We start from the raw sequence: 68,673 nt of genomic DNA on the forward strand, positions 1-68,673 counted from the left end.
GTGCTGACAGCTGAGAGCCTGGAGCCTGCTTTGAATTCTGTGTCTCCCTGTCTCTCTGCCCCTAACCCACTCGCATTCTGTCTCTGTCTCTCTCAAAAATAAATAAACATTAAAAAAGATTTTTAAAAAATTGGTGTTGCAAACTGTGTCAGTAAGAATTGTGCTTGAAGCCAGTGACTGAGGTCTTTCTCACCTTCTCATGAGCACTTGATCATATCTGATCAGGCCTTCTCAATGGCACCATCATCCATCGAGCAGGAGACTTGAAGTCTTAACAACTGTCTCTCACACCACAACATCCATTTAATCCATGCCTAACGCCTATTGATTTTCTTCTCTGAGCACATATTGAATCTATTCTCTTATTTCCATCTTCACCTCCTAAATGGCCTTATCCAAGTCACCATCATCTCTCATCTGGATTATAGCAATAGTCTCCTTATGTGTCTACATCCCCTTAAAATCCATCCTCCATATAGCAGGTAGAGTGACATTTTGCAAACACAAATCTTGTTATGTCACTCTGTGACTGAATTCCAAGTGGTTCACCATTGTCTACAGAATAAAGTCAAACTCACCATGACATACAATGTTCTTTACCATCTGGTTCCAGCCAACTCCCCGTCTCTGAGTTCCATCCATGACTCCTTTCCATCTCAGAGCCTTTGCACATACAGTTTCATCTAAATGATATACTCTCCAATCCCTTCCCATTTTATTCTAGTTAAAATTTACCGTTCTTTCAACTCTTAGCTCATTGCCACTTCCTGGGTCAAGGTCTCCAGGAAGTGCTTTCCTTCAGAGCACACATTGGACTTGTAATTTTACATTTATTTATGAATTATGCATCTTTATTTTACACTAGACTGTCAGCTCCTTGAGAGAAGGAACTCTGTCCAGGTTTGTGCACCATAGTATCCTCAGCATCTAGCCCAGCCTGTGTATATAGATGGTGCTCAATACGTATGAAGGATTGGATCTGAAAGGCAATGTGGAAGGAGGGCTGGAAAGAGAACTAGGATTGGAGGCAGGACTGGGTTTGTTGATTACTGTGGCTTCAAGGTACAGATTCAAGTTAGAATTGGGTTTGGATTCATGGTTTAGGATCAGATTTGAATTTAACATTGAGGTTTTATTAAGGAAGATTTTGGCTGTAGGAACCAAAAACTCCAAACCAGATAGAAAACCTGAAGAAGTCACAAGATGAAGAAGCACCACAGTTGGTTAATTCACTAGCTTAGAGACCTCATCAAAGACCCCATCTATCCCCATCTCTCTCTTTGGCCATCTTCACTGTTTTGGCTTGGTCTGCCAGATGTTTCTCTCCGTGGCTCCAGCAGAACTGCCACAGTTCCATAACTTACATCCAAAAGGGACATCATCTGGCAGAAGAAAAGAGAACTCTTCAGGTGTCACTTTTGAAAATAAGACAGTCTTTCCTAGAAGTGCCCCAATGATCTTCCTCTCATCATTGGCCAGGACGGCCTTTCATGTCCGTGTCTAAACCAGTCACTGGCAAGCAGAGTATGGGTTTCATGTTTGGTGTTTTACTGCACTGAAGTGTAAGGATGAAAGATTATCCAATCAAAATTGGGGTGCTCATAGAAAGGCAGAAGGAGTGAATGCTTGGGTAGGCAACAATAATGCCTATTATGTTATGGGACAAAGGTAGAATAGGGTTGGGGTTGGCATTCAGATAAGATTTGGGCTGATACCTGAGGAACCAGTCACATTTTGGAGGTCTGCTTTGGAAGTTGGGGCAATTCCACTTTTAGGAATTTGCCTTCAAGTAATAATCAAATAATGGTTCCCATTTCATTTAAAGTAAAAGCCTAAGTTCTACATTGGTCTTCAAGACTCTATGTCCTTTGAGTCCTGTTATGTCTCTGATCTCATGGTCTGACCTTGTCTCCCTTGGTCATTCAGCTCCAGTCAAAATGTCTTCCCCGTTAGAATATTCTAGTCTCACACCTGCATGTTTGCTCTGCCTGGAACTCACTACCCAGAAGTCGCTACATGGATCCATTCATCATCTCCTTCAGGATTTTGCTAAGATGTCACCTTCACATGGGAGTCTTTCCAATCATTGTTCCCAACTATATATCCTTAGGGATTTCTGAGCGTGGAGAGAACCAAGAACTCCCTATCCCTCTTCCTGTTTTTATTTTTCTCCGTAGCACTTACCACCACCTAACAAACAATATATTTTATGTACTTATTTTTGTATTCATGGTCTCCACCTGCTAGGAGAGCCTCTGTGAAGGAATTTTTGTCTGCTTTGTTGACTGCTGTGTCCCCAGGAGCAAAACAGTGTCTGGCAGAGTAGATGTCCAAAGGATACTTGAATGAACACAAGGAACAAAGATGAATGTACAAAGAAGTTAGTTCATCCCAGCATTATTATAATTAAAACTATCCAAATATACTCCAGTTTGAAACACATTACATAAATCATGGTACAATCATAGAATGGAATACTATCTGTGGGAGGAAGGAAGAGGAAATTATCTAAATAAACTACCAGGAAAAATTGTTCAAGGCATTTTACAGAGGAAAAAAAAAGTTATATTATGGAATGCCCAGTACAGGGTTTTTGTTGTTGTTGTTGTTGTTATAAATACATAGTATGATAGAAATCTATGTATACGATGATAACAGTGAGCATTTAGTAGGGTGGGATTAGGCAAAACACTCTCTTTTTAATTCATATCCCTATATCAGGGCTGGGAGTGGGTTCAGGCTCAAAGACACCACTAGGATCCAGACTGGATAGGTTCCCACAAGCTGGTCAGAATTAGGGCACCGGGGGTAGGTTGCCCCTGAGGGGGAACAAAGACAAGAAAATGGCCCCAGAGGAGGCCAATCCCAGAGCTCAGCCCTCCTTTGACTCCAGCTCCCGTGGCCCCCCTCAGAGCTAGCACCTGGTCTCTCCAGCGGCAGGCCACGAGAGACGTCGGACCAGAAGGGGCGGGGGCGAACTGGCTGGGTACCGCCCGACCCAGGCCTCCAGAGGGAGGGTGGAGAAAGAATTGAGTGCGGCCAATTGCTTTAGCCGCCTCAGGGCTTCGAGATAACTGCGAACACAGGAAGGGGGGTGTCTCAGAGCCGGCTCCACCTGCACCCCAGGGCGCTGGGGGCGGGCGTGGGGGTGGAGGTGGTATAAGAGGGCCGCCCTGCACAGGGCTGGACACGCTTGGCTCCCGACTGAGTCCGGAGCCGAGATCACATCAGACCCTCCAGAGGTGAGAAGGGGCCTCTTTTGGGGTGCGGGATGAGGCTGGCTGGACAGCTGGCTCCTGCTCCTAAGGGGAGGAGGAGCCTGGAGTCCCAGTTCTGAGGGATGAGGGGCTGGAAGTCTGCCATTTGGCGTCTGTCGGGGAAAAAGGAACTGAGGACCTAGACTTGTAGATGGGGAGGGATGGGAACCCAGATTCCTGGGTCCCAAGGAGAAGGGAGGTCTGGAGGCCTGGCCTCCTGGGTCTGAGGGAGGAGGGGCTGGGGCCGAGACCCCTGGGTCTGCTGGGGGAGAGTTGGGGGCTTGGACTACTGCTTCTTGAACTCTTTGTCCTCCCCAGTCCCAGCAGAAGAGGCCCTTCCTCTGCCTGGCAGCCCCTGGCGAGGCTCAGAGAGGCCACCATGGTAGGATCCCTTCTCTTGCCACTGCAGATCCTACTGTGGTCTCTAGCCCTGAGATCTGCTGCACAAGAAGGTGAGTGCTGAACTGGGAGGCCTGGCTTCACCCCTGGAGTCTCCCTCCATGCCCACTGACCCTTCCCAGGGCCCTCTCTCTCCAAGGACTCCCTGAGTCAGGACCCTCCCCCTGCAGCGGCTTCCGCCCAAGGAAAACAAGACTCTTCTGCCTCCTGCCCTATTTTTTCCTGCTTTCTTCTGACTCCTGGGGTCCCTGTGCCCTCCAGGCCATCTCCTGCACTCAGTGTTGCTCCCATAAGCTTCAGTGGTTGCCTCCAGACAAGATGCTTCTCCTGGGTTTCTGAGCAGACTCCCTCTGTCTCTCTCCACCGCCACGTCCTGCGTTCTCTGCACTGTTCTCCATTTCCACCTCTGCATTCTCCTGTCTCTCTGTCTCTTTCCATCTTTCTCTCCAAAACCATCAGCTGCCTCTTCAGCCCCCTTGATGCTCGCTACCCACATTTCCCTCCATGTCTCTATCCAGCCCAGGGTGACAAGAGTGGGGAGAAGATTATTGATGGAGTCCCATGTACAAGAGGCTCCCAACCCTGGCAGGTGGCCCTGCTCCGGGGCAATCAGCTTCACTGTGGAGGTGTGTTGCTCAATGAGCAGTGGGTGCTCACCGCTGCCCACTGCAAGATGAGGTATGTGGCAAGGACTGTGGAACCCACTCTCTGGGTCTCTGTCCCCCTTTCTCAGGGTCTCGGCCCCCCTCCTTCTGGGTCTCTCTCCTCCTCTCTTGGGGTCTCTGTCTGCTTCCCTTGAGGTCCCTGTCCCTTCTCCCAATGACAGAGCTTCTCTCTGAATGCCACTGTCTCGTCCCAGTGAGTACCAGGTGCACATGGGCAGTGATCAGCTGGGTGATAAGAGAGCCCAGAAGATCCGGGCCACACAGTCATTCCGCCACCCTGGCTACTCCACTCAGACCCATGTTAATGACCTCATGCTTGTGAAGCTGGATCACCAAGCCAGGCTGTCGTCGAGTGTGAGGAAAGTCAAGCTGTCCTCCCGCTGTGAACCCCCTGGGACCACATGCACCGTTTCTGGCTGGGGCACCACCACCAGCCCGGATGGTAAGGCTGTCTCAGGGACCCAAGAGCCCTGGCTCCTGACTCCTCCTCCCTCAGACCCCAGAGACAAGGAGTCAGGCCCATTTCATGACTTGAGGGTTGAGCCTCTAGCCCCATCTTCCTTCAGGGTCCAAGCACTCTGGGGGGCCCCAGGTCCAGGCCTCTGACTGACCACCCCCTCTCTCCACCAGTGACCTTTCCATCGACGCTAATGTGCACAGATGTCAGACTCATCTCCTCCCAGGACTGCAAGAAGGTTTACAAGGACCTGCTGGGAAAGTCCATGCTGTGTGCTGGCATCCCCAACTCCAAGACCAATGCCTGCAATGTGAGACTCCACCTGTCCCCATCCCTGGCTCCCCTGTCGTCCCCACAATACAGAATCTGTGCACCTGACCCTGGTGCCGAACCTTCCCTTGTACCCCATCCCACCCGAGGGCCAGTTTTCCTAGCTCTCTCTATCCTGTTCTCTGCTGGGGCAGTAGTGGGAGCCCAGGAGGCTGGCATGACCCTGGGGATGGGGCAGAATGGCAGTGGGAAAGATGATGTTGAGACAGGCAAGTGAGGCACTGGCTTCAAGCCCAAACTTCAAGTGGATGCCAAAATAAATCATATTCTACTAATGCAATATTCTACAAAATTAGAATCTGTGCAGGGACACCTGGGTGGCTCAGTCAATTGAGTGTCCAACTTCGACTCAAGTCATGATCTCGCAGTCCGTGAGTTCGAGCCCTGCGTTGGGCTCTGTGCTGACAGCTCAGAGCCTGGAGTCTGCTTCGGATTCTGTGTCTCCCTCTCTCTGCCCCTCCTCCATTCATGCTCTCTCTCTCTCTGTCTCAAAAATAAATAAACATTAAAAAAATTAAAAAATAAATAAAATCCATACAAAAAGTCCATGATGAGCAAAATATCAGAATTTTCAGTAAAGAGCAATCAGTCTTACTGAACCACTCATTTGCCTCGGTCTCCAGTAATGATGCAGCATAGCACTGTACTGACCCTGTTTTTACCTAAAGTTGGGATACCGTGCTCAGCATGGACTTTTTCATACCAAATTTGATTTTTTTTTTAACTATTGCATTACAATACTATTTAGTGCAATTATTGAGATTTTGTGCCCAGAGCTAATGTCTCCTCCACCTTATCCCGGTCCTACTTTTTAGGAAAGGAACTATCTCCCCTTCCTCTTTGTTCCCCCTTCTTCATCTTTTTATTTTTAATATTTATTTTATTTATTTTGAGGGAGAGAGAGAGAGAAAGCAGGGGAGGGGGAGAGAATCCCAAGCAGGCTCTGAGCCTGTGCCGACAAGCACAGGACATGGGGCCTGACCTCAGGAACCATGAGATCATAACCTGCGCCGAAATCAAGAGTTGGATGCTTAACTGACTGAGCCACCCAGGAACCCTGTTCATCATCTTTATAACCTCCTCTCTGTCTCTAAATGTCATCGCTTTCCATCTTCCTCTCTCTCTCTCTCCCTCCTTCTCTCTCTCTCTCTCTCTCTCTCGTCTGCCGCTGTCACTCTTTTTATTTACCTGTCTCTACCTGTGTTCATCTCTGCTTCACCCCCTACATTTCTTCCTCTCTGTCCCCCTCTTCCTTCTGCCCTCTTTCCACCCTTCTTTCTGTACCCCCACTCTCTTTGCCCACGTCGGTACAGTTTTCAGGGGAAGTGGGGTGGTGTGTGTTAGAGATGGGGGGGATGAGACAAGGATGTATGTCCTAGAGAGTGGCAGGGGGGTGGGGCTTTTTTCCTAGTGAGGGCCAGCGTCATGAATATGCAAGTTGTGCAGTGGCACAGGGCTTCACTCCACACTCGGGAGAGTCCCGCACATGGTTTAACGCACTTCTGTTGTTGTCTTGAATCTCTTAATAATTTTTGAACAAGGGGGCTGCATATTCATTTTGCACTGCGGTCTGTGAATTATGTCATTGGCCCTGCCCCTGTTCCCCTTTCATGCTCAAGGGGCATGTATCCATTCTCTGGAGACGATGCTCCTTCTCCCTCTGGCTTGGCGAAGAGTCCTTAACGAGGGGAAAGTAAGTGGGACTCTAACCTCTGGAAGCTCCTTCACCTCCCAGTGATTGGTCCCATTGGCTGGGGCACAAGTCGATGTCTTCAGATAGCTGTTTGGTTCTCTCCAGGACAGCACTAATTTGTGCTCTCCCACTGGTCCCCAGAGACCATGAGTCTTTTCCCATTGGCCAGAGTGGAAGTTCATGGTCTGGCAGGACAGAGATGTGATAACTACACACTGTGGACACGTCTGTGGTGGTTGCTCTGAAACCAAAGCTAATCTTCTCTTTCTTCTCCAGGGTGACTCAGGGGGACCACTGATGTGCAAAGGTACCCTGCAAGGCCTGGTGTCCTGGGGAACTTTCCCTTGTGGCCAACCCAATGACCCAGGTGTCTATACCCAAGTCTGCAAGTACTTCAAGTGGATAAATGAGACCATGAGAAAGCATGGCTAATCTCTGCATACCTCCCATCTCTTCATCTATACTCCTGGAACAAGAAATTTACAGAAATAAGGACGTGATGAACTGTGGTCATTATTTGACCTTACCTTTCCTCAAAGACATATTACAACCTCAACAATATGCCATGTGTGTAAACCAATCAAATTAACAAAGGCCTAACACACAAAAACCTCAGTATTGGTAAAGACCAGCACTCTTAACCAGCGGAACTGTAAATCATGCAATTTTTTATGGAAGGCAGTTTGGCAAGGTGAATTGAGACCCCTTAGTTACCACCGTTGACCCTGTGATTCTGGTTTAGAAAGATATTACTGAAAAAATAAACTAAAAATCCAACTGCGGAACAAGGTTTGAATTCATCACAACAGTATCCTGGCAAAACAGTGGAAACACTGAACATGTCCCAAATCAGTGGATTGTTTAGATCAATAATAGGCCCGTTTGGGACAAGGATGTTAGGAAGCTGTTAAGGATAATAACTTGGCAGCATTGCTAGTGTTATTCAAGAATGTTTGTGTTGTATGATGGAACATGAAAAAAGAGATACAAATATGTGTATGTGACTCTAGCCATGTGAAATGAAATAGTCACAGAATAAAATCCGAAAAGACATGTACTAACCTGCATTCAGTGGTAGTTACAGGGTGCCTCCTTCCTTCCATTTATTTTCTGTGGGTGTGCACTTTTGCAACATGCAAACAAAGGTGGAAAAGCTCTGAAAATCTAAGGCTGGGGGAGAGGGACCCTTAAGAGAGGGAGACACATCTGATTTTGAGCCCTCGCCCTGCTCCCTGCCTAGTGACCTGTTTCTGTCCATTTCCCAGATTTTAGTTTTCCTCATCTGTAAAATGGGGGAGACAGAGAGATAGAGAGCAAGAAAAGGTCAAGAGGGAAGAAGGAAGGGCAGAGGAAAAAGAGAATAAGCCTACCTCATTGGAGTGGAAAGGACGTGAAATTGTTCCTGAGTATTTCACAGGTGGCAAACCAGGAAAGAAGGAAGTTTTCGGGAAGGATAGGGCTGGCGGGGGGATGGGACACCTGAGTCCCCCAAGAGCCCACCCAAAGTGAGCAGCCAGCATCCCAGGTGCCAGAGGAAGATGGGGGAGGGAATTTGGGTTGGCGATGTCCTATTCTCAAAGAAGGCAGGGGAGGGACCTCTGGAAGAGAGGAGGGAGGAGTCCCCTGTGACTCAGAGACTGGCCATGCCCCTGGCTTCATGCCATCCAAGGCTCTCTGGGCAATCACACCTCAGACGCTGCTGACAGAGGGATCCTTTCCAGCCCAAGGCTCACCCTCCTGCCTCCTTGCCAGTTTCTCCCCCAAAATTCCGAGACACTGTCCTCCAGATCCTTCCTCTCCCCATCTCATCTCCTTGGCAAGTCTCTCCTAGCCTCCAACTCCTCTACTCCTCCCCATATTGCAGAAATCATAGGAGTCCAGACCCCTCCTCAGACCTAAGCATCCCTGCCTCCAGCACCTCTCCCCTCAGACCCAGGTGTCCCCTGGCCCCTCCTGCCTCTGTATCAGTGTCAAGTTTAAGTAAGGAATGTCAAGGGTTTCCAGCCACCATCCTCCATGAAGATCCATCAACTTCTCCTCTCCCAGGCAAGTCGCCCCAAATCAATATTCGATCTAAAGTTTAAAAAGTAATGAAACCTCGAAGTTGCACTAAACCAGCTTGGAGACACCTGGCCCTCCCTTTTGGCAGCTCCCATATACAAGTGTGGGGGTGGGTTCGTTTGCAATGACTTGAGATAGTGCTCTTGTTGGATTGTTTAAAAAATTACTTCCTTTCTTTTTGGACAGACAGCTCAGCATAGTAGACAAAGGCACTGACTCCAGAACCAGGCTTCTTGGATTCCAGCCCCTACAAGCTATTTGCACATGACTTCCCCATTCGTCTTCCTTCATCCTTGAAGTGAGAGAAATAACACCTATTTCCCAGGTCTGTTATGAAGATTAAATAAACTTAATATTCAGAAAGTGCTAGAACAGTGCCTAACATGGAATAAGCCGTCAGTTGAAGCCGTATTGGCTCTTAATGTCTGTAATTTCTGGCACTTTTTTCCTTGCTTACACTCTCAAAGTTTTCTTGTAACACGTTTTCTTTATTGAAGACTTTTGCAGAGCACGTCAGTTTGGAGAAAAGCATCTTGTACATAAGCATGCGTGGCACGCAGAGAGGGCAGAATCCTAAAGGTCACTGGCAGATGCCTGCAGTTGGGGACTTCATTATCTCGCTTCTAGAGGCTCTTAGAGGTGGAGCTCCACACCGCCTATCACCTCCCTCCTTTCCCACGAGGCTCTCTCAACAACTCCCCCTAGCCCTCCCATCCCTTATTCCGGTAAGGTACACCCGGTGGGAGCGCCAAAAGGTGGATCATGTCTACCGCCATGTTGGAAATTGAGTTCCAATCCAAAAGGCCCCACCATTTCCTGGGTGTTGGATGTTGAGTAATTAACTTCCTTCTCTGAGCCTCAGTTTCTTCTTTGTCAAATGGGAGTGGGTGTAATGAAGTCATTTAATCATTTGGTCAACATTTTCCAAGGCTTCTCTGGGCCAGGTCCTGTGAGGGCACTTGGGACACAGGGGTGACTTAGCCTCAGTGCCTGCCCTCAAGGAGCTCATGATCCAGTGGGGGAAGGGGGTGATGTGGATCCAGATGCTTACGGTCCAAGGTGACCTGGGGGAGGCACCTGCTGTGGGAACCTAGGTGAGAGAGTGACTAACCCAAGTGCAGGGAGTGGAAGTTGGAAGGTGTTCAGGGAAGGCTTCCTGAAGGAGGTGATATCTAAGCAAAGACTTGAAAGACAAGTTGTGTCCAGGGGAAGGTGAGAAGAGCATTTGGAGAGGGAGAATAGCATGGGTGAGGGCCCAGAGGTGAGAGAGCAATCTTCATGGCTGGAGCACGAGACCCATGGGCAGAGCTGGGCTGTGCAATGTGGTGGTTTCTCACCACGGTGGCTCCTGACTTGTGAAATGTGGCAAGTTTTAAATGAGATGTGCTGTAAGGGAAAGACACATCAGATTCCAAACACCGCGCAAAAAATAAGAAGGCAAACTATCTTTAAACATGTTCTTATTTAGATTTCACATGGCAATATTGGATGTATTGGGTTAAATAAAATATTAAAATGAACTTGTTTCTTTTTACTATTTATTTTAAAATTTTTTTAATTTTTAATTTTCTAAAAATTTTTAATATTTATTTATTTTTTGAGAGAGAGAGAGAGAGCCCAAACAGGAGAGGGGCAGAGTGAAAGGAGACACAGAATCTGAAGCAGGCTCCAGGCTCTGAGCTGTCAACACAGAGCTTGACGTGGGGCTTGAAATTACGAACCACATGATCATGACCTGAGCTGAAGCTGGACATTTCATTGAGCCACCCAGGCGCCCGTAATTATTTTTTTTTTTATTTTAGAGAGAGAAAGCAAGCAGGAGAGAGGGACAGAAGGGAGGGAAAGAGAGAGAGAGAGAACCTTAGGCAGACTCTATGTTCATCATGGAACCCAATGCAGGGCTCGATCCCATGACTCTGGGATCATGACCTGAGCCAAAATCAAGAGTTGGATGCTCAACCGGCTGAGCCACACCTAGATGTCCCTCTTTTTACTATTTAAAAAAAGAAGTGTGGTTATTAGAAAATTTGAAAGTGCACGTATACTTGGCATTATATTTCTATTGACCAGTGCTGCCCTGGATGCTGAAGGGTCTCCCAACACCTGGCTGAGGGGCTGGGACTTTGTCCCAGGGATGATGGGGCAGCCAGAGCAGGGCTATGAGCAGGAGAGGGGCAGGGTCAGCTCTGGGCGCAGGAAGACCCCTCTGGGGTCAAGGGAAGGATACAGAGAAGGGGGAAGAGCCCAGGGTGGTGCTCCAGGTGGGCGAGAAGCAGGTCTGAGCTGGGATCAGGGACATGGGGATAGAGAGGAGGGAGCCAACAGAGAGAGAAGGTGCTGGGCCGGACTGTGAGAGATCCAGCCGGCTGTCAGGGAGGATGGCAGGTTCTGAGAAGATGCTGAGTTCAGTGGGAACGTGGGGGTGAGGGGCCTGGAGGAGGTTAGGAGCATGGGAGCAGTCTGAGAGCACTTTGAATGCCAAATGTTGACTTTCACCCCCCAGTGCCAGGCCCAAGCTGGTGCCGAGGTGGACATTACTGATACCAGTTGTCCTCATGTCCAGTGATCGGCCCACAAGTCCTCATTTTCCTTCTCATGCTCTGTGCTCATCACATCCGTTTTTATTTCCCTCCCCGAGGCCACGCTCCTGCTCGTCAGCCCACATCCACCACAAGCCAGGCCTCTACGCCCTGCTTCTCCTGACCCCAGGCCCGACTTTCAAGGCCCAGCTTCAAAGGCACCTCCTCAAATCCCCCTGGATCCCTCCATAGCACCCGAGGCCCCCATTTCGCACTCCCACATCCCTCTCGCGTTTTCTTTCATCCTTTCTTATTTCCCAGCCTCTCCCTACATGTTGAATCTCATCGTAAACCCTCCCGTCTCCCTCAACTAACCCACATCTGGGCAAGGGCACAGGCTTCTCATGGAAATGCAGGGGAAGCCAGGCGAGGATAAGCAGACAGAGATGTGGAGAGTGTCAACAGAGACTCAGAGAATAGGGAGAGAGACAGACAGAGATCCAGAGAAAAAGATGGGGAAAGAGGCAGAGGAAACACAGGAAAACAGAGAGAAAGAGAGAGATGGATGTGGAGACACCCTCACCGTGGCCTGAGGGGACAGAGGTGGACAGTGAGACCTCAGAGGTGGGCAGACTTAAAGCAGGGGGACCAGGAGGGTCAGAGGTCCTCATATCCGGGCAGAGGTGGGTGGACAATCAAAGGACAGCAACAGGACTGTCAGACAGGGACAAAGGGAAGCTATTGACACAGCCGCCCGCCTGCCCGGAAGAGAGGTTGAGAAACGGAGCTTCTGGGAGCATGGCACTGGGTGTTGGGGGCGGACAAAGCCCGATTGTTCGAGGCCCCTTTCCCCACAGCGCCAGGGCCTGCGCCCCAGCCCAGGGCAGAGGCGGATGCCAGCTTGGTGACACATGCTTTCTCACTGGCTTGCTGATTACGGTGGGGACACGGAGGTCGTCAGCACCCACAGAGGGACTTACGGGCAGGTGCGTGAATCACCCCAACCCCACTGACCCACACGGCCTGGTTTTCAGCACCTGAGGGCAGCAGGCCCAGAGGTGGTGGGATCCCTGCAGGCTGGGGGGGCACTGTTTGCTCCCCTGGGCATCGGTATTTGGGTCCTCAGACATCTTCTTGCTTAAGGACCTAGAAGTCTAGGGACTGAGGAGGACAAGTTCCCATCTTTCCTCCTTTAGGCTCAAAAGTGTGCATGCCTAGGCCCTTCTCCTGAAGGTCTAGAATTCTAGGGCCCCCTCCCCTCCTCCCTCAGAACCTAGAGTCTGACCCCCAGCCTCTCCTCCTTCAGACCCAGGAGTCCAGACCCCCAGCCCTTCCTCCCTCAGACCCAGAAGTCCAGGCCACCAGCGCACTCAGGGGCTGGTGTTCCCTTCCATGGAAGCCCAGTCAGGGGTCATCGGGAGCAGGGCCATGGGGCCGTGGGGATGGAAGGAATGTGTGTGGGAGGTCTGGGTGAGGAGGAAAGGGTGGGGCGGCCTCCTGCCTCAGGGACCTGGGGAGACAGGGGTTAAAAGGAAGCACCAGGAGTGTCTGGGGACAGGAACAGCCTCTTCCAGGGAGGCCAGGAAGCCCGGGTGTCTGTCTGGCCTGGGCCCCACAGCCCATACATCCTCTGCTGTCTGTCTCACTGGCTCTGGCTCCTAGGCACCCTCTCTGCTTTCAGTGTCCCGTCTCTCCCCATAACACCCTGCATTTCTGACTCTCTCTGCCTCTTTGTCTATCTGCCTGCGCACGTGCTGTCCCTGCCCCAACCCAAGAACCCCTCGGCCAGGAGTCCTCTGGACCCCCAGGTAGCCGGCCCCCAGCAGGTAAGATCACACTGCACCCCAGAGCCTCCAGGTGTGGGGTGAGTGACAGGGTAAGCACAGAGCCAAGGTGCAGAAGAAAAACCCCATGGGGAGGGAAGAAGTTCAGAGCCCCTCCTGGGCCATGCCCTTCTGTGGGCAGGCAGCCACACTGAAGCCCAGAGGAGTAAGAGACTAAATGAGAATCACACTGTGAGCCGCTGACCGCCCCAGCGGTTCCGGCTTCTCGCTCAGCCCGCCCTCGTGGGACCCCAGGATGGAAGTCATGGTTAGAGTGACAAGAAATCAGGAGGCTAGGTGAAGGACAGATGTCAAGGGTCAGAAGAACATGCAGGTTGGAGTGGAGGGGGGGTGGCGGAGGATGGGAGGAAGGGCCTGGGGCGGGGGTTGGTCTGAGGCAGAGACTGAGGAGCATTTGGCTTCCTTCCTCAGGAATGGGCATGAAGACGCTGGTAGTATTGATCCTGATGGCCGCAGGTGGGAAGAAAGGGGACAGGATGGGGCAGTTTGGGGTGCAGTGGGGGCTGCTGATGGGAAGGAGTTTGAGGATGGGGATGGGCTTCGCACAGATATGGAGGTGGGGTGGGCTTGGAGTGAGGAGGAAGTCGGGAGCTAGGTTAAGGATGGGGGGCGCAGACAGGAAGGGGAGTGGGAGGTGGTCTGAAAGATGGGGAAGAGTTTGAGGGTGGGGGTGGGAAGGAGATGACCTGGGGTTCACCCTGGGGGATTCACCCGGTGTCTCCAGGCCTCCTCCCTGACTCAGACCCTTCCTCTCTCAGCCTGGGCGGAGGAGCAGAATAAGGTGCTGCATGGCGGACCGTGTGAGCAGACGTCTCACCCCTACCAAGCTGCCCTCTACACATCAGACCACTTGCTCTGCGGAGGGGTTCTCATTCACCCGCTGTGGGTCCTCACCGCTGCCCACTGCAAAAAGCCGTGAGTCTCCCCTCTGGGAGTGAGGAGTAGTTGCAGTGAGGCCTCGATGGGTGTGTGGGGGGGGGTGGTCTTGCAGATTTCAGGCACAAAGTAACACACACATCCCCATGCCCCAGCACAAGACCACCTGGTAACCAGGTTCATCTGGCCAGTATTTAACTGAGCATTAACTATCTGTCAGGCACTGTCTGGGGCCCTGGGGATATAGCAGTGAAAAAGACAAGCAAAATTGCTACCTTTACAAACAACAGACCTTCTAATTGGGGAATCAGATCGTGTGGGGTCCTGTAGGCAGCAATGGCTCATTGGATTTCATTCTTAGTGCAGCGAGAAGCCACTGGACAGTTTCATTCAGGGGAGCAGCACGATCTGATTCACATTTTTAAAAAAATGTATTTATTTTTGGGAGAGTGCAAGCAAGGGAGGGGCAGAGAGAGGGGGGCAGAGGATCCAAAGCAGGCTCCCCGCTGACAGGCTGACCACAGTGAGCCCAATGTGGGGCTCAAACTCATGAGCCAGGAGATCATGACCTGAGCTGAAGTCGGATGTTCAACCGACTGAGCCATCCAGGTGCCCCTGATTCGCATTTCTTTAGAGCACCCTGGCTACCATATTGAAAGTGGGCTGGGCAAGGAGAAATGAAGGGATGCATGTAGATTAACCTAAGGATGATGGCTTGGACCAGCATGGTGGCAGTGGGGATGGAGGACAGGTGGAAAGTTTGGGAGGTATTTTGAGACTCAGCCAGCAGGACTTGGGGATGTAGCATGGAAGAAGCAGAGCTGACCTCCAGGTATTTGACTCAAACAAGTGGGTGTTTTGTTGTGTCTCTCTGAGTCAGGGGAGGGGGAAAGAGAGCCAGGTTGGATATGGGCAGAGGAGCGTCAGACATTTTGCTTTAGCCATGGTGATTCTGAGATACGAGGGAGATGTCCAAGAAGCATGAAGGTCAGCCACTGGTGCTCCGGTGAGAGGTCAGAGCTGGAAGTAAACCTGAAGGTGTCACCACAGATAAGTGGTAATTTAAACACAGGGTGGGATGAGAGCATCCAAAAAGTGGACACAGGTAGAAAAGCAAAGAAGGCCCAGGACTAATCCTCAGGGCACTAATGACCACTAGTTAGATTAACAGTTGCCATTTTGTTCAACGCTAACTACAGACCGGGTGCTGAGTTAAGCAGTATATATATATATATATATATATATATATATATATATTTCCTGGAATCTCCACAGTAAGGGACTCTTGGCCCCATTTTGCAGATGAGGACACTGAGACTCAGAGATGTAGCAAGTGGCAATTCAAGTGTTTGTAAACCTACAGGTGCCACTCCCCACTGTGGGGGGAGGGGTTTAATCATGCAAGGTTATGGACTTAAGGGTCCCCTGCACAGTCTCCCCCCATGCTCAGGCATTGCGCTCACCATTCTCGTTCATCCATTTGGTCCACATTGATCAAAGCATCTGCTAAGATGCTCAGGTAAATCAGCTCAGATTTGAGCTGAGCAGTGGGGACTCAGCAGTGGATGAGAGAAATACAGAGCCTCTATTCTTGGGAACACAGGAGCAGAAAGGCACAGAATGTTTTTTAACGAACAAGCCCATGGAAAATCATATAATTACAAATTACCCTAAGTCTAGTGGAGGAAAAGAACAGGGATGTTCCCTAAGAGAAAAAAAAACAGAGGTACCCACTTTAGATAGAGGAGGGTGTCAGGAAGGACCTTCTAATGAGATGAAGTTCAAGCTGAGGCATGGAAAATGAACAAGGGTAGACAAATGAAGAGGGAGGAAGAGCATTTAGAGCAGCAGAAGTGTAAAGACAAAGGCCCTGAGGTGGAAACAGTCTGGAGTGCACTAAGAAATTTACCGGTTCACAGCAGGGTAGAAGATGGTGGAAGGAATTTTATTCCAAGGGCAATGGGGAGCCATGAGAAAACTTTGAGCAAAGGAGTGACTCTTTGATCCATTTCACAAATGTTCATTGGTTATCTATCATAAATATGACAGACACAGGTCTAGGCACTGAGGACGCTATATCTGAACAAAACAAAAATCCCATTTGATATTCTAGAGCTGTGCCACCTAATGTGGTAGCCACAAATGGCCAATTAAATTTACATTAAGAAAAATGCAATGGGATGACAAATCCAGGGGCCACATGTCAAGTGCTCAGTAGCCGCTTGTGTCTAGTGGCCACCATATCAAACAGCTGCATGCCTGAGAAAGGTCTATTGAACAGTGCTGCTATGGTAGAAAGAAAGAAAATAAAACAAGTAAATATTTAACAATAAAGATATATCAGATGGTAATGGTAGGTTCTCTGGTGGCAAAGAAAGCAGGAAGGGAAAATAGGACTTGCATACTAGGATGAATATTTGCACTTCAATTGGGTCATCAGGGAAAGCCTCACTGAGAAGGTGGCATTTGAAGGAAGTGTGGGAGGGAGCCTTGCAGCTATGAGGGGAAAAGAGTTGCTGGCAGAAGGAGCAGCCAGTGCAAAGACCCTGGGGTGATAGGATGACTGCTGTGTTCAAGGAAAGGCAGGGAAGCAAGTGTGGCTAGAGCAGAAGGAGAGAGGGAGAGAGTGGGTTGAGGTGATATCTGAGAGGTGATGAAGATAGGATGTGCAGAACCTTGTGGGTTAGGGTGAAAACTTTAGCCTTTACTCTGAGTGAGTTGGGAGTCATGGGAGGGGCCTGATCAGAGGAGGAACAGGAGGAGGCAGGATATTTTATGTCATTAAAATTTCTCCGGTTGTTTTGTGGAAGATAGACTGTGGAAGGGCAAAGGCAGAAACGAGGAGTCCAGTGAGGTGGCTTCTGCCAACATTCTAGTAAGAGGTGATGGCTCCAGACCAAGATGGCAGCAGTGGGGGCGAGATGTGGTCACATCCTGGATATACTTTGGAGAGCCAAAAGGATTTCTGGACAGCTTTTGTGTGAGGCATGAAATAAAGAGAGTCAAGAATAGTCTCCAAGGTTATTCTGGAAGGATGAAGTTGTCATTTTCTGAGCTGGGAGGATGGTTCATCCCTGGATGTTCACCAGGACAGATGGTTCATGGTGCAACAGGCCACCCTTTCTTGCCATCACAGCCCTCTCTGAAGTCTCAGCTGCAGTCCAAGGGCTCCAGGTAAGATCCAGCCCTCCTCTTTCCCAGGAATCTTCAGGTCTACCTGGGAAAACACAACCTTCAGCAGAGGGAGAGTTTCCAGGAGCAGAGTTCTGTTGTCCGGGCTGTGGTCCACCCTGGCTATAATGCTGCCACTCATGACCAGGACATCATGCTGTTACGCCTGTCTCACCCAGCCAAATTCTCTGAACGCATTCAACCACTCCCCCTGGAGCAAGACTGCTCGGCCAACCACACTAGCTGCCACATCCTAGGCTGGGGCAAGACAGCCGATGGTCAGTAGGATGAGGGTGATGGGGAAGCGCCAATGGGTGACAAGCTAGTGGGCTCATAGTGAGGACCAATGGGGCAGTCTGTCAATGTGTGAAAGGTCAGTGTGGAGGGGAGGCAAATATGGGAGTAGGGCGAATGAGTGAACAGTCAGTGGAGAAAGTAGACCCATGAGTGAATGGTATGGAGAGATGGGCCATAAGAGGGAGGATCAATGAAAAAGGAGGGTCAGTGGGAAGATTCCAATCAAGAAGGAGGCCAATGATCAAAAGAAACCAATCAGGACGCACAGATGATCAAAAAGATATAAATGGAGGATGGACTAATGGAAGAAGAGGTATCAATAAAGCATGGCAGCCAGCTGAAAGATGTTAATTGAGAGTGCAAATGGGGTAGAGAGTGATAATAGAGAGGAACCAATGAGGAAGAGTCAATGGTCAAGAGGAATCACTAGACGGAGGACTGGGGGAGGAAGAAGTCTAATAGGTCAGCAGGAACCACTGAAGGTGGGTGGGCCAGTAAGTGAAGGGCCAAAAAGGGAAGGTGGACCATTGGGTGAAGGACCAATAGGAAGGGAGAGCCAATGAGGGAGGTGGGTTCGTTTAGAAAGAGCCAGTGAGGGAGGTGGACCACTGGATGAAGGGCCAATAGGAAGGGAGAGCCAATGGGAGCAGGGGCGGGGAATGAAACCAGTTAGGAAAGCACCAATGGTCAAGTGTTGGCCAGTCAAGATGAACCAATGGAAAGAAGGGTCCAGTGAATGATGAAAGGGTGGAGGAGGGACTAACAGAATAGAGTCTAGAGGTCCCTTGGAACAACTGAAGAAGGTGGGATCAATGAAAGAGAAGAGTAGAGGCAGAACCTTAGAGAAAGGGAAAACCAATAAGAAATGAGGATTCCGGGAGAAAAGGTGATTAATAAGGAAGAAGGGCCAATGAGAGGAAAGAATGATGTAAAGAGGGACCAATCAAGAGTCAGAGCCAATGGGTTTTTATGAAAGAAAGACAAATAGGAAGAAGGAAATCAGTGGGAAGTAAGGACCAATAGGGGAGAGGTGACTCATAGGGGTTGGAAGATCGCTGGTGAGGACGTGAGAAGGACAGGTTGTGAGATGAGCCTGGCCCATCTTTCTCTGCAGGTGGATTTCCTAACACCATCCAGTGTGCATACATCCATCTGGTGTCCCATGAGGAGTGTGAGCGTGCCTACCCCAGCCAGATCACCCGGAACATGGTGTGTGCTGGGGATGAAAAATACGGGAAGGATTCCTGCCAGGTGAGGCCACCAGGACCTGCCAGTGACATAGCCAAGAGCAGAGACAGGAAGAGAGAGATACACAGACCCAAATAGAGCTTTCCATGCTGGGAGACAATCCCAGGGAGAGAGTCTTAATTTGATACTCAGAGACACAGCCAGGAACAGGCAGAGATATAAACACAGCCAGTAGAGACAAGGACGGAGATGGAGAGGTCGAGAACCAGAGAGAGACACAATAAGGAGGCAGATGGTGTGAGGGGACCATCCTTCCTCAGACAGAACCCCTGAAAGTCCTGTTTGGACATGGCTGAGCTCTGGAGGTGGGCAGACCACAGCTGCAGAGAGACAGGGCTCATCCCCACTCCCAAATACCTCCTTTAACTTGGGGGTTTTGTTTTCCCCATCATCCATCAGATCTCTCCTATTTATGGCAAAATTTACCCCAGTGCATTGAGGGACGTGAAGAGACCAGTCAAGAGGGAGAAAGAGACAGAGACAGAGAAAGCGATACACAGCAAGTTGGACGCAAAGAAGGGGCAATCAGACAGACCTCATTTCCAAAACTGTCTTTTCTCACTCCAGTTTTGTTGACATGCATGCATACATCACGGTAGAAGTTTCAGGTATATAGCATAGTGTTTGGCTTCCATATATTGTGGAATGATTGTTTCAGTCAGTTAACTTAGTACCCATTATCCCCTGTGGATTCAATAAAAAGAGAACCAAAAAAGATGGGAACCCAATCCCCACTCCCCAGATTAGAAATAGTGTGAATTTGTTCAGATCTGGCTTTTGTAAAGAGGGGCCTGATTACAACTAATAGTTTCTCTTTTTTTTAATGTTTTGTTTATTTTTGAGACAAAGAGACAGTGAGACAGAGCACGAGTGGGGAGGGGCAGAGAGAGAAGGAGACACAGAATCTGAAGCGGGCTCCAGGCTCTGAGCCATCACCACAGAGCCTGACACGGGGCTCAAACTCACAAACTATGGGATAATGACTTCAGCCAAAGTCGGACGCTTATCCAACTGAGCCACCTAGGCGTCCCCACCCCACCCCAAGAGATTTTATTTTTAAGTAATCTCTAAACCCAACATGAGGCTCAAACTCACAACCCCGAGATCAGGAGTTGCATTCTCCACCGACTGAACCAGCCATGAGTCACTGTCTCTCTTTCTTTTCTCTGTGTGTGTTTCTGTATCTGACTCTCTCCCTCTTTTCCACAGGGCGATTCTGGGGGCCCGCTGGTGTGTGGAGACCGTCTCCGAGGTCTTGTGTCATGGGGAAATGTCCCCTGTGGATCCAAGGAGAAGCCAGGAGTCTACACTGATGTCTGCAGATATGGCCACTGGATCCGAAAAACCATTCAGGCCAACTAACCCTGACGTGTGACATCCAACTCTTTACCTGTGACCCCCACCTGCTGGCTCCAGAATATCTCTGACCAAGACTTTACCTTCCCCCCACCTGCCTAGATCCAACCCTTAATGCTTAATAAAAGCAGCGACGTGACAGCACAAATTCACCTCGATTTTACCCCAGCCCCATCCTCGCATCACTGGGGGCAAGTGGGGATATGAGCTAAGGTCTTACCCCCACCACTAAGAGAATACAGGAAAACTCCTTCCAAGCATCTCTTCTTCCCTGGTTGTCTCATGGGCTCTACTCCTTCCTGCAGAGGGGTGGTCACAAGTCTGGCAAATTTCTGCTCCTTGCTAGTCGTCTGCCCTTAGGAAGTGACTTCCTTCACTGTGTAGATTTTCTCATCTGTAACATAAGGATAATGACAGGACATTCCTCATCAGGTGGCAGCTGTCATTGGGAAGATTCAAGATTCCAAACGTGTGGAACACAGACAAGAGGCCCTGACACCCTAACACACCTGCTTGAACAATAAAGAGTGGATTTTATTATTATTATTGTGATTTTTTTTTTTGCTTTTATTCCATGTCTGCCTCTCTGAAACCCGGATATTCTTAGTTACCTTTTACAGCCCAGTTTGGTTTTTCCTCCCCTCTAAGAAGACATCTGTGAGTACTCCGCCTGGTTCTAGCCTTCATGGTGGCTCTCTCCCCTCCACTCCTTTTGTAGCAGTGAAAGCAGGGAGGTGAGAAGGCTGGGAGGTCACTGTGTGTAGATGGGAGAGCAGAGCAGGAGCCAGATCCCACAAGACCGCGGACCCTAGGTTGAGAGGATAGGACTTTCTCCTGAGGGCAGTGGGGAGCCATGGGAGGCTTGTGAGCAGGAGCAGCACTGTGGCTTTGTACAGGATGGACCAGAGAGGGGAGACTGGAGGCCAGGGAGGAGATTGAAATGACAGTGCAGGGAGAGAGGAGGGCTGAGTGGCGGCTGGGTGGTCTGGGGAAGGAGGCTGAATATGGGGTCACTGTATGGAAAGGGTTGGGTGGATGACATTCTCATAGAGGAGAGAACCTGTAGAAAGTCCTGAGGGTGTGAGAACATCAGGTGTGCCCCAGATGGCACACCACTCAGGTGATGGCAAATCACTCAGGATGAGGGAGCCAGGGTTTGAGGAAGGAGGAGTGGCTGAAAGTGTGGGTCAGTAGAAGGCAGTGTTGGCCTTGAGTGCCAGGAAGAAGCACTTGGCCTTGATCCCGAGGGCCTTGAGAAAAGGACAGGGTCAGATCTGTGTACCAGAAAGATCTTGCTGTGGTCCATTTGAAGGGAGAGCAATGGGCAGAGGGGAGGAGAGACTGTAGGTCCCCCTAAGAAATGAAGGGAACAGACACCAGGCTTCTTCATGCTTTTTGGGCTTCTCCCACCAACATGCACCATACGTGATCCCTAACCAATGTACACACCTCTACCCCCAAGTCCCAGGCCTGTCCCTGTCCTCAGAGAAGGCTTCTTTTCTTGCAACCCTTATGCATCATCTCTGAGGAAGGCAAAACAGCCTCTAAGCCAGGTGTCCTTCCAGGGAGGTGAGTGGGATGGGTAGGGGCTCCCAGAGAGAGAGGGAAAAGAGGGCTCTACACGGGGGCTGGATTTAAGAGCAGAGAAATATTTAGGAACAGAGGGAGAATCAGAGACAGCAATTCATCTGTTTCAATATTTACTGCAACTTTATTTTTGCCCAGCACAGCATAGAACAAAATTGGAAGTTGTTAAACAGAGCAATCGCGTCATAGGAGATGTTCAAAGTCAGTCGTGTGTTATTCTACAAGGGGAGAGTCATGTGGTCCAAAGACAGAGGGAGTCTTAAAAGAACACAGACCCTCAATTGCAATGGTCTTCAGATTTAGAGAAAAAGCATACTTGCATGTCTTAAAAATCTAAGCAAGGTGAAAGTTGATCAAGCCACATGATGGCAGGGAGTGGCTGATTTTTATGTGTACATGGAAATATTGTCACGTGAATGGCCTGGGCCCGCCTTGACCAATCCCTTCTGAAGGTTATGAATGACAAATAGGGCCATGAAAGGCGCCAGAGTCACCAGGAGGAGCCAGTCAGTGGATGTCCAGAAGAACTAAATCAACTTCAGTTAATTGAGAGAGAATTGTCTTCCTTTTTCAAAGATACTGATTTATTCTGAGACAGAGAGCGCAAGCAGGGGAGGGGCAGAGAGGGAGGAAGAAATGTCAAGCAGGCTCCACACTCAGTGCAAAGCCTGACGCGGGGTCAATCTTGCAAACCGTGAGAAATCCGCTGAAATCAAGAGCTGGACGCTTAACTGACTGAGCCACCCAGGCATCCCAAGAATTATCTTCTTTAATGGATACGACTAATAATAAACACTTACTTAGCACATGCCAGGCACTGGTCTACGGACTTTATATATTAACTCACTTAATTTCCATAGCAAGCCTATGTGCTAAGTTGGAGTCATACCAAATTTACATCCAGTGTTGGGAGACTGGAAAGACTATAACGTCGATCCTATGCACAAGTGTGATGTACACAGGTGTGTAAATTCACTTAAATGCATGTCTAAAATTTGAAGGGCCTCCGGAAGAGATTGAATGTGTTGGTTTTAGAAATGTAGTTTAAAATGTTTGAAGATACTTGATTGGCTTAGTTTGTAAATGAGACCAAACATTATTGTAAAGAACCACCTAGAATAAAAAAAAAAGACAGATCTAGAATTGAAAGGGCTGTAAGCCAGCATTGAAAGATTAAGAAAAGAAGTGACTGGGCCGCTGGAATTGTCACTTTAATATATGCAATATAAATTATAATCAAGATAAACCTCAGAATAGTTTCTTTTCTCCCTACACACGGAAAGCAACCTCAAGGTCTCTAAAACCCCTGGTTCAACAGGTGCAGGCTTACAGACGTGAGCAGTGCAGTTCGGTTTTACCCTCAAGGAATGTGAGTTCCAAAGGGATCATCTCCCGGGGTCCTTGTCTGGTTTTGTTCACCTCAGTCTGGTACCCCGTAAGGCGCTGTTGAGTGAGTAAGGGGCTCTTACATCCCAGTGCGTCAGACTTGGAGACACTGTTAGAGACAGATGCAGAGAGCTGGGGCCAGACAGAAATAAGAGACCAAATGGAGAAAAGATCAGGCCCAGATGACCCAGGACTGGTGATAGAGAAGCCACTTTTTGGGCTCCCCACCCAGTGCCCCATTTCTGACAGGGCCAGGAGCCACCCACCCTTTATTCTGGCCTCTTTCCCCATCAACAGGTGGCCCTGCCCAACCCTCTCACCCACGCCTGGCTGTGCCAGCCCAGTCAAAGCCTCTGCGGGGGGCGGGGGGCGGGGGGGGCGCCCTCCCCCCCCTACCAGACTGGATTCCTGCCCCTTTCTGCCCTGTGGCTCCCGCCTCAGGGTGAGGGACAGGAGGAGGGGTGAGGGATCCCTTAGCAAAGTGGCTTCCAAAATACAAGGCGAGGGAGGCTGAGGGACAGAAAGACACAGAGATACAGATACTCAGAGCCAGTGAGAGACAGACAGAGACAGAGGGACAGAAGGATGTAGACGCAGAGACAGAAACAGGGCGATCAAGAAGGATAGAATCACAGAGGAAAGAGAGGTATTAGAGAAGGAAGGATACAAAGAGAGACCCTGAGGTATAGAGAGACGGAGACTGAGAATCACAGGGACGTAAAGGGATAGGAGGAAACTCAGGGGGGTGATGGGTTTGCTCACTGTCTGGGGTGATGGTTGGGTGTATGTATGTCAAAACTCATCTAATCGTACTCATCAAATCGTACACGTTAAATATACGCAGTTTATTGTACTCCGATTATACCTCAAAGCTGTAAAAAAAAAAAAAAAAAAAAAAAAAAAGCAAAAGAGAAGTAAAGGAAAATAAGATGAGAAGTCTAGGGGCGCCCAGACGGCTCAGTCCGTGAAGCATCTGACTCTTGATTTCGGCTCAGGTCACCATCTCACAGTCCTGAGACTGAGCCCTGAGTCTGGCTCCAAGCTGAGTGTGGAGCCTGTTTGGGATTTTCTCTCTCTCTGCCCCTCCCCCTCTTTCTCTCTCTCTCCGCTCCCCCCCCCAAAATAAATAAATATCAGAACCATTCAAAAGAGAGAGAACCTCAGAGGCGGATAAAGTGCAAGGGTTAGAGACACAGAAAAAGGCGGGGGGGGGGGCGCTGAGAGACAGACGCGGAGGCACAGAGAGAGACGGGAATCCTAAGGTGGGGGGGGATGTGACGTGGCCGCGGGGGGCGGGATGTGTGATGGGGAGAGACACCCAAAAACAGATAGTTGGTGGACGCTTTATATTGAGAGATTCTCAGAAAGATTTAGAGGGACGCAAAAACAGAGAAAGAAGGCTGTAAGAGTTTGGAAAAAAAACAAAAACAAAAAAACAGAGACGCGGGTGGGAAGGCTATAAGGCGGGGACAGAGAGAAGCGGAAGGAGTATAAGGCATGGAAAATAAAGAAAAATCCTGGCGCCAAGAAGAGCGCCCAGAGCAGGTCAGAAGCACGAATGCGAGGCTGGGGCGCAGGGGCTGCAGGTCGAGGTGGCCCAGCCCCGCGGAGACCCCTCCCCATCCCCCGGGCCAGGGAATTAGGGAGTGGCCTTTGGGACTGGGTGGGGGGGGTGCTCTGGAGGTGGAGGTGGGGGGCAGGCAGGAGGAGTGATTGCTGAGGCTTGACGGGGCGCCTCACTACCTGGGAATGCGCCCCGGGGATCAGTGGGTGGTTATAACCCAGGCCGGGTGCCCGGAGCCCAGGAGGAGGCGCGGAAGGACAGCGCAGGCCTGAGAAGTCTGTGGCTGAGCTGGGAGCCGGTTCCCCACCCCCTACCAGGGGGGACGCTCGCTTGGCAGGTGAGGCCTGGGGAAGACCACTGGGAGGGAGAGGTGTCTGCCTCTGGCTCTGGGCTTGGATGCACCCCCACTCTCTCTATCCTCCCTCCTTGCCCAACTGGAGAGGGCTGGATGTCTGCCCTCTGAAGTCTGTAGCTCTTGGGGGATTGGAAGGCAATGTCCAATGTCTCTGCCCTGGGAAATGGGACAGGGAAGGAAGGGAGGTGAGGTAAGGGCTCCCAGAATCACCTGGGCCACCCTGCCCTCTGTCCTTCCCACCAGGTCCAAGTGGCCATGGCTACAGCAGGACCCCCCAGGACGTGGATGGTCGGTGCCCTGATCACAGCTCTGATTCTGGGGGTGAGAGGTAACCAGAACCCCTGTGTGTGCCTGTTGGCAAACTGTGGGTGGGGCTGTGGGTGACTCTCTGAGTGACATTGGAGTGTTTGTCCCAGGGAGACTCGGTGGGTATGGCTCCAGGACTGGGTGACTAGGAGTCGGTGTCCGTATTTGTGATCAAGTGATTGTGTGTGGCTGTGTGCCTGTCACCGTGTGTATGGGGGGGGGGGGGGGGAGGGGACCTTTTCCTATATCAAGTGACTGCCTGTGACAGGTACATTACCCTGGAGGCTGTGTGTGTGCGACTGTGTGACTGGGTGTGTGTGCATATAGGATCACGTGTGGCTCAGTGTCTGTGCGGGTGCTTGTATGCACGTTATGTGTGTGACTGCAGGGATCTGGGGCTCTTGACCCTGTGTCACCAGATTGCAGGTAACAAATGTGCTTGTGGCCAGGTACTTGCAGATAGCCGTTTGTGATCATGTGATTATAGCTGAGTGCAAGACTACGGGTGGCTATATTTGGGTTGTGTGACGGCTTGGGGTTCTATGTGTGCGTGTTTGTGACTGTGTGTTTATAGGGGGCTGTGTGACGGCACAGCTGTGTGGGTGGAGTTTCCATTCCTGCCTTAATAGAAGTGGCCGTCACTAGGAGGCAGTGGCTGTGTGCGGGTGGCTGATGCCAGGTCACTTGCACTGTCCCACGCTGGGTTTACTGAGTGTGATATTGTCACCAGGCCAACGTGCCTGTGGGCAGAAGTGCATGTGGTGGTCTCTACATAGATGTATACGTGCATTCGTATCGCTGAGACACTGGGTGGGTGCATGAGGTCTCGTGAGGTGTTCACCGAGTGCGTGTACCTGGGAAGTGTGTGTACCATGAGACGGAGCTGTGCCTGTAGCCATCCCGGGGGAGACCACGCGTGTCTGTGTGTGTGTGTGTGTGTGTGCCTATTGGTGACAGCCGTTGTGCGCATGTTTCTTGGACTGTGTGCATAAATGAAGGCGGCCCCAGTGCCTGGCATCTCTGGGTCATCGGCAAGAATGTGAACAACTAAACGGACTATGGGGGACTGGCGATGGAGTGAGGTATCCGTGTCTGTCTGTAGGGGGGACGGTATTGGTAGGAGGATTCAGGAGGTACGTTCATGTTTGAGAAGGCAAAAAATCAGGCCTGCTCTCTGCCACCACCCGGCCCCTCTAGCTGAGCACTTTCCTGGTTCTGCTCCCCCAACTCTCGCTCCGCCCAGGGGCTCTGACTCTGTCCCCTTTCCTCAACCGCGCTGCTAGTCCAGGCTTTATCCACAGTCAGGGTCCCCTTGGGCGGCGCAAGCCAGGCCCCACCTGGATGGCTCTCCCTCCTTTTGGCCAGGTTCCACTTCCGGTCCTGTTTGCAGCTCTTAGAGCCCAGCCCCTACCTCCTCGCCCAAGTCAGGGCTCTTTAAGAGACCCTGGCCTCTCCAACTGCCCCCTCCAGGCCTGACCCCACTTCCTGAACCCAGGTCTTACCCTTAAAGCCCTGGTCACCGGTCCATTCCCCAGGCTCCACCCGCTGAGCCTTGGCTCGGCCTCTGGAGTCGTCCAACTTGACCCTCCCTGGCCCCGCCCACTAAGCTCTAGCCACTCCCAGGAATCTTGAGGTGCAGTCAGAGTCCAGTAAACCACCTGATCCTGGACTCTGTCCTTGAGTTCTAAGCCTTGCCCCTCATCAGAGATTTCACCCTTAGACTCCAGCCTTCGCCCCTAAAGCCCCGGGTCCGCCCCTCAGTGTCAGGGCCCTTCGGAAGTCAGACGACCTCTGGCTGGCCCCGCCTCTTGGCTCAAAGACCCACCCCCTGCGCCCAAGCCCCGCCCCGTCCCCAAACCCCGCCCATTTTCTGCCCCTAGAGCCTGTTCTTGCAAACGATGTTACCTCTTGCGACAACCCCTCTGACGCCGGCACGCGGCCCTCTGGGAGCACGCGGGACCTTGGAGCTGGGGCCCAGGAGGACACCAGGGCAGACGAAGGCAGCAGCAGCCGCATCGTGAACGGGACCGACTGTGAGAAGCTCGGCCAGCCTTGGCAGGGTGCACTGTTGATGCATCCCAACCAGCTCTACTGTGGGGCCGTGCTGGTGCATCCGCAGTGGCTGCTCACAGCCGCCCACTGCCGGAAGCAGTTGAGTGGGGCTCTAAGAGCAGGACTGGACAGGGCAGGGGGCAGGGGTGGGGGCATGGAGATGAGGGTCCGGCGGGGATGACGAAGGGGTACAGTTGAGATGGGACTAAGGATGGAGATGGGGTGCAGAGGGCTGAGGCTGGAGAAAGGATCGTGGCAGGGGTGGGAGTTGGGCGTGCGTTGGATTTGGGGTGGGTGCATATGCTGAGTGGTTTGGAATGGAGATGTGATTCAGAGTGGCTTTAGAGTTTGGGAGGGGGTGGGGCGCAGATAAATGGGGTTGGGATGGGGCTGAGGGTAGGGTTGGGATTAGAGTTATGGGGAGTTTTGGAGGCGGTTGGGTTTGAGGTTGGGGTGTTTAGATCGTGTTGGGGGTGCACACGTGGTGGTTTCTGTGTACAGAGAGGATTCAGGTTGGGGATGGGATGGGTGGAGTCGGGGATGGGACTAGACTTGGGATGTGCTTGAAACTGGATAAAAGCATAGGGTTCGGGGTCGTTGGTAATCTGCAGCATCTTCTTTAGATTTTTCAGAATCCGTCTCGGCCACCATTCCCTGTCACCCGTTTATGAATCTGGGCAGCAGATGTTCCAGGGGATCAAAACCATCCCCCATCCTGGCTACTCCCATCCCGGCCACTCCAATGACCTCATGCTCATCAAACTGAACAGAAGAATCCGTGAAACTCAGTATGTTAAGCCCATCAACATCTCCTCCCGGTGTCCGTCTGCTGGAACCAGATGCTTGGTATCTGGCTGGGGAACAACCAGCAGCCCCAGCAGTGAGTGTCCAGGCCCCTCTCGACCCCACCCCTGCCTGCCTTCTCCCCCTCTCTGCTTCTGAGCACTGCCCCTCCCCGTCTTCCTCACTGCTCACTGTGGCCCTACTCTGTGTGTCTCTGACAGTTAAATTCCCCAAGGTTCTCCAGTGCTTGAACATCACCGTGCTAAGTATCGACAAGTGCAAGGAGGCCTATCCAAGACAGATAGATTCCACAATGTTCTGTGCTGGTGACAAGGCTGGCAGAGACTCCTGCCAGGTAAGGCTTGAGACTTCTGCATTTGCTCAGCAAATACACAGCAAGTGCCAACTCTGTAACCTGAAACCTTGCTAAGTGCTGGGAAGCCAGCCCTGTCCAGTAGAAATATGTGAGTCATACATGTAATTTTAAGTTTTCTAGTAGCTGCATTTTATTTATTATTTTTTAACATTGATTTTTGAGAGAGACAGAGAATGAGCAGGGGAAGGGGCAGAGAGGCAGAGAGAGAGAAAGGGAGACACAGAATCCAGAGCAGGCTCCAGGCTCTGAGCTGTCAGCGCAGAGCCTGACGCGGGGCTCGAACCCACGAACCATGAGATCATGACCTGAGCTGAAGTCGGATGCTTAACCCACTGAGCCACCCAGGTGCCCCTATAGTAGCTACATTTTAAAAAGAAACAGGTAAAGTTAGCTGTTTTAATAATAAATTCTATTTAATCCCATGTATCCCAAGCACCATGATTTAAAAATGTAGAAAATATAAAACATTTATAAATGAGATTTTTTTACATTCTTTTTTAAAAAGTTTATTTTTATTTTGAGAGAGAGAGAAAAAGAGCACATGGGAGGGACAGAAAGAGCTACCATATTAGACAGCACTCACTGGTCTAGAGGGAGAGATCAAGCCTGCTTTGTATGGTTAAGCAGGTTGTGCACTGCAGATATCACATCTATTACCCTTCACGTAATAGATACTAGTTTTGTCTGTTTGTTTTGGCAAATTTCAGGCAGATGACAGTTACATATCTTGTCCCCACAAAATCTTTAGTATGAAAGTTTCCTGACAAATGCTAGTAAACTGCCTTGAGGAAGGAAAACAAAAACTTTCGCTAGGTATTTGAAAAAAGAGAATATTTAATACAGAGGCTTGATTGCAAACTTGTTGGAAGTTTGTTGGAGGGCAGAAAAGGTTAAAAAGAAAAAAAAAAAAACCTCCAATGGTTGGGCACCTGGCTGGCTCAGCTGGTACAGCATGTGACTCTTGATCTCAGGGTCGTGAGTTCAAGCCCCACATTGGGCATAGAAATTGCTTAAAATAAAATAAAAAATAAAATTATTTTTAAGCCCCAATGGTCAAGAAACTGCATAACTAGGATAATTTCAGAGAATTATAAAACATAGTTTTATGATAGCAAGTGATGCGGGACAATATTCAAAAGGGTGTTTGGGGAGCATCTGGCTGGCTCAGTCGGAAGAGCATGAGACTCTTGATCTGGGGTTGTGAGTTCAAGCCCCACATTGGGTGTAGAGATTACCTAAATAAATATATTTTTAAAAAAATTTTAATGTTTATTTATTATTTCTTTATTTTGAGGGAGAGAGAGAGAGAGAGAGAGGCAGAGAGAGAATCCAAACAGGTTCTGCACTGTCAGCACCGAGCCCAGTGCGGGGGCTCGATCTCACAAACCACTGTGAGATGATGGCCTGAACAGAAATCAAGATTTGGACACTTAGCAGGCTGAGCCACCCAGGTGCCCCAATATATATATATATATATATATATATATATATATATATATATATTTACTTATAAAAGAATGGTTAGGAGGGCCTCCTTGAAGAGTTGGGTAGAGGCTGAATGACACAAAAGAGTCAGTCTTGCAAAGGCTAAGGGTAAGAAAAACATGTGCAAAGGTCCTGCAGCAGGGAAGAGTCTGGCTGATTCAAAGGACAGAAAAAGCCAGAACGTTTGGGAGACTGAGGGAGGGTGCAGTAGGAGTTGAGCCTGAAGAGATGGGTGGGGGCAAATATTCAACAAATACTCCTTGATCCCCAATACAGAACTTCTTTATGTCCTCATGGAAGCTCTATCCTTTGAGGATGACAGAAATTAAAATTATACTGTTGGGGCGCCTGGGTGGCGCAGTCGGTTAAGCGTCTGACTTCAGCCAGGTCACGATCTCGCGGTCCGTGAGTTCGAGCCCCGCGTCGGGCTCTGGGCTGATGGCTCAGAGCCTGGAGCCTGTTTCTGATTCTGTGTCTCCCTCTCTCTCTGCCCCTCCCCCGTTCATGCTCTGTCTCTCTCTGTCCCAAAAATAAATAAACGTTGAAAAAAAATTAAAAAATAAAAAATAAAAAATAAAATAAAATAAAATAAAAATTATACTGTTGCAGGGATCAGGACCCTTCCCTGTATTCAGGCCCTCAACGGTTCTAGAGGGATATAAATTCAGGTGTTCCCTGCCAGCAGGAGGTACACTTCAGTAACACTGGCAATTAGTAAGCACATCATCCCATTCTGATGGCTGGGCAACCCCTTCCCCGCCCACCCACCCCCCCCACACACAAAAAGAATTTTACAAACCTGACAATTGCAGCAACTTCCCAATATCATCTCTGTCCCCACGTAACATGGAAACACGTATCTGGAGAGAGAGAGAGGGATTTTTATCAGAAGAAAACACATCTAATCCACAGGTCAGCATTTAAAATCACTGTAGCTTTTCTGGAGCCCCGTTTAGCACTTTGTGTTTCATTCTGCAGACCTCAAGTAGCTTTTCATACCAGCGTGTGGTCAGGGTGTGGCCCCTGGGAGCAAAAAGTAACAACACTAATACTATCATAATAATAGCAGCTAATCTCAGACCCCGCTTTATGTCGTTTAAGTACATCGATGAGCTCATTAACTCACTTAGCCATTATTGATAGCTCTGTTTTACAGAGGAGGAAGCAAGCTCAGAGCAGTGAACTAACTGCCTCTCAAAGGAAACTCTGCAGGGATATTAAGCAACATACAATGAAAACAATTAATCTGCAAGAAAGTTGAAAGTTAGAGGTTCACAGGCAGCCAGGCTCTTTTGCCTTGAAACAGTGTCTGCTAACAAAGAAAGAAGCCAGGCTCTGGATTTCTTTATACTGGATACCAGTATCTTGCATAAGCACTCATAAGAAATGACAGTAAAGAGTGGTATTATTATAGGAGAGGAATTGCTGGAGCTGTGGGGAGTTAAACACAGGCAACCCACGGAAGTGGTTCTCAACCTACCCCCAGACCCACCCCAGGGGACACATGGCTGTGCTTGTTCATATTTTTGGTTGTCACAGCTGTCCCCTGGGGAGGAAGGGGGTTACTGGCATCTAGTGCATAGAGGTCAGGGATGCTGCTGAACACCTTACAATGCACAGGATGGTCGCCACAGCAGAGAATGACCTGGCCCCAACGTCAGTGGTGCCCAGGATGAGAAAGCCTCATCCGAGGGCTGAGAACTACCTCTCTGCAAAGATGAGGTGTGTAAGAACAAGGTGGATTGCTGCAAGGGCAGGGGAAGCGTGTGGAAAGGAAAGGAAGGCATGTCCAGTAGGAGAAATACAATGATCGAAAGCTGGAAAAGAGAAACAGAAATAGGGACAGGGAGACCCAGTGAGGGCGACACAGGTGGGGGTTGGGTAGAGAGGGGCAAACAGAACTTCTAAGGTTTGGATTTACAGTGATACGTTAACATTCTCTCCCCCTCTCTCCTTCCCTCTCTCTCACCTACATCTCCGTCACCTCTCTACTTTTTCCGCCTCTGTGTCTCTATCTCTTGCCACCCTGGCCTTTCTTCACCTGTGTGTCTCCCTCTCTCCACCTCTCCACATCTCTGCCTCTCTGTGAGCACCTTTCTCCTCCACAGGGTGATTCTGGGGGACCTGTGGTTTGCAATGGCTCCCTACAGGGCCTCGTGTCCTGGGGAGACTTTCCCTGTGCCCAGCCCAACAGACCCGGCGTCTACACCAACCTCTGCCAATTCACCAAGTGGATCCAGGACACCATCCAGTCCAACTCATGAGGCATCCCAGGACTGGGCATTCTGGTGTGCCCCATCCTCTGCGGTCCTCACTCTTGCAGGGACCATGACACTCCCTCCAGACCCCTGTTCCCTAACAGGGATTAGCAATCTCAATCTCTCCAGCCCCTCCAAGTCTCCTGGAATCAGGGTCCCCCTTCCCCAACAGTGGGCTGATGCTGTCTCTCCATTCAGGTCCTAGAGACAGTTCCCAGAATGACCAATGTGAGGGCTGCACCTCAGTCTCCCCGGTGCTTCCTTCCTCAGACCCAGAGGCTGTCCCTGCTCTGCAGCTGTGACCCAAATCTGGTCCCAGAAATAAAGCATCTGAGGAGAAGTGGACTCTTGTGTGGTGTCCCGCACTCACTGAATGACCGGGCAGCCAGGAGCAAGTCACTTCTCCCGTCCACGCCGCTGTGTTTGCTCTATTGGGTTATTTCAGTTGCAAGAAGCAGAGATCTGCTCAAGCCGCTCTGCCTTTTCTTCACAAATGCTGTTTGAGTGGGTATTTTGTGCCAGGAAGCTTCCAGATGCTGAGATTCCACAACAGGCAAAACAGAGAGCAACTTCCTGCCTCACGGAGCTCCCATTTTCACAGGGGAAGACAGACAGTAAAGAGATAGACAAATAAATTATGTACTATAATAAGCATGTAAGTGATATGAATAGAATGAGCACAGAGTACAGGGAAAGAGGAGTGTTAGGAGGGTCCTTATAAGAAGGAGTTGTCGGGGGGGGGGGCAGTCAGAGTGAGAGATTAGAAGATGCTACAAGATGGTTCTGAAGATGAGGGAAAGGGAGAGGAGGCTAAGAATGTAGGTGACAGTCCAACTGCTCTCTGTAAGCAAGCACACGATGGGTGCCATGGTGCAAAATACGGACAAATAATACTGACATAATTGCAGGTGACAGAGATAACTCAAAGTTGGAATGTTAGGGGGGAAAATGTAGAACAGAGCAGAATGCTAGCTGAGGGGCAATCTTGAGTATATTTTCCAAAATGATGCTGTTGGTCGATCTGCTCTTGGCAACAGGAAAAAATTCTAAGTGTCTTGAATAGTTAGGTTTTAACTTTGCGTACCAAGAAATCCAGGTAAGGGCTGTCAGGGCTCCAGTTCCACTTCTCTCTGCTTCTCTTGGCTCTCCTTGGTGTGTGGTTCCTCAAGATCAATGACAGCAGCGAGTGTCTTTTATTTTTTTTAACGATTATTTTTGAAAGAGAGACAGAGCATGAGCAGGGGAGGGGCAGAGAGAGAAAGGGAGACACAGAATCTGAAGCAAGCTCCAGGCTCTGAGCTGTCAACACAGAGCCCGACACGGGACTTGAACTCACGGAGTGTGAGATCATGACCTGAGCTGAAGTCAGGCACTTAACCAGATGAGCCACCACGGGCCCCCAGAGAGTATCTTTCAGAGAAGGGTAACACTTCCCCAGAAACTGCCCCAGCAGAATTCCCTTCATTCTTATTGGTCAAAATTGGGTCACATGCCCTTTCCTAAACCAATCGCAGGCTAGAGGAAATGGATTAACATGGTTGATTTGCACCAATCAGGATTCATTTTCCGAGACTGAGCCCAGAATGTCCCCTGAGTAGTGGAGGCTTGAGGAAAGGAGCTGCTCCCTGAATAAAATGAAGATTCTCCTATCAAAGAAGAAGAGAAACATGGATGGTAGGTAAACAGCCAAGCGTGTCTCTTATAGGCGTCCTTTTAGCAATATTTTAAAATTAACTTTTCATTGAAGGATAATGTACAAACAGAAGTGTGCCCTTTTCATGGGTATTATAAACTCGATGAATTTTCACAAAACAGAAGACATCCTTGTAACCAGCACCAAGATGGAGAAGCGAGATACAAACAGCTCCCCCAGAAGATCTAGGGGCCCCCTTGCAGTCACTACCCTTTGCCAAGTGCAGTGACCTCCTGACTTTTATCACCATCCATTGGTTTTGCCCACTTGTAAACTTTGTATGAATAAATATAAATGTATTTTTATAGATTTATGGAAATATAATAGATGCATATAAATAAAATCACACAGTGCATTGTCTTGTGTTTGGCTTGTTTTGCTCAGTCTTATATTTGTGTGTGGTTCACCCAGATTTTTGTCTATAGTTGTGGATGTCTCTTGATTATGGCACTGTTTACTTTTGTGTAAATGTACTCCAATTTATTTACCCTTTTTACTATAAATGGACGTCGGGTAGTTTCTAGTTTTTTCAACGGTTTAACAGATTTTTTAATGTTTATTTTTTTAAGAGAAAGAGAGACAGAGTGTGAGTGGGGGAGGGACAGAGAGAGAGGGAGACACAGAATCTGAAGCAGGCTGCAGGCTCCAGGCTCCGAGCTGTCAGCATAGAGCCCCATGCGGGGCTCGAACTCATGAAGGGTGAAATCATGACCTGAGCCGAAGTCACACACTCAACCGACTGAGCCACCCAGGCACCTCTCTTCAACAGTTTTAAAGGCAATACGCTGATCTAACACCTGCCAAAGCTATGGTGAAAAGTTTAGGAGAAGCACTGTGCTTGGCTCCCCCACCCCCTCCCCTGTCCCCATGCTTCTTTCTCCTGATGGCACAGCCTGGAAGCATTCTGGGTCAGGTTTAGACTCAAGGTTGAGGAGGAGATCAGAAGGGAGGTGTGTGGGCCCGGAGGCAGAGACTGATGTGTTGTGATCTGGTCTGACTCAGCACAGGGCAGCCTGGGCAAAATTGAGATGTAGTTGTTGGATTACCACACAAACCCAACTATTACTCAGGGTGGCACGTAATCCGGATAAAGATGTTCTCCCTGCATGTGGGTGGCCAGGTGATCCAGTTTGAAGCACAAGATGTAAGCTGAAACCCAGTGGGTGGATTTCCCTGGGAAGTTTTTGTTTTGCTGATAAAAGGGTGGGTGTTATGTTTGGAACCTATCCCCTTCCCACCAAGAATGGGGATGCCCAGAGGTGGCTCAGCCACTTGGCACCACAAGGATAAAAGCCACGGGATAAAGACGACTGCAAGAAGCAAAAAGAAGCCTGCACTCTTGGTGACTTGCGTAAGCCTCTGCTCCAGGCGCACACTCCCAACATCCGAACTTGAAACAAGAGAGGACAGAACCTCCAGCAGCTGTGCTACTCTAGTTGGTGTTAGGTATGCTGATACAGAGGAGTTGATGGGAGAAATGAAGTTTCTAGGAACAAAACCTGAGCTTAAGACATGGTGCAGATTTTCCTGGGCAGGATCAACTCTCTCTTCCTGAATGAGGATGTGCCTTTTTCAGTGTGAAGCCTGGCTCCAGAATCAGGAGGGAACAGATGTCTGCAAATGGCTCCTGTCAAGGGTGGAGAGGACCAGTGTATTTCCTGCATGGTGATGTAAGTGGTAAGGAGAATAGGGCTGTGGTGGTGCAAGAAATAAGCTTCTTGCCCTACCAGATATTAAGACAGGCTGCAAAAATAAAATAATGTAGTTTTTCAAGTGTAGTGTTTAAAATAATTAAATTTAAAAAGTGTAGTGTTAGTGAGTGCAGGAGTAGACAAATGGCTCAGTGAGACAGAAGAGAGAGTTCAGAACTCAATATATTATATACTATATGGGGAGTTATAAAATATGGTAAAATAACAATCCAAATTAATGGGAGGAAGATGATAAGCATAGTAAATAGCGTCAGGAAAACTGGCTTAATGTGTGGAGAAAAATATACTTAGATATCTATCTAACACCATACACAAAGGTAGACTCAAGATGTATTAAAGGCCAATATGTGAAAGATACACTTACAAAGTAAACAGAAGAAAACCAAGGAGATTATCTTCAAATCTTTGTGACAAAGAACAACTTCTTAAGACTTGGAAAGTACAGATCATAGAACAGAACATCGATTAGTCTCAATATGTCAAAATTAAAAGTAGACTAAAATGGGCCTTTAAAACATTTATCAAAATGGGAGAGGTTGGGGTGCCTGGGTGGCTCAGTCAGTTAAGCATCCAACTTCGGCTCAGATCATGATCTTGTGGTTCGTGAGCTCGAGCCCCATGTCAGGCTCTGTGCTGATGGCTCAGAGCCTGGAGCCTGCTTCAGATTCTGTGTCTCCCTCTCTGTCTGCCCCTCCCCTGTTCACACTCTGTCTTTCTTTGTCTCTCAAAAATGAATAAATATTTAAAAAAATAAAAAATTAAAAAATAAAAGAATGGGAGAGGTCATTTGCAATATTCATAATGTACAAGGGACTAACACCTATAATATGCAAGAAGCACCTGTGAATTAAGAAAAGGGATGGGCACCCTTATGGGAAAATGGGTAAAACTTATGAACAGGCAATTTGCAGAAGCAGAATCTAAAAGCTGACATGCATAAGAGATGTTCAAACTCATTATCAGAGAAATGTAAATTTCAACAGCAGTGAGCTACAATTTTACACCAATTAGGCTAGAGAAAATTAGAAGGATGGGTAGTGTTCAGTGTTGTCAGAGATGTACAGGCATCCTGGGATGTTCAAGTGCTACCAGGGTAAGTGTGGGGCCTTCAGCTCTGAGGAAGGATCTGGCACTATTTCATTTAATTAAATATATACATACCCCATGACTCAGCAATTTCTTTCCTGGCTATACATCCCAAAGAAATTCTTCCACACCCACAAGGGGTCACGTACAAGGATGTGCCTTGCAGTGTTCTTTGTGGTGGTTGGGAGTTGGCAGCCACTGCGTGTCCATCCCTAGGGGGATTGTTGAGTAAATGTGCGGATGCCCATGATGGAGTTCAATGCAATGGGGCAGATGTGTGAACACGGCAACATGGTTGGGTCTTTAAAACAAAATGCTGTTTGAGGGGCACCTGGGTGGTTCAGTTGGTTAAGCGTCCAACATCAGCTCAGGTCATGATCTCATGGTCCATGAATTCGAGCCCCGCGTTGGGCTCTGTGCTGACGCTCAGAGCGTGGAGCCTGCTTCAGATTCTGTGTCTCCCTCTCTCTCTGCCCCTCTCCTGTTCATGCTCTGTCTCTCTCTGTCTCAAAAATAAATAAACATTAAAAATTTTTTTAAAAATGTTATTTGAAAAGTGAGTTAGAATAGAATGATATATATAATCTAATGCCAATAACATAAGTTAAAATTACAGGCCCATAAGAACCACACTACACATTTTGTAAGACCGAGGGAGGGTGGGAAGAGAGAAGAGAAGGGAGGGATGGAAGGAGGGGGGGGGCAAGAGAAGGATTCTGTACAAACCAGTGATGATAATGATGCATTTGACATTGAACCTCTGCCCCTAAGGTCTAAAGGGAGTAAAAAATTAGCTTGTTAAATTGTCAAGCCACACCTTGCATAGGTAGTGTCCTGAGGCTGAGCCCCTCTGTGGGGCTGGGAAAGTTGTGTGCATTTTGGGTGTCCCCATTCACTGTGGCCATCTTTTGATACTATTCGGTATCCTTGAATTGTTAAATCAGACACTAACCCAACTGTGGCTGATTCTTGCTTGATTCTGCACTCCCCCGAAATGCACAGACTTGGCTCAGGACCTCCTCAGAGAGGCTGTCATTGAGGCCCCAAACTGTCATCGGGTGTGGCTTGGAAAGTTGGTGCGTCCTCCACCCGGTGCCCTCCCTCTTGGGATGGTTGACCCTGGCTAAAAACCGAGGTCAGGGAGTGGCCCCAATTTTGTTGGTGGGAGGATCTTCCCCATGCATTCCACACACCAGATAAGCATCTAATTGTTAGCTACAGAGAGGCTGGCTGTGGGTTACCTTTTATTAGTAATCATAATGATGATGATGACAACAGCAACCATGTATCGAGAGCCTGACACCTCGCTGCATTCATTGCATGCCTCGTCTCTCCCAGTTATGACAGCAGCCTCAGGAGGGAGGCCCTCAAAAAGGCAGTGAGGGGCAGTCAGGTTGGGAGGATTTGGCTCAGTTTCTGCAGCTGGTACGTGGCAGAGCCGGGATATGAATCAAGGGAGTGGGAGGCCTGAGCCTTTGCCCAAAACCACACCGTGCTCCGGCCAACAGAAGCAAATGCAGGGGCACCCTGCCAAAGCCGAAGCTGGGGAGTCTCGACTAAGGCAGTAGGGAGAGAGGGAGGGGGTGAGAGAAGGAAGAAAAAGGGGGGGGGGCGAGGAAGCGGAGACACTGAGCTTTACAGAAACAGAGCAAAGAAGATTTAAAGACAAAATTCAGACGTAAAGAGATTCAAAAAGAGAGGGAGCTTTGGGGAGCTTTAGAAAGAGGGAAAGTGAAATAGAACCATAGAAAAAGGTTCTGAAGAAGGACCTAGGGAGATAGAGAGAGGGACTCAGTAAGATAGATAGGAAGATAGGGACAGACAGAGAGAAAGGAAGGAAGGATACCTGCCTTGGGAATTTTACAGAGGCAGTCGGGGATCCCAGATTCCCTTTGCTGACCCTTAACCTCACTCTCCTTCAATTTCCAGATGCCTAAGTGCCCCGCCCCACCCCTTGGCTTTGCAGCTAGACCCCTAGCACCCAGGGCTCCGTTCTCTCAGATCCTGGCCTGGGTCACCCATGGAAAATATCCCTTCTATGCTAAAGAACAGGCAGGCTGGGGATGCCTGGGTGCCTCAGTCCGTTAGGCATCTGGCTCTTGATTTTGGTTCAGGTCCCGACATCGTGGTTCATAGGATCCAGCCCTGCATCGGACTCTGCGCTGACAGTGTGGAACCTGCTTGGGATTCTCTCTCCTTCTCTCTCTGCCTCTCCTTTACTCGTGCTCTGTCTCTCTCAAAATAAGTAAATAAACATGAAAATAATTTTTTAAAAAAATAAAGAACAAACAGGCTGGATTCAAACCTGTGTCTATTTCCTATGCTGAGCATTAAGGGAGAGAATGCACGTCAAGGCAAGGGTACAGAGCGTGGCGCAGAATAGGCATGTAAAACTAGTTGCTTCTGTGATTATTATGACCATTATTCCTCTTGTCCTGGAGTTCCTTGGCCAGCCAGCACAGGTGCCAAGAGAGTCATTGTGCCGTATCAGCGTCTCCAGGGAGCTTGTTAGAAAGTGTAAATTCTTGGCCCCTCCTCAGACCAACTGAATCAGGAGTTGCATCTTAACGAGATCCGCTGGTGCTTTGTGTGCACTTTGGGGTTTGAGATGCGCCCCTAAGCACCCAGGAAGAAGGAATTTTGAACGCGAGGTATGAGAATCCACAACTTGCTCCCGGGCGCCACCTTGAGGTCTGTGGAAGACCTGACCCTGGAAAGCCATGGGTGTAAAGTCCCACAACCCTGGGTCCTGGTTTCCCAGCTCCCCTGGGTTCTTAACTTTGGAATTTTGGGGCAAGTTAATTGATCTCTCTGAGCCATGGATAGGTCACACTTCTTACCTGTAACACCAAGCTCACAACTGCATCTCATGCACAATGCCTGCTGCAGAGTTGGTGCTGAAAAAATGTTATCCTGTTTTCAGAATGTGCCACTGTTTCGAAGATGGAGCCTGCACATAACTTAGAGGGCAGACTACTCAATCCACTGTATTATGTGTTACACTGTGTCCTCCAAAAAGATATGTTTTAAGGTCCTAATCCCGGAGACCTCAGAGTGCAATCTTATTTGGATATTGGGTCATTGCGGGTTAGTTAACATGAGGTCATACTGGAGTAGGTTGGACCTTTAATCCCATATGACTGGTGCTTTTATAAAAAGAGGGAAGACAACGTGAAAACATACACACAGGGGAGAAGGTCATGTGAAGACAGAGGCAGAGATTGGGGTGATGAAGCTACAAGCCAAGGAACTCCAAGGATTGACAGCCATTGTCAGAAGCTAGAAGAGGCAAGAAAAGATTCTACCCAGAGTCCCAGAGAGAGCACAGCCTTGTCAATAGCTTGATCTTGAACTTATGGCCTCCAGGAGTTCTGGCCTCCTGCTATGGACACTGTTACAGCAGCCCTAGGGAACCACTACACATAGGAAGGTTGATCGTCTCTGTGGGTCAGATAGAGATATTAGAATATCTCCAGAATCCTTCCCTTGAGAGGAAGAAGTCAAACACAGGTCTACTTTACAACAGAAGATGTATGAATGGCCAATAAGCACATGAGAAGATGGAGAAGATGCTCAACATCTTTAGTCACAAGAGAAATAAAAAACTGCAATCGGACACTACTACATGCCCATCAGGTTGGCTAAGACAATTTTTTAAATCCCCCAAACTCATAAATGTAGCAGAGATGTACAGTGACCAGAACTCCCACACATTGTTGCTGGGGATGTACAATGGCATAACCACTTTGGAGAAAGGTTGGGCAGTTTCTTGCAATACTGAACATGATCTACTCTATGCCTAGCAGTCCCACTGGTAGGTATTTCTCCATGAGAAGTGAAAGCACATGTCCACACAAAGACTTTTACACAAATGTTCACAGCAGCTTTCTTTGTAATAGCCCCAAACTGGAAGCAACCCAGGTGTCCATCAACAGGAGAAGGGATAAATGAACTGTGGCGTATTCAAACAATGGGCTATGCCTCAGCAATTACAAGGAACAAAATGCTCAAGGGGACTCAAGATGAAAGGAGTCTTATACAAACAGTACGCACTTACATCTCCATTTACAGGAATTTCTAGAATAGGCAAAGCTACTCTATGGTGGAGAGACATCAGAACCCTGCTTGCCTCTTGGGGTGGAGGCTGGGACAGACAGAACTGATGTGAAGAAACTTGCTGGGTGATAGTGTATGTTCTGTGTCTTGATGGGGGTTGGTGTGCATGTTGGTCAAAACTCACAGAAAAGTACAGCTTTTGTGCATTTCATTGTGTATGAATTTTACCTTAGAAAAGAAACATGAAGTTTGAGTTGTAGTACGTGATAGATGTGTTTGAGAATTTAAGATGAAGTGTACTGGTGCCTGTGACTTACTATGGAATGCATCAAAAATAAGATGGATAGATGCTTGGATGGATGGATGGATGGATGGATGGATGGATGGATGGATAGAAGGATGGATGGGTGGATGGGTAGATGCATGGATGGATGGGTGGATGGGTAGATGCATGGATGGATGGGTGGATGGAAAGTCAACAGACATGTGACAAAGCAAAGATAGCAAATTATAAACAGTGGAATCTAGGTAGTGGGTATATGGATGTTTGCTGTAAATCTCTTTTAATTTTGCTATGTGTTCGAAAATGTTCATGATAAACATACGGGGGAAATCAGACATGTGTCTAGTTAAGTTGCAGTGACTCAGTTCTTCTCCATTTTCATTGCCACTACCTTAGCTGGAGCTACTCTCCTTTCTTTCCTGGACATTCATTCATTCATTCATTCAACAAACAGTTACTGAGCACCTACTGTGTTCCAAGCACTGTTCTAGGTTCCCAGATCATAGCACTGAACAAGTTGGAGAAAGTCTGTTTTTGTGTAGCTTTTTTTTTCCCTAGAGGAGGAGAAAGACAACCATGTATAAGCACATAATACTTCAATGGGGACATTAAATGTTATGAAGATGAGTAAAGCAATCAGGGTAAGAGGACAGGGAGAGCTGGCAGTGGGGGTGTTATTTCCCATTGGCTCGTCAAAAGAGGCCCCTGTGGGAGGTAACTCAGACCACAGACCAGAAGCAGCAAGGGAGGGAATTGTGGGGGTGACAGGGGAAGCTCCAGGATGTGCGGCCAACTCCGACACAGACATACTGGGCTGCTGCAAACACCCTCTTCACTTCTCTACGCTGGTCTCTGCCTTTGCACTTGCTCTGCTCTGTCCCTCAACTGTTCTCCCCCAGAAAACTGAGTGGGGGGGGGGTTGGCATTGTTTATAGGGAAGGAGGCACCTTCTCTTCTGCAGCTGTCAGCAGCATGGATTGTCGGGCTGAGTAGGGCTTTCAGGGGAGTTTGGTGGTGGGGATGGAAGAAGCTGGACCACTCTGCTCACTAGTGAGCAGATCTGAGGGTCCTTGCTTGGGTGGGTCTCCAGGAGGTAGGGGTGGAAGAGAAGAGGTAACAGGGAAGAGGAGACAGGAGCAAGCAGTGTGGTCAAAAGCAGGGCAGGAGACCTGGAGGGTCTTTCAGAAGCCAGCATGCTGAATGGTCAAAGCTGAAGTCTTTACCTGGAAGTTGATCCTTTTTGGCAAATCCTCCATCAAAAAGCCTCCTGCATTTGGGACTGCCTGGGCTAGCATTTTGGGTGGAAATCAAAAAGTGTGTAGGGGGCGCCTGGGTGGCGCAGTCGGTTAAGCGTCCGACTTCAGCCAGGTCACGATCTCGCGGTCCGTGAGTTCGAGCCCCACGTCAGGCTCTGGGCTGATGGCTCAGAGCCTGGAGCCTGTTTCCGATTCTGTGTCTCCCTCTCTCTCTGCCCCTCCCCCGTTCATGCTCTGTCTCTCTCTGTCGCAAAAATAAATAAACGTTGAAAAAAAAAAAGTGTGTCCCTTCAGGTGACAGTAGGATTCTGAGGTGGTCTAGATGGTGGAGCTAGAACTTCTACTAATGGGACCAAGGGAAGACTTGGCTGAAGTCCCTTTTCTGCTTAAACACCATTGATGGCTTCCCACTACTTTTGGAATAAACCCCTAACTTGTCACCGGAGCCTTCAGAGGCTGACATGATCTGGACTCTGTTAGTGTCCTACTTTCCCACCCAATCTGGCAGCACAATTCTGCCCAATACCTCAGATGAAGCCTGAGTTGGAGGAGCCCCTTGGGGAACTTGAAAAAATAGAAAGTTTCCTTTTTTTAAAATAAATGATCTATAATCAATTTTTGTTTCACAAGAAGAAGGAGAAGAAGAAGGAGAAGAAAAAGAAGGAGAAGAAAAAAAAGAGGAAGGAGGAGGAGGAGGGGAAGAAAGAAAAATTTACAAAGATGAAAAAACCTAATAATGCTTCCTAGACACACATATTGGTGAGTAAATCAAGTGGGTTCACAAATCTGTGGGTCAAATTCTCTTAGACTGTTGAGCAAACTCAGTATTCTCTATCAAGCATGATTTATTTTTTGCTTTTAATTTAGACCAAGGGTGGAAAAGGCTGTGTTCATCATATGGCATATTTGCTGGCACATTATTATCAAGGCTTCTGTCTTATTTTTTTATATAATTGTATCCAACCCATTTTTCCCCCATTGTCTGTTCCTATTCCCTTCCTCCTCTGGGCCCAAACTAGAGACAAATGAGGTATTTTGCCTCAGGAACAAAATTTAAGGAGTAGTGCAAAACCTCAGAAATCAAGACAAACAATATTTTAAGAAGTCAAAACGAATGCAGACAAGTCCACACAGGGATCTGACTCTGCACAGCATGATTCATATGCCTCAACCTAATCCCAGTCCTTCTGCATACTGTCTTTATTTTAAATCTTGGTATCTTGTTCATCCTAGATTGTTGCATTAATTTGGAGTTTTTAAAACATCGCATTAAAGTGTTTATTCTTGATTACTGAGGTTTTTGGTCATGCCTATGCTTGTGCCCAAGACCGTCTTCCCCCTCCTCCTGGTCTTCTGAACTTTGCCCTCAGGTAACCATCCTATCATGTCTCATTCACATCTTTGTGTTTTTGCGTGTTTTTATTGCCATAAGTGTGCCAAACTACCAAATCTGAGGACACGGTTCTTCACAAGATTGCCTTTGTTTCAGACACCTGCTGCAATTTTGGGGGTCCGCGGGGTCGCCTCCCCGCCTTGAGACCAGCTAGCTACAAATCTGGAGTCCCCGCAGACTCCCTCAGGCTTAATAAATCACAACCATGGGATTCAGGAAAGTGCCAAACTTACAACTGCGGTTTTATTATAACAAAAGGACAGAAATTAGAAGATAAACATAGGGGCGCCTGGGTGGCTCAGCTGGTTAAGCATCCGACTTCGGCTCAGGTCATGATCTCACGGTTGGTGGGTCTAAGCCCCGCGTTGGGCTCTGTGCTGACAGCTCAGAGCCTGGAGTCTGCTTCGGATTCTGTGTCTCCCTCTCTCTCTGCTTCTCTCCCACTCACACTGTGTCTCTCTCTCTCCCTCAAAAATAAATAAACATTAAAAAAGAAAAAAGAAACTAAAAGATATGCATAGAGTGAAGTGGGAGGTGGTTCCAAACGTGAAGCTTTCATCATCCTCAGGGATGTGTTATTTGTCACACATCAAAGTGTGACAATTCCCAAAGAGTATTGCCAACCAGGGATGCTCACTCAAACTATGACACACAGAGTTTTTAATGGGCTACATTACGTAGGTGTGATTGATGGGTCAGCTGGCTACAGATTTGGGGGTTCTCACTACCCCTTAAGATTCAATATTTTGTTAGACCAACTCTCAGAACTCAGGAACATGCTATACTCATGATTACAGTTTTATTATAAAGAGTATAAATCAGGCCAGATGAAAAGATGAATAGAATGAGGTCCAGGAAGGTCCCAAACATATTCTGTGCATTCTGTCCTCAGGAGCTGTCACACCCTGTGTGTTGCCAAACAGGAAGCTCATCAGAGCTCCAGAGTCCAGAGTTTTTATTGGGGTTCCATTATAGACACATGGTTGATCAAATCACTGGCCATATGATTGAACTCAGTCCAGCCTTCTTTCCTCCATAGGCTGATATCAAGTGGCCCAAAACTCCAACCTTCTGAATCACATGGTTTGTGTTTCAAGTATTTTGAGCGTGGCCCTAGGGGCCTACCATATATAACAAAGGTATTTCTATCACTCCAAAGGTTTAGGGCTTACTTCCCAAGAACAAGGGACAGAGACCAGCCAAATTCTGTTGATTACACATTTATAAAATATGCAGAGATTTTTGGTTCTGTGCATATATTTTTTTATAAATTTTTTTTATAACATTTATTTATTTTTGAGACAGAGAGAGACAGAGCATGAACGGGGGAGGGTCAGAGAGAGGGAGACACAGAATCTGAAACAGGCTCCAGGCTCTGAGCTGTCAGCACAGAGCCCGACGCGGGGCTTGAACTCACAGCCCTCACAGACCGCGAGATCATGACCTGAGCTGAAGTCGGCCGCTTAACCAACTGAGCCACCCAGGCGCCCCTCTGTGCATATATTTTTAATGCATGTAAATCATATTGGTTATATGCCCCAACTTTGACCTTATTTTTTTTTGTCACTCAGAACTATGCTCCTAAGATCCATCCATGTGGATATATATACACCTAATCTGTTGTTTTTAACAACGCACAACTCCATGCCAGTGGGCACTCACCACACCCTACCATCCACTACCCCAGAGATGGACACAGAGGTTGCCTCCAGCTCCTCATCTCCACCAACAGTGCTTTGGGTGTGTCTCCTTAGAATCCAAAATCCAATTTATTTGGAACCTGTGGAGGTTCCAATTACAGCCACAAATTTTCGGCACTCTTCTCTCCAACAGTTGGAGTTGAATTTCCTTCTCTGTGAGTGTAGGTTGAACTTACTGACTCACTTCTCATGAACAGAATGTGGCCGAAGTGACAGTGTATGTTACTAGGTTGTAAAAAGTATCGCCTCCCTCTCTCTTCCCTCCCTCTATCCCTCCCTCTCAGATCACTGGCTCTGGGGGAAGCTCACTGCTGTGTTGTGAGGACACTCAACAGCCCACATGGTGAAGTTCACATGGTAAAGAACTGAGGTCTCCCGTCAACGGCCACTGAAGTCACCCAGCCCAGAAATAGTCCAGCATAAGTGGAACCTTCAGGTGACTGCAGCCCTGATTAACATCTTGCCTATAGTCTAGTGACAGACCCTGAGCTAGAACTACCCAGGTAGCCACTCCTAGATTCCTGATCCTCAGAAACTGTGTGAGGGTTTTTTTTTCAAGTTTGTTGTGTTAAGATGATGAATTAGGGGTGAATAGCCACCTAGCAATAGGCAACTAATATAGCATCTAAACCTAGGAGTGGGACAAGTTCCTGGTTGAGCTGAATACATATGCAGTGTCCTCACAGAATTAACACAGAAATGTCACACGCTGGGTGATAGTGTGGGCATATGGTTAATTTGACCAAGTAAAGGTCCAGGTCACTCTCGTGCGCGGCTTTGTCCTCCACACTCCAAGGGCACAATTTGAGGATCCCTAAAGTTCAGGTTCCTGATGCTGCTTGACATGACTCAGCTTTCTACCGCAATTTAATCGGTATAAAACGATAGCCTGCCACATTAAACTCGCATTTCTTAAATTGTTGATGGTTTTGAGCCTCTCTTCACCTGCTTGCTAGTTAAAAACGTAGCTCTTAACTTTCAGAAAACATGAAATATTCTAAAACGGTCACTCTAACAGCTGTAGCTTGTCTAGAACAAGCCTGTCAACAAAGTTTGCATCACATCATCTATATTAATGGCTCACATTTCATAGATGATCTTAATAAACCTCTGGTCGCCAGGGAGGTTCAGGCAAATGAGCCATCCAGGAGTTAATTCTGTGAGGACATTGTATACGTATCCAGCTCAACCAGGAACGTGTCCCACCTGGCAAAATTGGGGTTGCTGTGTTACGGCGGCTGTTTCTCTAAACCTTCACAGTTGGTTGGAATACATATATACATTTTAAATTGTTTAATTAAGTGAACTTTGCCCCCAACACGGGACTCGAACTCACGACCCAAGATCAAGAGTCTCACGCTCCACTGACTGAGCTGGCCAGGCATCCTGGAATATATTTTTTTAACTGTCTACTTTATCTTTTCCACAAAGGAGGGACAAACGAGGAAGCCCATACTAGTGCTCTGTGTGCTCAAAAGCACTTTTGCGCTTTTTTTCCCCCTACGTGTTCTCATTATGTGCTACCATGCACATAGGCATGTGGATTTAGGTTTTACTTTCCTTGCTGGTTAGGCTTGGAGCTTATGGTGCTCTGTTTCTTTGGGAGCAAAAGGAAACAATATGTGGTGCAGATGTCAACCCAGAGACCTCTGGAAATGGTACAGAAGGAAGAGGTGGGTTCATTCTGACCTTGGTCCTGAAAGCTGTGTGTCGTCATGTGCATGGGTTATGTGAGTGCAAGAGACTGACCAGTGGCTCTGAGGAACACTGAGGTGTATGAAGGAGGGAAATAAAACCGCCCAGTGATCTCACCAGCCAGAGAAAACCAAACAATGTTGCCATCTTTGTGCATGTGCTGTAGGGACACAGGATAGCTCTAGAGTAACACACAGCCTGCAAAAACCGAAGTGCCCAGTCCTAAACCTAGCCTTGCTATGTACTGGATGTGTGTGAAATGGCAAGGAAAAATGGTGCATTTTTCAACCCCATGGGGTTGTTTCAAGGATATTGGAACATAAAATACCCAACAAAGCTTTGTGTTTGGACCTGGGTTTCCAGAAAAATGGTCGAGCAATCGCTCTGGCAAAACACTTCTCTGAAGCAGTAGACAGATGAGTGAAACTGTTCGTCTCCACAATTAGGAGTCTGTGGCGAGCTTTAATAGCTTTTTAAAACAATGTACCTTAAGAAATAAGCCAGCTGAGCTTCAGGACTGTATCATTTACCTCCAGTGATAACAATTAAGAGAGTCATTAGTAATGTTCACACTTAGTCATTGTTTTGTAACTTATGCAACTGACTGAATGGTTTGTCAATAACTTTGTAAGCAACTCAGCATTAAGGGAGTCTTTTCTTTTCATTTTTTTCAACATTTATTTATTTTGGAGAGAGAAACAGAGAGACAGAATGAGCGGGGGAGGCTCAGAGAGAGAGACACACACACATACACACACACACAGAATCTGAAGCAGGTTCCAGGCTCTGAGCTGTCAGCACAGAGCCTGACGTGGGGCTGGAACTCATGAACCAGGAGATCATGACCTGAGCCGAAGTCAGATACTCAACTGGCTGAGCCACCCAGGCACCCCTAAGGGAGTCTTTTTCAACATTTTACTTTTAATTGTAAAAAAAAAAAAAAAAAAAAAAAAAAAAAAAAAGCAACATGAAATTTACCATTGTATCCATTTTTAAATGTACAGCTCAGTAGTGTTGAGTATATTCACCTTGTGTACAACAGGTCCCCAGAACTTTTCATCTTGCAAGACTGAAACTCTGTAACCCATTACACATTTAACTCCCCATTCCCCCTCCCCAGGTGCCTTCCCCAGGAAACCACGGTTCTATTTTGTCTGTTTGAATTCGACTATTTTAGATACTTCCTATAAGAAGTATCATACAAGTACTTGTATTTTCGTGACTGGCTTCTCTCCCTTCCCATAATGTTCTCAAGATTCATCCCTGTTGTAGCATGTGACAGCAGATTCTTCCTTTTTAAGGCTGAATGATAATCCATTTTATGGAGACATCACATTTTGTTTATCCAATTCATTTGTCAGTGGACACTTGGGTTATTTTCATGTTCTGTCTGTTATCCATAAATGCTGCTATGAACACGAGTGTGCAAATATCTCTTCCAGACCCTGCCATCAATTATTTTGATTATATATCTATAAGTGGGATGGGGGGTCTTTGATTATATAAAAAGGAAAAGAAGGTATCAAGCTCATTAATACTAAGTTGGGTGGGTTGTTTTGTTTTGTTTCTATGAATGTCCCTGGAGTCAGGCTGCCTGGGTTCAAATCTCAGCTTTAACACTTACCTGTTGTGTGTCCTGGGACAGATCACTTCACTTCTCTGCTCTCAGTTTTCCCATCTGCAAATAGGAATACTAACAGAACCTACAGACTTCAGGCTTTTGTGCATCTAAGTGACTACATCCTCGAGGACATTATGATGAGTGGGGAAAACCCAACTTCAGAGCATTTCATACTGTATGATCCCGTTTATATCCCATTCTCAAAGTCACAGAATTAGAGTAACAGAGAACAGACCAGTGGTTGTCAGGGCTGAGGATGAGGGGTGGGTGTGGTTCTTAAGGGATAACACGAGACACTTTCTTCCTGATGATGCAACAGTTGTGAATCCTGATGGTGGTGATGGGAAAGACAGAGAAAGAGATATAAAAATTATGAAAGTCAACTAAGATCTGTAGCAGACTACTATTGTAGCAAACCCAGTTTTCTGGTTTTGACAAAGTTTTGTGGTTATGAAAGATGTGACTGAGGGAAACTGGGTGAGAATTCTCTGTACCACTTGGCAACTCTTTGTGAGTCTTGAACTATTTCAGAATAAAACATTAGAATAAAAAAACGTTGAAAGCGCTCAACGAACATTAATCATCGCGGCCATAGATCTCCCTATGTGCATCTTTCATCTGGTCTTGTTTTCTTTTCAATTTTTTTTTTCCTGGCCAGCTCTAAGCCCCACAAAATTAATAACAAGATCCCTTGAGGAGGGAAAAAAAATGCCTCCCACTAAATTCCCCCAGACTGAAAGACTTCCCAGCAGAAGGCTTTATAGGCATAGATATAATTATGATTCATCTGTAATTTTCACACCAGCCATTGTCTTACAACTTAGGTAATTATCTAAACAGTGTTTCACAAACCTTGAAACTCACCAGGCATTGCAAAGTTTCCATGCTTATAACAGGAAAAAATAATTAACCAAGTGTTCTGAACACCAGGAGACGCCTTACTTTGTTAGGAGCCCAGCCCGGTGGCGAAAGGCAAGAGAAAAATAAAAACACATCTTTGCATTTGCCTGTTTATGTGCAACGAAACCTTTGAAGATGACCCAAGTAACATATTCTATTTATTATGTTTTGAATAAGAGGTGAGGACAGGATAGAAGGCGGATATGGTCATGATTTGTCACTGTGTACCTTTTTTTTATAAACATACTTTATTTTTGAACCATGTGGAAATAGTACAATTACCACGTGGAATAGTACAAATACTATTCAAATACTTGGGTAGAAATGATATTACACACACACACACACACACACACACACACACACACAGAGATTCTCATGCAAGTCTCTCTGAGTTCAAACCTAGCTATTTCTTACTGTGTGGACTTGGGAAATGATTTTAATGTCCTCTGGCCTCAGTTTCCCCTGTTTATCATGAAGACAGCAACAGCAGCAAGGTTTACGGGAAGATAAACAAGTTAATCCACGTAGAGCCCTTCAAGCAGTTGTACAGAGGATGCGTTCAGCATACATTGGCCAATAATCTTAACATTGCCCCTTTGAGTAAGTAAAAACAAAAAGGTACTTTCTTTTCACCTCTGTTGCAATCCTAACAAACCTAGTCAGAGAGGATTTTACTGAAAAAAAAAATTATTTCTTCTTGTAATGGGAAAGTCATATTTCTTTATCTGTTGTTGTTTTTTTAATTTTTAAGTTTTATTTCTTATTTTGAGAGAGAGAGAGAGATAGTGAGAGTGTGGGAGGGGCAGAGAGAGACGGGGAGAGAGAATCCCAAGCAGGCTCTGTGCTGTCAGGGCACAGCCCTACATGGGGATCGAACCCATGAAACCATGAGATCATAACCTAAACGGAGATCAAGAGTTGAACACTTAACTGACTGAGCCACCCAGGTGTCCCTGTAGTTTTGTTAAAAACACAGGTTCGTGATTTTATCCCACTAGATTAATTACAACGACACAAGTAAAACAGTGACTATAATTGCTCGAGGCATGTGAGCTATTTATTATATTATTACTATTGTTATTATTATATGATCTTAGGTGGGCATCTGGGTGCACAGAAGAGATAGTTCTGGAAGACAACCAGGGTCACCACGACTCACGAAAAAACAGACATGATGGTAATTTCTCCAACTTATTAAATCATTACATTGGTAGCAATACTTGGAAATAACAGTGGCTGAGCTCTGAGGTAGAAATACTTAGTCTTGGGGCGCCTGGGTGGCTCAGTCGGTTAAGCGTCGACTTCAGCTCAGGTCACGATCTCACGGTCCGTGAGTTCGAGCCCTGCGTCGGGCTCTGGGCTGATGGCTCAGAGCCTGGAGCCTGCTTCTGATTCTGTGTCTCCCTCTCTCTCTCTGCCCCTCCCCTGTTCATGCTCTGTCTCTCTCTGTCTCAAAAATAAATAAACGTTAAAAAAAATTAAAAAAAAAAAAAAGAAATACTTAGTCTCTTGCCCAGGGTCTCACCGGAGCGGGTCTGACCCCACAGGCCACACTCCCTGCCTTTCCCTGTAGAACCTGAGAGACCCAAGATCAATCAAGATCAGGACTTGAGCTCGCCAAGGGCAAGGTTCAGGTGGCTCCCTCCCTCTGTCTGCAAGGAGTTTGCTTGCACCTCTGTCCCCATCTAGCACCAGAACTGGGTGCTGAGACCCACAGTCCCCCACCCAGGAGAACTTGGGAATCCTTCCTTTGTGCCTCACCCCTTCAACCTCTTATTCTTTCCCTGCGTGCCTCCAAATCCACAAGGGGGCAGTGTTGCCTAGTGGTTAGGCTCACACAGGGTGGGTGATGTGGGGATGAGGGTTCAGATCTCAGTTCTACCACGTAGTCAACTTGGTCGACAGGTAAACAGCTCTTAGCTTCTCCGTGCCTCATTTTTCATCTGTACAGTGGGGGGAGGGGGGTGATAATAGATCCGATTTCATAGGATATTGAGGAGATTGAGCCAGTTAACGTTTGTGAAGAAGCTGGAGCAGTGCCCGGAACAAAATAAGTACTGTTTGTATAGCCTATATGTAAGTTTCTATGTAGGTGCTCTATGACAGCGTATGACGATTATTGTTGGTTTTTTTTCTGGTTTACTTTATCTCTTGTCTCTTTGTGCCTGAGTCTTTCTGTATTTGTGTCCACTTTTTTCCTCCACTGGGGTCACGAACTCTGCTGCTTCCTGGGGCCAGGCAGGTAACGAAAATGAAGGAAACCGCCGGGTGTGGGCCAGAAAACGGGCAAGCTGTCCCCAGGACAGTGGCCGCTCCGAACCTGCTGCTGGTGGATCATGACCGTGGGAATGCAGACACGATATTGACTTTCCAAGAGAAGCTTGAAATTTCCTGATCTGTCAATGTTGGTGGCCAACTGAAAAAAAAAAAAAAATGCCCAGAATAGAGAGCCCGGAATAAACCCACACATATGTGGTCAACTGATCTTAGACAAGGGTGCCAAGAATACAGAATGGGAAAAGGACAGCCTCTCCCACAAATGGTGTGGAGAAAACTGCATATCCACATGCAAAAAAATGAGACTGGATCCCTGTCTTACACCCTACACAAAAATCAACTCAAAATGGATTAAAGAGGGCGCCTGGGAGGCTCAGTCACTTAAGTGTCCAACTTCGTTCGGCTCAGGTCATGATCTCACTGCTTGTGAGTTCGAGCCCCACGTTGGGCTCTGTGCTTACTGCTCGGAGCCTGGAGCCTGCTTTGGTTTCTGTGTCTCCCTCTCTCTCTCTGTCCTTCTCCCCCACCTCCCAAAAGTAAATAAACATTTTTTTTAAATTTTTCAAAAATGAATTAGAGATATAAACAAAAGACCCAACACTGTCCAACTCCTGGAAGAAAATAGAGGGGGTTGTCTTGGCAATGATTTCTTGAATACGACACAAAATCACAAGCAACACAAGCCAAAAATAGACAAATGGAATCACATCAACTAAAAAGTGTCTGTTCAGCAAAAGGAACCACCATCAGTGACAGGTGGCCTATGGAATTTGAGAAAATACTTGCAGACCATATAACCAACAAGGGGTTAATATCCAAACTATATAAGGAACTCCTTCAATTCAATAGCAAAACAAACAAACAAAAAACCTATAAAACCAGATAACCGGATTTAAAAATGAGTGAAGGACTCGAACAGACATTTCTCCAAAGACGACACAGAAATGACCACCAGGTATATGAAACAATGATGCCACTCATCACCAGGGAAACGGAGATCGAAACCACAAGGAAGTATCACCTTGCACCTGTTAGGATGCCAATTAAAAAAAAAAAAATCCAAGGGGCCCCTGAATGGGTCAGTCAGTTAAGTGTCCGAGTTTGGCTCAGGTCATGATCTCCCGATTTGTGAGTTCAAGCCCCGTGTCAGGCTCTGTGTTGACAGCTCAGAGCCTGGAGCCTGTTTTGGATTCTATGTCTCCTTCTCTCTCTGCCCCTCCCCTGTTCATGCTCTGTCTTTCTCTGTCTCTCAAAAAATAAATAAATGTTAAAAAAAAATTAATAAAAATTTAAAAAAAATTTAAAACCCACAACAGCAAAAAACCCAACAACAACAACAGAGGTAAGTAAGGAGCATTGGTGAGACTATGGAGATATTGGAATCCTTGTGCACTGTTGGCTGATATACAAAATGGTGCTACCACTGTGGAAAACAGTGTGGGGGTTTCTCAAAAAATCAAAAGTAGAATTACTATATGATCAGGAATCCCACTTCTGGCTATTGAGTCAAAAGAATTGAAATCTGAGTCTCACGTTAGGTTAGCGTCACATCTCGTGAAACACTGTTTCAGGTGTTTGCAAAGTAATATTAATATTAATAACAAAAGTGAATTCTTACGAAGTACTTCCCACGTGCACCAGACTCCGCACCAACTGCTTTACAGGTATTAACTAAGTGAATGTTCTCAATATTCCATGAGACAAGTAATATATTTATTCCCATTTCACAGATGAGAAACAGAGGCACAGAGAGACTTGGTAACTTGCCCACGGTCACTGACCTAGTGAATGGCAGACCTGAGATTTGAACCTTGAGAGGCTGTCTCTTCATCAGTGTGCAGTCAGCTGGGAAATTGTTTCTGTGACTGTAAATCAATTTGTTGGTAAGGACGTTAATTCTTCCCTCCTCGAGGGCATTTGTTCACTCAGCGAATATTTACTAACAACCTACCACGCGCCAGGCATTGTTCTTGGCCCTGGGGATACAATGGTGACCTTGGCAGGGATGTTTTATCCTCATGGAGAAGCTTGTGTTCCAGTGGAGGAGACAGACACCATGAACAGGTGAAACATTAACGCATCATGTGATTTTGCGGCAGATAAAATAATCCCCATCACAAGGGTGTCCTGTGAATATGCGATCTTACCTGGGGACTTTGCAGGTCTGATTAAAGATCTCGAGATGGGGCAGTTACCCCGGGTTATGCTGCTGGGCACAATGAAACCACAAAGGTTCTTACAAGAGAGAGGCAAGAGGCAAGACGGGCTAAGGAATGCAGATGACTCCAGAAGCTAAAAAGACAAGGAAATGGAGTCACCCTTAGAGCCTCCGGAAGGAACCAGTCCAGTGAGACTGCCTTTGGACTTCTGGTCTTCTGAACTGTAAGAGAATAAATCGGTGTTGTTTTAAGCCAGTAAATTTGGGGTGTTTTCTTACAGCAGCAATAAGAAATTGATATAGATTTACATATAGATAATAAGTTTTATACTGATAATCAGGGCATATATACTGTTAATAAGGATAAAGAAATGGGGCCACTCTAGACACGGGGCCGTCAGGGAAGGATCCTCTGGGGAGGGGATATTTAAGAAGAAACCTGAATAAGGGCAGGGACAGGTAGATATGTGGACAAAGAGCATTCTGGGTAGAAGCAGCAGCCAGCAGCGAGTGCAAAGGTCCTGAGGTGGGGACATGATTTACACATCTAAAAAGCAGCAAGGAGGCAGGTGTGGCTGGAATGGGCAGGGGGAGAGGGAGGAAAATGAAGTCAAAGCAAGAACAAAGGGGGACAGAGCATGTGTGGGCCTTTGCGTCATGGTGAAAAGTCTAGCTTCTACTCTGAGTGTGATCACAAGTCTTTTAGACCAAGTTTGCACGTTAGTTTTCTTTTACAGCCGAGGGCCATTGTAGATCAGCCCAGCCAAGGATCTGCTGTTTCTAGAACTTTTTATTAGAGATCAGTGACTCTTCTGGGGACCAAGAAAAACGGGGGGGGGGGGGGCAATGTCACTGTGTCCCCTCCCCTACCTCCACAACCAGTTTACAAAGTGCCTCTGGCAGTTTCTACTTAAGATCATTTAATACCAGGGTGCCTGGGTGGTTGAGTCGGTGGAGCGTCCAATTTCAGCTCTGGTCATGATCTGATCTCACAACTCATGAGTTCGAGCCCCACATTGGGCTCTGTACTGACAGCTCAGAGCCTGGAGCCTGCTTCGGATTCTGTGTCTCCCTCTCTCTCTGCCCCTCCCCTGCTCATGCTCTGTCTCTCTCTGTCTCAAAAATACATTTAAAAAATTTTAGAAATAATTGATGTCTACGCAGAGCCTATAGAACTTAGAGTTGAAACAGTAGATTCTTGTAGCCAGATGGTTCCAGATGTGCTTAAGACCTTTTCAAAAACTGAATCAGGATTCAGTACTTACACTTAAATTAGTTAAAATTTGGGGGCGCCTGGGTGGCTCAGTCGGTTAAGCGTCTGCCTTTGGCTCAGGTCATGATCTCACCGTTTGTGGGTCTGAGCCCCGCGTCGGGCTCTGTGCTGACAGCTCAGAGCCTGGAGCCTGCTTCGGATTCTGGGTCTCCCTCTCACTCTGCCCCTCCCCCACTCACACTCTGTCTCTGTCTCTCTCTCAAAAAGAGATAAACATTAACAAAAATAAATACACTAGTTAAAATTGAATAACAGTTCAAAGCTCGTTGCCCTACTGCACTTGCCACGTTTCAAGTGCTCAAGAGCCACCTGTGGCTGGTGGCTGCTGTGTTGAGTGAAGCGGATCTAAAACCCAGGCAGATCGAAATCCACCTGGCAGGAAATGTCTCAGTCACTTCTGGGGTGTCCTGTCCTCCCCTGCAAGGTAGCGACAGAAAACTCAACTTGGTTGGTGCTAGAAAAATGGGGGGGGGGAGTGTCCAGGCCTTTGGTGCGTGGGGTTCCATCTTAACTTCTGCTCCTCTGGTATGTGCTGAGGTCCCTCTCAAACCCTGTTGCTGCAGAGGGGCTGGGACATGCCCCCGTGGTGGTCCCTACAGCTCACAGCCATCCTGCCGTTGTGCATGTGGTCAGGATACATTTCCTGTGGCTCTCCAGGGTGGGGCAGGCTACAATTCTCTCTATGCCCAGTAAGACTCTGTGCCACCAGGAGACTGAACACAAGCAGATAACTGGAGACAGAGCTAGAGGACCAGACAGGCACCAAGAAAAAGCGAGCGACAGGGTCAGAGAGACAGAGAGAAGCGCAGACATTCATGCTTCATCACCACCATCATCTGTTGCCCAACCCCTCATCAGTGCTGTCCACACCTGCTCCTTAGGTGATCTCACACAACCCCATGGCTCTAAACACCACTTCTCCGCTATGACTCCCCACTGCTTCTCGCCAGCGCTGACCTCTGCCTGCCCATGCATCCAACCGCTTGGCTCCCGACAGGCACCCCCGGCTCAGCCCTTGCCCCCACACCTCCTTGCCCGCTTCCACAAACGGCACCACAAGTGGTCAGACCAAGCCTCGGAGACACCGTTGGCGCCTCCTTTCCCCTCCCTGCCCATTTCCCACCTGTCGGTCAGCATGTTGACTCTACCTCCGGGATGAGCCCTGTGCCCATTCATTCCTCTTCTCCCTGGACCACAGCATCGCCCACCTGGGCTGCTGTCACCTTCCGCCTTCGTGTCGGTGTCTGCTCCCTTCTCACCCTACGGTCATTCTTCTCCACGCAGGATGTGTCTTAAAAGTAAATAAGATCGTGTCACTCCCTTCTACCCCTGTGCTTAAAACCCATTGCCCTTAAAATAACCCCAAATTTCTTCCCCAGCATTTACACCCCTGCATCATCTGCCCCGTTCCTTCTCCTTGCTCTGCCTCGCATACCCCGAGTTCTCTCTTTTTCCTGCAAGGCTCACATGGCATGGCGGCTGTCAACCTAAATGTCCCTTCTTCTGTCTCCCCAGCCATCATCTTGTCCGCAGAAGGTCCCCCGCCCCCGCCCCCGTCACTCTACGGTCACCTGTGTTCTCTGCACACACACGACTGCCAGATATTATCTTGCACTTTTTCTGCTTGTCTGTCTCCCCCACTAGGATGTGAGCCCCGTGAGAACCAGAATTTGCTTGCTCCGTCCTGCATCTCAAGTTGGGACAGCAGGAGCTCAGAGCATGGCAGGTGTGCAATTGCTCTTTACCGAGCGAGGGCTTCGTCTTACTCCCACTTACTGGGCACCTACGATATGCCTGACACGATGCCAAGGCACTTTCCCCGCGCTATGTCTTTGGAGGTATCTGGGGAGCGAGGAATAACAGTGCCCCTGTTTTTACAGATGGGAAAATGGAGGCTTAGAGGGATTCAGTCACCCCAGGGTTTCAAAGGTAAACCATGATGCAGTCTGGATTTGAACCCAGAAAGGTTTGCTGGGGAAGCACAGCAGGGGACAGGGAGAGAGAGAGAGAGAGAGAGAGAGAGAGAGTAAGAGGGAAAATAAGAGAACATGAGACAGAGCAAATGAGAGAGAACAGGAGAGAATACGATACGAGGGAATGAGAGACAGAACCAAGAAAGAAGTGAGGCTCTGAGTCCCCTCTGGGTCGCTGCTCCCAACCCCTCGAGCCCCCTGACCTTAGCCTGACACCAGGGCAGCCCCGAGAGCTCTGAGATGGAAACTTGCAGCACCTGACCCCAGGAATGTGTCCCCAGGGGGCAGGCCAGCCCAGCCGGGGATGCTTATAAGTCCCATGGGGGCCCCTTGAGGAGGCAGCAGCAGGCAGGAGCACAGCCCAGCGCAGGATCCCGGAGCCCAGAGGCAGCGAGGTGAGCGTCCCCGCGGTGCCCGCCCCGCCCAACGCCCCTAAGGGCGCAAGCTCCCTACAGCTCCGCGTCACTGTGAACCTCAGCCCCCAGACCCTGGGTCTCTAGGTCTCTCCAAAAAGGTCTCTCGCGCTCTCTAGTTAGGAATGTCTCTTCATCACTCTCTCTGGCTCTGCTCTTTCTGTGTCTCTGAATATCTCTGTCCGTGACTCTGGCTCTCAGTCTGTCTCTGATTATCTCTCGCAAGTGCTCTGTCTCTGTCCCAAGTCAGACCCGCGGGCCACGTCTCCATGCTCCTACTCTTCCAGTTTAGAGACAGAGGGACACTTCCTCCGTCCCTTCCTCTCCACCTAATTCTCTCCCTTTCCACTTTTCTCTCCCTCTTTCTCTCTCCCTCTCTAAATGTCTCTGGGTTCTGGGGCTCTGGGCTGGGATCTCCAAACCACGATGCGGGTGTTGGAGGGCAGGGGTGGCATACATAGGTCCTTGTCTGACCAATAATATCCTTAAGGGGACAGTAAGAGAGGGAGACAGAGAAAGATGGAGAGATTTGGGCTGTGAGTCCCCCAGACTCACCAGAGACTGACCCTCATGCCCAGGTGCTGACGTGATGACCACAGCAGGAAACCCCTGGGGCTGGTTCCTGGGGTACCTCGTCCTTGGTGTCACAGGTATCTGAGTGTGTGTTGTGGGTGTCGCTATCTGTGCCTGAAGGCACAGTGTTTGTCACTGTGCAGGCATGACTCAGTGTCCTCCTGGGTATGACTAAAGCTGCCTGTGTGACAGAACCGGGACCGTTGCTCTCTGGTTACACACATGGGATTCCTTGTATCATAGGGAGTTTCTGTGTGTGCCACTGGTGTACTCTGTGTGTGTGTGTGTGTGTGTGTGTGTGTGTGTGTGGTTTGCACGCCTCTGTGTGTGACACGGTGTGATGGGCTATGTGGTCAAACCTGTGAGAGTCACTGTGTTACTGGGCGAAGGTCAGACGGTCTGGGCCTCTGAATATGCTGCGGAGTGACAACGGTGGATGACGCTGTGAGGACACGGGAAGCCCAGGGTGCCGCTGACAGGGAGGTCGTGCTTCTGGGGGAGTCGCCCATTGCTGGAAACCTGTGCCTACTTCCTGGGTCTCTGATCCACGGACTCCCAGGGGCCCACGTCACCCCGGGGTTTCTGTGTGAGCCGGCTTGTCGCTGGTGCGACTGTGGAGGAGGCTGAGCCGGGGAGGGAGTGACTCTGAAGGCCACCAAGAACGACACTGCTTCCTTGAGCGTCTGACTGTGTCATCCTTGTCTCTGCACCGTATATGAGGGGCTCTGCTTACGCTAGGGGACTGTGGCCCCGGGTACTGCACGAGGCTGGTGTGGCACTTGTCGGGGAGCGGGGGCGCGGGGGGAGGGAGAGACAGAGGAGATGGCAGGTGGGTCTTGCAGATGGGTGTGACTGGCTCAAAGCTGAAACTCCCCTGGAAGACAGACCCTTCTCCTTTACTCTGATCTCCGCTTCCGGAGTCGTATCCCACCCCAAGAAGCCAGATCTGGCCCAGAAAATCCCTGCACCAGGACCCCGCCCCCTGGAGGTCTAGTCCCACCTCCTGAGCCGGCCTCCGCACTCCTCACACCGCCCCTGGGATCCCTGACTCCACCCATGAAGTCCTGGCTCCGCCCTCATCCCCGCCCCGCGGCACTGGCCACGCCCCCCTGCACTGAGACCCCCGCCCCCAAGAGCTCTAGTCTTGCCTTTTGAGCCTGCCCGCCAGCCGGGCCCACGCCCCCGCATCGATCCCTGCGCTTAGGAGCCCTGTTTCCACCCTGAGACCATCCCCAGTCCTGACGAGACCCTTGAAGCCATGATCACGCCCCTAGCCCGTGGCCACGTGCCCAGGAGCCCGGTTTCCACCCGGAGCCCGCCCCCATCCCTGATCCGCCCTCAGGATCCCAGGCCTCGGGTGGCGGCAACCACATCATAAACGGCGAGGACTGCATCCCGCACTCGCAGCCCTGGCAGGCGGCGCTGTTCACGGAAGACGAATTTTTCTGCGGGGGCGTCCTGGTGCATCCGCAATGGGTGCTGTCAGCCGCACACTGTTTCCAGAAGTGAGTGCCAGCCTGGGTGGGGGCGGAGGCAAGGGCCTGGGGCAGGGTGGATGGAGTGGCGGGGGTGGGGGGGAGGGGTGCCTGGAAGTAACTTTAGCTCAGCCTCGGCGCTGTGAGCGGAAACCTCTGTAAAGCAAGGCTCTGCAAGGGAAGTGGGGGCTGTTGGCTTTGGAAAGACTCAGGCAGCCCAAGAGCGAAATCCCAGCTCAGCTGCTGAGTCACTAGTGAGTTAAGACAAATTCTTGTCGCTGGATAAATTGGGTGTGTGGGCGAGGATTTGAGATCACAGATGGGTAGCTCCAGGCGCCGCGCTTAGCGAGGAGGATGGGGTTGGGATAAAGGGGGGGGGGGCGAGGAGATGGGGTTGTGGAGATAACGGTGTTGCCACAAAACTAATCCGTCCCCCATGGCCCTCAGGTCCTACACCATCGGTCTGGGACTGCACAGTCTTGAGGCCAGCCAAGAACCAGGCAGCCTGATGATGGAGGCCAACTTCTCCATACAGCACCCAGAATACAACAAACCTTTTATCGCCAACGACCTCATGCTCATCAAGTTGAAAGAGTCGGTGCCCGGGTCGGATGCCATCCAGAACATCAGCATCGCCTCCCAGTGCCCGACCGCTGGGGATTCTTGCCTCGTTTCTGGCTGGGGTCAGCTGATGACTGGTGAGCTCACGAGTGTGCGTGTGTCCGCCCTCTCTGAGGGGTTCTGCTCCCGGCCAGAGGGGCTGACCCCGGGCTCTGCGTCGCAGGCAGGCAGCCCCAAGTGCTCCAGTGCGTGAACATCTCGGTGGTGCCCGAGGAGATCTGCAGCGCGTTCTATGCCTCCGTGTTTCACCCCAGCATGTTCTGTGCCGGTGGAGGACAGGACCGGAAGGACTCCTGCAGGGTGAGAGATGGGGGACAGGCGAAGGAGGGGAGGGGACGGGTGGGGGGGATGGAGCAGGGAGGGAGGCAGAGACACACAGGGGTACAGGGGAGAAACAGACACAAACATGAGAGTAAAAATAAACAAAGAGAGAATGAGAAATAGAGACAGAGATAGTGGAGGCAAACACACACACACACACACACACACACACACAGAAATACCTCAGGGAGAAACAGAGAGATAGACTCATAGAGATGAAATGCAAAGAGAAATAGGGGATTAAAGAAAAACAGAATATGCAAAGAGATGCAGAGAGGCATAGAGACTCTGGGAGTCAGAGACAGAAAAACAAGCCATAAGGGGAGATTAAAAAACAAACAAACAGAATAACAACAAACCCAGGAGAATCGAGGGGCTGTTGGGACCTAGGGGAGCAGAATTCCCTACGGTCAGGGCTCTGGAAGGGACCTCTGAGGTGTGTGCGGTTATCTTTTATTTCCCTATCTTAGTCTCTTGGTGTCACTAGTTCCCTTCTGACTTCAATCTGTCTCCACCTCTCCGTGTTTTGGATTCTCCCTCTCTCTCCAACAACAGGGTGACTCTGGGGGCCCCCTGGTCTGCAACGGGTCCCTTCAGGGCCTCGTGTCTTTTGGACAAGTCCAGTGTGGCCAACCCTATGTGCCAAGCGTCTACACCAACCTCTGCAAGTTCACTGACTGGATACAGAAAACCATTCAGGACAATTAACTTCTAGAACTTGGACCCAAGAAACTCAACCCCTAAATATAGGCTGCCGAAGGGATTCAGGAATTTGGATTCCCAGTGCCTTCCTCCCTCAGGCCCAGGAGTCTAGGTTCCCAACCCCCTTCTCCCTTAGCCCCAGGAATCCAATCCCACCAAGAATCTTTTCCTGTACTCAGTGCCCCCTAGTGGCACAATGTTGACCCAGCCTTACCAGCGGCAGAGAAAGTTGGTGTTTCACTTTTGTCCCTTCTCTTAAGCCCAAAAATAAAGTCTAAGAGAAACACAGGCTCTGTTTGGACTGTCCTCCTCGCTTCCATTCCAATTCAAAGGATTCTAGCAAATAGCTTTTCCTCCTTGGGCTGTTGGAGGGCCATTGGATTCCCAAAGAAGGAGATAATGTTTGAGAGGTTCAGAGAATCTGATTCTGTGGATGTTACCCAATTTCAAAAAAGTCAAGTCAGCAAATGGCAAATTAATGAGGTTTTTTCCTTGCTTAGTTTATTTACCTATGGTTGACTTATTTTTGGTTTTATCTTCCTAAGTGCATTTTAAGAAGTTTTCATTTGTATCTGCCTCAGAACTCTGCTGCTGTAACTAGGGGATGGTGAGAAGAATCATGAAGAGATATGGAGACTGAAGGCAGAGATGGGAGGGGGGAGACTGAGGGCCCAAGGAATTGTTATCATACTCTTTCCTGATAAATTATATTAATAAGAACATACTACTAAGAATTTCTATTCAAGAATATATTCATAAGTATATTATTTGGGAATCTATTCATCTGGAGATATTCCTCAAAATATATAGAGTAAGGAGTAAAATAACTAAAAGTGAAAAAAAACCATCCCCACTCATCAAAAAGGACTTAAAGATGTTTTTCAGGGGTGCCTGAGTGGCTCAATCAATTGAGCATCCGACTCTTGGTTTCAGCTTGGGTCAGGATCCCAAGGCTTGCATCAAGCCCCATGCTGGGGTCTACACTAAGTGTGAAGCCTGCTTAAGATTCCCCCTCTCTCTCTCTCTCCCTCCCTCCCTCCCCCTCTGCCCCTCTCCCCTGCTCATATGCTCGCGCTCTCTCTTGCTCTCTCTCTAAAAAAAGTAAAAATAAAAAAATAAAGATGGCTCTTAGAAAATAATAGAATGGGGGCTGGCTGGCTCAGTTGGTAGAGCATGTGACTCTTGATCTCGGGGTTGTGAGTTCAAGCCCTACATTGGACATGGAGCCTTAGAAAGAAAGAAGGAAAGAAAGAAAGAGAGAGGGGGGAGGGAGAGAAGAAGGAAGGAAGGAAGGAAGGAAGGAAGGAAGGAAGGAAGCAAATACAACAAACAAGATAAAAATGAATAAGGACACAGGTGATCTGAACAATAGGATTAACAAACTTTATTTAGGGGCACCTGAGTGGCTTAGTTAGTTAAGCATCAGACTTCAACTCAAGTCATGATCTCATGGTTCGTGAGTTCAAGCCCTGAGTAGGGCTCTGTGCTGACAGCTCAGAGCCTGGAGTCTGCTTCGGATCCCGTGTCTCCCTTTCTCTCTGCCCCTCTCCCCCTTCTCAAAAATAAACATTAAAAAAAAAATTTATTTAATTGTTACATATAGAACATTGCACCCCGTATCTGAAGAATACACAATCCGTCCAAAACACACATATCTACCAGAATGGCTAAAATTAAAAAGAATCGCAGTACCGAGTGTTGGTTAACGTGTAGAGTGGCTGTAACTCTCATACGTTGATGACGGGGTGTAAATGGTAAACTGCTTTGGAAAACAGTTTGACAATTTCTGAGAAAGATGAGCGTATGTCCACCTCATGACCAAGCAGGTCCACCCCTAGGTATTTATGTAAGAGCAATGAAAAAAAAAAAAAAAAAAAACAAAACAAAAAAAACACTTGCCAAGAACGCTCATAAAAGCTTTCCTCATAATAGCCAAAGTGGAAACAGCCCAAATGTCCATGAAAGGGTGAATAGACAAGCTATGACCTCTTCATTCAATAGAATGCTACTCACTAATAAAAGACAAATTAACCATTGATATACCCAACAACGTAGGTGCCTGTCACAATCGTTATGCTGAGTGAAAGAAGCCAGATACAAAATACCACACACTGTATGGTTCCTTTTATACATGAAATTCTCGCACAGATGAAACTAACCATGGGATGAGAAGGAGAAGTAGATGTGGAAACAGTGGGAAATGATGTGAGAGAACTTTCTGAGGTGATGGAAATTTTCTAGAACTTGACAGGAGTGAGGGCTACAGGGTTCATGCATTTGTCAAAACTCATTGAACTGTATACACTTGAAACCTGGATATTACACTCTATGTACGTCAATAAAAAAATTATACCTTCATAAAAAACTTGACACAGCATTTACAAAAAGTGACCAGATACTGAGCTATGAAGCAAGTCTCAACTCTCAAGTTTCAAAGTTATAATATACAAAGTATGTTGTCTGACCCCGCAAGGTAATTACAGCAGAAATCGGGACAAAAATAATTATGCAGAAAATCCCCACATGTTTTGATTTTCGAAATACGCTTCTAAATAACCCAGAGCTTGGGGCACCTGGGGGCTCAGTCGGTTGAGTGTCCAACTTCGACTCAGGTCATGGTCTCACGGTCCATGGGCTTGAGCCCTGCATCAGGCTCTGTGCCAATGGCTGGGAGCCTGGAGCCTGCTTCAGATTCTGTATCTCCCTTTCTCTCTGTTCCTCCCCTGCTTGCGTGCTCTCTCTCTTTCTCAAAAATAAATACAAATTTTTAAAAAAAGAAATTTTAAAAGTTTTTCTGTGCCATTTATTAGAGACGCACCAAAAGCTCATAGAAAAATTGAAAGCAAAAGATCAGGAAAGATTTTCCAAGAAATATTACCCCTAAGAATGACAGTATAGCTTTACTGATATCAGTCATATTAGGCATTAATACTAAAACCATCACTAAACAGAGCAGGTCACTACAGAGTAATAATTCTTCATAGAAATTTGTATAACAAATGCAACAATTCAAAATTTGAATATTTCTAATAAAATAGCTTCATAACACTTAATATAAAAATTAGTAGAAGTATACAGGGAGAAATGGATGTGTGAGATTTCAACGTCACTATCATGCAAAGGATTTGGTATCACACAGAGCACATTCTCCAACCAGGACGAAAGAAAATTTCAATTCAATATACACATCAACATAATACCAATACAAACAGAAGTTAAAACTCAACCACTCATCTGAGTAATTCATGATAAAAATGAAATCATAATGGGCAAAAATGGATGAAAAAGGCATAGTGGAAAATTTTTACACCTTAAAACTGGATGATAAATTAAATATGACATATGAGGGGCATCTGGATGTCTCAGTCCAACTCTTGATCTCAGCTCAGGAAGTCATAATCTCTCCATGGGATCAAGTCCCACATCGGGCTCTGCACTGACAGCAAGGAACCTGCTTGGGATTCTCTCGTTCCCTCTCTCTCTGCCCCTCTCCAGCTCTCTCTCATGCAAACATACACACACTCTCTCTCTCAAAATAAATAAACTTTAAACAATAAAAAATATGACCTGAAAACTTGTGCGGAGCAGAAGATTTATAGCTTTAAATAATTAGATTAAGGGCACCTGGCTGGCTCAGTCAGTAGAGCATGTGTCTTGATCTTGGAGTTGTGAGTTTGAGCCCCATGTTGGGTGTGTAGATTATTTAAAAATAAAATCTTTTAAGTGCCTGGGTGGCTCAGTCAATTGAGCCTCCAATTCTTGATTTTGGCTCAGGTCATGAGCTCCCAGTGGTGAGACTGAGCCCTCAGAGCTCTGTGCAGAGTATGGAGCTTGCTTAAGATTCTCTCTCTCTCTTTCTCTCTCTCTCTCTTCTCCTGCCCTTTCTCCCATTTGAACTCTATCTCTAAAATAAAATTTTTAATTAAAAATAAAATATAAGAAATAAAGAAAAAAAGGAAGGAAGAGAGGGAAAGGAAAGGAAAGGAAAGGAAAGGAAAAAGAAAAAGGGAAAGGAAAGGGAAAAGGAAAGAAAAAGAGGAATGGGTGAATATAAAGGACCCAAGGTGTTGACAAAGAATAGTGAATAACCCTAACTGAAAGGAAACTGAGGTAGAGAAACCTGCAGAAATGAAGAAGGGGGTGCTAGCTGGAGGTGAAAGTAGCTTGGGGCTCTGGATCAGAAGTCACTCTCAAAGGGATCATCCCTGGATCATGCTCTAAACACCCTGATTGGGGTCTGGGGGGTGGGTGGGCTGGGAGGGTGTGGGCTGTGAGACGGCAGTATCTGACCCCAAGGCACGTGTTCCCCAGCCGTAAGGGTAGGAGAGCCCTGCAAAGGGGAGCTTGTAAGCCTCAGTGTAGCTTCTGGAAGCAGTGGCCAACTCGAGGCCAGTCCAGCCCAGATTAGCCGAGTGAGTGAGTGAGTGATGGGTGGTTTCTGCATCCTGCCTCTCTGGCCCCATGTCAACCTTTGGGTCTCTGATGTCTCTGTCTCTCCATCTGTGAGTCTCTGAGTCTGTATTTCTGGCTCAGTAACCTCTTTCCTCCTCTGTCCCTCTATCTCTGTATCCTCCAGAGACAGCATTCATCAGCTCTCCTGTCCAGCTCTGTATCTCCATCACCTGATTCGGTCCAGCTCTGACACTCTTGCCTTCTCTCTCTCTCTCTCTATGCCCCCCACCCCCGCATCTCCATGTTTCTGAATCTCACGCTGTGTTTCTCTTTCTCCGATTTTTTTTGTCACTCTCATGCCATCTTCCCTCTGCTGCCACTGTTCAGAACTGTCGCTGACACTTTCTTTCTGTCTCCCTGCTGTCTCCCACTCCTGTCTCAGTGTCTCTAGGCTCTGCGTCTCAGGGCTGAAGTCTGAGGGTCAGGAGGAAATGCCCTTTCTGCCGCCCTTCCCTGCCCAGACATCTCCTGGGAGACAGTGGAAGAACGGAGTGAGAGGGAGGGTGGACAGACCCGAGCTAATGGCTTCAGACCCCACCCGAGGACTCGATGGACCCAGAGACTTCCCACAACTCTTGCATGGGCAAGAGAGGACCAGTCTTGGCCAGGGGGAGACTGCAAATGTGAGATGATGTGTGCACCCAGGTAGGTGTGCACCTGTTGTGTCTTGGGGAGAGGTGAAGTGTGGAGTCAGAAGGGTCCAGAAGAGGGGTTCCAATCTCTAGCTTTCTTTTTTTTTTTTTAATTTAAATCCAGGTTAGTTAACATACAGTGTAATAATGATTTCAGGCCAACCTCTAATGTTCTTCACGGGAGACCTTGTCCAGGCTTCACCCTCCAGAACCTTCCTTGGTCTTGACCCCGCCCCCTGAGCTCTGGCCCCACCCTGAGTCCTGACTCCTCTCCGCTGTGCTCTGACCCCGCCTCCAGGAGTCCAGGCCAACGGTGGCCAAAGCCCCATCTCTAATGGCACACAGTGCAGACCGCCCTGGCAGGGAGCCATCTTGCAGGGAGAAGGACTCCACTGCATCCCGCGGTGGGTTGGGTCCTCTTGGCTGTGCCCGTCGGGCTGGGGGCGGGGCTTCATCTCTGGGGTGGGCCCTGAGAAGAAGAGGGAACACTTTTCCTCAGCTGGGGAAAGATGTCAGAGGGGGAGAGGGGTTGCGACTGGGGATGGGTTGCTGCGGAATTGCTCGTGGATGGAATTGAGATGGGCCATCTCGGGTGGGAGCGCAGATGAGGGGGAGGCTGCCAGGGCCCTGACGAGCCGAGTGGGGGTGTGGGGGAGGGGTGTGCCCATCCACAGCAGCCTACAGCATCAGGCTGGGTCCTCACGGCCTTGGTGCGCACCAAGAGCCCGCCAGCCAGCCAGACCTCATGCTCACCAACCACAGACGGAACTCAGCAACCACAGGGCAGGATTCGGTCAGCAGCAGCCCCCTGATGTCTGGCTGGCACTTACATCCCAGAGTGAACTTTTCAGTCACTGTCACCGCCCATGTGCCCGTGGCGGGGGGGGGGGGGGGGGGGGGGGGGGGGGAGGGGGGGGGTGTCTCTCCCTAACAGCTCTGTCCCCAGTCCGTGTCTCTGAGCCTGGGTCCTGTCCCTAGGCGACAGCCCGAGCATCCTGCAGCAAGTGAACCCCCCCACTGGTGTCTGAGGGGGTCTGCCTCCAGTGCTGTGCACTGGCACTCCTTCTACTTCAGTTCCCTCTTGATCCCCTCTCTTTGGGGGCCTCATGGGCAGGAGGGGCTGAGGAAACTGTATTCCTTGGTTCACGGACCTTTGACCCAACATCCGTGACCGGCCCCTCCACTGTGTTTATATTCATTTCACCGACTCACACCCTCCACTGACCATTCCCTCTTGTCCCCATAATCCACTCCCACTCCCCACTCCTGAGAGGCACCCCGGCTAGTGTTTCACTGGACATCGTGACTTGACCGTGCTCTGCAGAATGAGTATTTGTGAGCACACGTTGTAATTTATGTAAAGCTATTATGCTCCATAACTCATGGTGTGTTCACGCATTTTCACTCATGGCTGTTTTTAAACTCCCATGCGTCTGCTTTGTACTTCCTACTCTGCTCGGGGCTTCATGGGGATGGTCTAGCACATGTCCCACAAAGAACACGGCCACCCCTGCCTTAAGGGTGTCTCTGCCGAACCTGATGTCTCCAGACATTGCCTAATGTCCCCTGGAGGTGGTAGTGGGTGGGAATTGCCCCCATTGGAAAACCACTGGTCTTCCCCTTCTGTCAACCTCAAAGGGCCATGGACTTGGGGCTGCGAAGGAACTGAGAAAAAGAGATGACGGTGTAGCGAGGCACAGGGGACCCCGAGCCAACAGCCCGAGGCACCAAGGTTTATTGTACATCTTCTTATATACGTTTTCAGGAAAAACAGGTCAGCAATGATTAACAGAAACTTAGCAAAGCATGTCCACAATGTACATCTGATTCAGCTATTGTACATATCTTGCGTAGGAGAGCAGTCTAGCAGATACATATGTTCTGATAAGAATCTTTACGACAGAAGCAAAGACAAAGAAGGGAGTGAACGCACTGTGCTATATACAGCTGGCTTCCTTTGAGCAAAACATCCTTATGTGCGTACTACAGAACAGACCACATTTCCCAAGGGCGATTCACTCAGGTCCTCTCGGGTCGTTTTTAACCTTACAATCTCAATCTCGAGTTCTCTCAGATCTTG

At 48.4% G+C, this 68,673-nt stretch overlaps 5 protein-coding genes and 1 long non-coding RNA gene across 8 annotated transcripts in view; 4 read left to right on the forward strand and 2 right to left on the reverse strand.

Annotated features, from left to right (window-relative positions):
- The first annotated feature begins 3,141 nt into the window (after positions 1-3,141).
- Positions 3,142-7,858, forward strand: KLK7 (kallikrein related peptidase 7). The gene is made up of 6 exons (XM_003997473.4): positions 3,142-3,242; positions 3,576-3,709; positions 4,175-4,334; positions 4,516-4,763; positions 4,952-5,088; positions 7,078-7,858. Exons 2-6 carry the CDS (start codon positions 3,637-3,639, stop codon positions 7,231-7,233), a joined length of 774 nt encoding a protein of 257 aa, XP_003997522.2. The 5' UTR covers positions 3,142-3,242; positions 3,576-3,636; the 3' UTR covers positions 7,234-7,858.
- Positions 7,859-12,240: 4,382 nt separating this feature from the next.
- Positions 12,241-20,716, forward strand: KLK6 (kallikrein related peptidase 6). 2 transcript variants are annotated; one of them, XM_019818645.3, is made up of 7 exons: positions 12,241-12,367; positions 13,157-13,207; positions 13,637-13,681; positions 13,984-14,140; positions 17,303-17,550; positions 18,684-18,820; positions 20,027-20,716. In XM_019818645.3, the coding sequence occupies exons 3-7, from the start codon at positions 13,639-13,641 to the stop codon at positions 20,177-20,179; spliced, it is 738 nt and encodes a 245-aa protein (XP_019674204.2). In that variant the 5' UTR covers positions 12,241-12,367; positions 13,157-13,207; positions 13,637-13,638; the 3' UTR covers positions 20,180-20,716. The 2 variants fall into 2 exon arrangements, with proteins under 2 accessions (XP_019674204.2, XP_011288019.2); XM_011289717.4 differs by lacking the exon at positions 13,157-13,207 and having other exon boundaries at positions 12,257-12,367.
- A 4,180-nt stretch (positions 20,717-24,896) lies between these two features.
- On the forward strand, positions 24,897-32,670 carry KLK5 (kallikrein related peptidase 5). Its single transcript, XM_003997480.4, has 6 exons — positions 24,897-25,047; positions 25,309-25,393; positions 27,252-27,522; positions 28,047-28,303; positions 28,428-28,561; positions 32,176-32,670. The coding sequence occupies exons 2-6, from the start codon at positions 25,321-25,323 to the stop codon at positions 32,329-32,331; spliced, it is 891 nt and encodes a 296-aa protein (XP_003997529.1). The 5' UTR covers positions 24,897-25,047; positions 25,309-25,320; the 3' UTR covers positions 32,332-32,670.
- Positions 32,671-51,167: 18,497 nt separating this feature from the next.
- Positions 51,168-60,559, reverse strand: LOC109494593. Its single transcript, XR_002149563.2, has 4 exons — positions 60,420-60,559; positions 56,580-56,722; positions 54,148-54,380; positions 51,168-52,139 (listed from the first exon to the last, which is right to left on the reverse strand). It is a non-coding gene; the product is annotated as an uncharacterized LOC109494593 (long non-coding RNA).
- On the forward strand, positions 58,392-61,798 carry KLK4 (kallikrein related peptidase 4). 2 transcript variants are annotated; one of them, XM_023245412.2, is made up of 5 exons: positions 58,392-58,467; positions 59,733-59,895; positions 60,313-60,563; positions 60,650-60,786; positions 61,363-61,798. In XM_023245412.2, exons 1-5 carry the CDS (start codon positions 58,407-58,409, stop codon positions 61,513-61,515), a joined length of 765 nt encoding a protein of 254 aa, XP_023101180.2. In that variant the 5' UTR covers positions 58,392-58,406; the 3' UTR covers positions 61,516-61,798. The 2 variants fall into 2 exon arrangements, with proteins under 2 accessions (XP_023101180.2, XP_044902245.1); XM_045046310.1 differs by lacking the exons at positions 58,392-58,467; positions 59,733-59,895 and adding an exon at positions 59,994-60,119.
- Positions 61,799-68,280: 6,482 nt separating this feature from the next.
- The window catches only part of LOC101097936 (kallikrein-1), a 6,585-nt gene continuing 6,192 nt past the window's right edge, over positions 68,281-68,673 (reverse strand). The window contains exon 5 of the mRNA XM_045046292.1: positions 68,281-68,673. This exon is cut by the window's right edge and continues 318 nt beyond it. The gene's annotated coding sequence lies outside the window, so the exon portion shown is untranslated.

The sequence above is a fragment of the Felis catus genome, chromosome E2 (assembly GCF_018350175.1).
Source record: "Felis catus isolate Fca126 chromosome E2, F.catus_Fca126_mat1.0, whole genome shotgun sequence".
In the NCBI taxonomy this organism is placed as follows: domain Eukaryota; kingdom Metazoa; phylum Chordata; class Mammalia; order Carnivora; family Felidae; genus Felis; species Felis catus.

Excerpts from the sequence above, each read along its gene's own strand:
- KLK4 (XM_023245412.2), top strand. The coding sequence starts at position 58,407 with ATGACCACAGCAGGAAACCCCTGGGGCTGGTTCCTGGGGTACCTCGTC. Across the intron at positions 59,896-60,312 it reads GCCGCACACTGTTTCCAGAA|GTCCTACACCATCGGTCTGG; the intron begins GTGAGTGCCAGC and ends CATGGCCCTCAG. Across the intron at positions 60,787-61,362 it reads ACCGGAAGGACTCCTGCAGG|GGTGACTCTGGGGGCCCCCT; the intron begins GTGAGAGATGGG and ends CTCCAACAACAG.
- KLK5 (XM_003997480.4), top strand. The coding sequence starts at position 25,321 with ATGGCTACAGCAGGACCCCCCAGGACGTGGATGGTCGGTGCCCTGATC. Across the intron at positions 25,394-27,251 it reads TCTGATTCTGGGGGTGAGAG|AGCCTGTTCTTGCAAACGAT; the intron begins GTAACCAGAACC and ends TTCTGCCCCTAG. Across the intron at positions 28,562-32,175 it reads CTGGCAGAGACTCCTGCCAG|GGTGATTCTGGGGGACCTGT; the intron begins GTAAGGCTTGAG and ends TCTCCTCCACAG.
- KLK7 (XM_003997473.4), top strand. The coding sequence starts at position 3,637 with ATGGTAGGATCCCTTCTCTTGCCACTGCAGATCCTACTGTGGTCTCTA. Across the intron at positions 4,335-4,515 it reads GCTGCCCACTGCAAGATGAG|TGAGTACCAGGTGCACATGG; the intron begins GTATGTGGCAAG and ends GTCTCGTCCCAG. Across the intron at positions 4,764-4,951 it reads CACCACCACCAGCCCGGATG|TGACCTTTCCATCGACGCTA; the intron begins GTAAGGCTGTCT and ends TCTCTCCACCAG.
- KLK6 (XM_019818645.3), top strand. The coding sequence starts at position 13,639 with ATGGGCATGAAGACGCTGGTAGTATTGATCCTGATGGCCGCAG. Across the intron at positions 17,551-18,683 it reads CTGGGGCAAGACAGCCGATG|GTGGATTTCCTAACACCATC; the intron begins GTCAGTAGGATG and ends CTTTCTCTGCAG. Across the intron at positions 18,821-20,026 it reads ACGGGAAGGATTCCTGCCAG|GGCGATTCTGGGGGCCCGCT; the intron begins GTGAGGCCACCA and ends TCTTTTCCACAG.